Below are 72,089 nucleotides of genomic sequence, written 5' to 3'. Positions count from 1 at the left end.
CAATCCCGGTAGGGTTCCCTACGGACCCGGTCCGTCCACCATCTCCCAGGATATCTAGTCAGGCTGACCCCCATAATACAATTATCAGTCTACACAATCTTTCATTTTTCCTTTTCCTCAATCAGCATCATCAATTCACATTTAAACAAGCAAATCGTAATTCATACCAGACAGACAACATACAGTATCAGTTTTTCAGTCATTCAACCCATAATTAATAAAAACGTAGTACATGCACACAAATCTGTGAAATGAACACATCAAACCTCATTTTGCATTTAAAGCTGTAAACAGGCCAAATAACAGTAAATCATCAATCACACTAGACTCGGGCTCCATTAGCAACCTTAAGCAATTTCACACATGCGTTAATTCAAGAAATACTGTTTTATCATTTTGAACTTTAATACCGTGATAGGAAATAGGGTGAGGGGTCCTTACTTGTTTTCGGGATCCGAATACGATTCACAGTGCGCCTGCAGGCTGTCCCTAATTTTCCCTGAATTTTTCCCGGGGAACTGAAACACGCTAACAGTACCTGCACGGGTTCCAAAAAAAAATCCAAATTAGGCCCAGGGCCTCTTTCGGCCCAAATCGCAACTCCGGCACGGCGGCTCCGCCGTGCTCCGGCGACGGCGCCGCCGCTGGCGGCGGCAAGTCGCCTCGGGTTGACTGTTTTCGGCCGTTTTTGGCCGAATTCGGCCACACTCGCATTGGTCCTTGTCAGAAAACAACCCTAGGGCCCTCGGGGGGCCAAAAAATCACGGAAAAGCGGAGCTTACCGGCGGCGGCGCTCTCGGGTACGGCGACTCTCCGGCGAAGTTCGTGTTTTGGTGATTTGGCTTCGGTCAACCTGTAGAGAAAAGAATGGTGATCACGGTGATATAAAAATTGCATCGAACGGAGGCCGGGAAGGGCCTCGTCGGAGGCAAAAACCGAGAGGGGGCGCGGCGGCGCCGCTGGGCTTCGGCCGCGTATTCCGGCCGTTTGGCCGGGATTTCGGCTTCGATTTGGCCATAGGAGGAATCAGTGGGGAAAAACGAGTCGGGGGTATGAAATTTACCTCGATCGGCGGTCGGAAATTTCCCCGGTGCGGCGGCGAGTGGCGGCGGGTGGCGGCGGTCGGCCTCTGGTTCGTCTTCTCCGGCGAGCGGCTGGCGGCTAGGGTTTTTGGTCTGGTGTGGGGGTTCTATTTATAACCCCTTGCCTTTTGATCACAGCCGTTCGTTTCGTTTTAATCTGGGCCGTTCGTTTTTGATTGAATCTGGGCCGTCCGTGCGTTTGAATCTGGGCCGTCCGATCGCGTGATTGATCTGGGCCGTCGGATCGCACCCACGCGGATCGCCAACGTGGCTCCTTTCGGAGTGACGCGATCTTGCCACGTGGCAGGCCCCGGTTGGCCGGGACTGCTGACCGGGCCTGCTGACGTGGCTGCTGACGTGGCCCCCCCCCCTTTTTTTTTTTTTTTTTTTTTTTTCCTCCTCCTTTCCGGGCGCTACATTGTTCCCGAGCCGGTTCCGCAGGAGGACGACGAAGGGGACGCCTGAAGACTCCATAGTCATATTCGTAGCTTTTACTTTCAAGTTTCTCCTTTAGGTAGTTTGATCTTTTATATTTTGTGAGCATGTTTTTGGTTTTCGTGTAAGGGATATTAATCGAATTTTTTACTTTGCTTCCGCATTTGATATTTTTAATATACATTTCATTTTAAATTTCCGGGGCCGTTACACATACTATCAGGAGTGTTTACATTCTTTTACCTTTTAAATTTGTTCCAATTAAATATTGTTTTTTAAAATAAATTTGGTTTTGCTTGATATTTTGATTTTTATTCTAATTTTGATTTGAACTTAAGCAAAATAGATTAAATTATAAAAATTAATATAAAAATTAAAAAAAATAATAATTTTTTTAAAAAAAATTAATCTTTTCCAATCAAATCTACTTCAAAATTAAACCAATTAAATACCTAAATTTAATTTGATCAACTTCACGATCAATTGACCATTGAAATCCTCCTTTTTTTTTTACTTTGTTGTATTTAAAAAGTCGTAAGAAATAATTTTTGTAATAGTATTAACCTCATAGTAATATATGTTACAATTCGCTCAAACTAAATATTATTTTTTTAAGCAAATAAAATATTATTTAGTTTGACTTTTAAGAGATATAAAAAGATTCTACATATTTTATTCTAATAATAGTTTAAATTTAAACAAGATAGATCATATTATAAAATTAATTTAAAAGTTAAAAAAAGTTCATATTTAAAAAAAAATTATTATTTTTCAATAAAATCTACTTCGAAATCAAATCGATTAAAAATTCACATTTTGTTTGATCTAGTTTCAAATTAATTGGCTATTAAAATTTTCTTAATCTTAAATTATAAATCTTAAACCTAAAACCCTAAATTAGGTTCTCTGCTTCTATTTGTGCTTCTGCTTCTGCTGTAGGAGGTCTAACGAGTAAATGTCAATGGAAAAATTTTAGAATGAAATAAAATTAGGGTTTTAAGTGTTACTGGTCTTTAATTATTGATTTAACTCTATAATGTATTTTTTTTTCATTTTATAGCTCCTACATTTTTTAAAAAAAAAATTGAACCTTCACCTCTTTTCTTCTTTTCAAATTTGATCTAACTAAATATTATTTTTTTTAGCAAAGTCAATATTATTTTATTTGATTTTAAAATATATAAAAAATTTCATTTGGTTTGAGTTTGGACTTAATCAAAATGAATTAAATTATAAAAATTAATTTAAATTTTTTTAAAAAAAGTTTGAATTTTGAAAAGAAATTTTTTTTTTTTCATTCTTCACGATATTGATGCTAGCAAGCTATACTCTAAACCTCCCAAGAGTTTAGGCATGATTTTTATTGATTTAATTTTTTTTATGGACAAATATATTGTATTTTATTTCTAAGTTATTACATATTTTTATTATAATAATATTTTTTAATAAATATTTAAAAATATTAACGATTTGAAAATGTTATAAAAAAGAATAAAATTTTTAGTTTTTAGTAGAAAAAATTTTCATCCATGAAGAGAGAATATATGAAGAAGGAAGAGTAATAATCGAAGTTGGATAATTGAAGATGGAATAGGATTTTGACAACTGAGTGAAAAACGAATACCTATTTATGACTCTAATGAAAATATTTTTGCCTTCAAAATTCATCTTAATTATTTTTCTGCAAGCAATTCAACACAAAAGAAAACTTATTGGAGAATGGATGAATATCATTTGTGCCTAGATCAGAAACTTAGTAGATATTTCTTTTTTATTTTTTTAAAGTCTAATTATACTAAATTAAATAAACAAATTTTGTCAAATTTAATTTATTTATTATTTATGTTTATATATATGATTGCAAGATGAGAAGTGTGCCGTAGAAAGAGTGAAAAGAGGACCTGACTACTATAGTCTTATAAAACTATATGTAGTTATATATATTATTTTATGTTTATCCATTTTTCACTATTTTAATAAGTGTAGAAGTGTTGATATTCTTTTTTTTTTTTGGTAACAAAATCGGAGAAATTACAACTATGATTATTTATATAAATAATAGATATAGTATAAATTTATGTAATACTTTTTTTTTCAAGTCATAGTTTAAACTGACTATTTATGTTTATATATATGATTACAGGATGAGAAGTGGCCAGTAAGAAGAGTGAAAAGAGGAACTGACCACAATAATCATATATAACTGTATGTAATTATATATATTATTTTATATTTATCTATTTTTCACTATTTTAATTAGTATAGAAGTGTTGATATTCTTTTTTTTTTTAACAAAATTGGAGAAATTACAACTATAATTATTTATATTAATAATAGATATAATATGAATTTATGTAATACTTTTTTTTTTCAATTCATAGCTTAAACTGACTATTTATGTTTATATATATGATTGCAGGATGAGAAGTGGCTAGTAGGAAAAGTGAAAAGAGGAACTGACCACAATAATTATTTATAACTGTATGTAATTATATATATTATTTTATGTTTATCTATTTTTTACTATTTTAATAAGTGTAGAAGTGTTGATATTCTTTTTTTTTTTTGTAACAAAATTAGAAAAATTCCACATTTCTATCTACTGAATATTTATTTATGATTCTCACAGAAACGTTTTCACCTTCAAAATTGATTTCATTTATTTCTCTGCAAACAATGCAAGACCAAAGAAAATCCATTGAGAATTGAGGAAACCTCCAGAAGTATTTTTTTTTAAAAAAATCTAATTATACCAATTAAATTTTATCAAATTTAATTATTTTTATTTCTAATTTATTTTCTAAAATTTGAAACTAAATTAAATTGGAAAACTAAATTGCATGCATACATTATAAGAGCTTATTTTTATTTTATGCATTAATTAATATTAAGTTTTTTTAAAACTTTCAAATTAAAATTCAGTTAAATTCAATGTATGAGGGTGTGAGTATTTATAACAATTTCTAGAGCATGTGGTTTGGGATTGTGCATCTTGCATATGCTTCATATCTTTTACTTTTATCATCATAATTTTTTTGTTCAATTAATAAAAATATATGAATTTTTTATTTTAAAACATATTGTGATTATAGTTTATTCTAATTTTAGCATGAACTTAATCAAAATGGATAATATTATAAAAACCAAGTTAAAAGTTAAAAAGTTCAAAATTTGAGAAAAAAAATTCATATTTTTCAATCAAATCTATTTCAAAATTAGGCTAATTAAAGATTCAAATTTAGTTTGATCCAATTTCAGAGCAATTGACTAGTGAAATACTCTTTACTTTGGTTTGTTATATTCAATAAGTTGTAAGAAATAATTTTTGTAAAGGTATTCACCTTATAATTCTATTTATAGAAGTATTCATATTTTTGTTCTTTTCAAATCGGTCAACTAAATATTGTTTTTTTTTTTAAAGTGAAGTGAAAATTTTTTTGGTTTGATCTTAGAGATATTAAAAAAAATTTCATTTGTTTTATTTCGGTTTTGGTTTGAATTTAACTAAAATAGATCAAATTATAAAATTAATTTAAAAATTAAAAAAGTTTGATTTTTTTTTAAATCAATATTTTTAATCAAATATATTTTAAAATTAAACTAAATTAAAAATTTAGATTTAATTTGATCCAGATTCAAAACCAATTGGCTATTGAAATCCTTTTTTCTTTGCCCTTCTATATTGTATAAGTGGCAAGAATTGATTATTGCAGTGGTGCTCATCCCATGGTACTATGAGCAGGGTATTCACAATTTTATCATTTTCAAATTTAATCCAAGTAAATATTATTATTATTATTTTTTAATAAAGTAAATACTGTTTCATTTGACCTTTATGAGATATAAAAAATTTAATCTATTTAATTTCAACTTTGGTTTGAATGTAATTAAAATAGATCAACTTATAAAATCAATTTAAAAGTTAAAAAAGAATTTTGAAAAAAAAATTAGTTTATAAAATCAATTCTGTTTCAAAATTAAATCGGTTAAAGATCTAAATTTAATTTAATTCATTCTTAGACTAATTAGTTATTAAAATCATTTGCTTCTTGCCTTATCGTATTCAAGAAATAGTAAGAAATGACTTTTGAAGTGATGTCACTTCATAGTACAACGTGTAAGGATGTTCACATTACTGTCATTTTCAAATTCGGTATAACTAAATTTAGTTTAATTCCATGAAGAGAGAATATATGAAGAAGGAAGAGTAATAATCGAAGTTGGATAATTGGAGATGGAATAGGATTTTGACAACCGAGTGAAAAACGAATACCTATTTATGACTCTAATGAAAATGTTTTTGCCTTCAAGATTCATCTTATTTATTTCTCAGCAAACAATTCAACACAAAAGAAAACTCATTGGAGAATGGATGAATACCATTTGCGCCTATATCAGAAACCTCATACGTATTTCTTTTTTATTTTTTTAAAGTCTAATTATACCAAATTAAATAAACAAATTTTTTCAAATTTAATTTATTTATTATTTATGTTTATATATATGATTGCAAGATGAGAAGTGTGCAGTAGAAAGAGTGAAAAGAGAAACTGACTACTATAGTCTTATAAAACTATATGTAATTATATATATTATTTTATGTTTATGTATTTTTTACTGTTTTAATAAGTGTAGAAGTATTGCGTTAGTGCTCATCCCATAATACTATGAGTAGGGTATTCACAATTTTATCATTTTCAAATTTAGTCCAAGTAAATATTATTATTATTATTTTTAATGAAGTAAATACTGTTTCATTTGACATTTATGAGATATAAAAAATTTAATCTATTTAATTTCAACCTTGGTTTGAATATAATTAAAATAGATCAACTTATAAAATCAATTTAAAAGTTAAAAAAGAATTTTGAAAAAAAAATTAGTTTATAAAATCAATTCTGTTTCAAAATTAAATCGATTGAAGATCTAAATTTAATTTAATTTAGTCTTAGACTAATTAGTTATTAAAATTATTTGCTTCTTGCCTTATCGTATTCAAGAAATAGTAAGAAATGACTTTTAAAGTGATCTCATTTCATAGTAAAATGTGTAAGAATGTTCACATTATTGTCATTTTCAAATTCGGTATAACTAAATATTGTTTTTTTTTTCAAGCGAAGTAAATACTGTTTCGTTTAATCTTTTAAGAGATATAAAAATTTTATATATTTTGTAGCAGCCCCGGAAATTTAAAATGGAATTTATATTATAAATATCAAATGCGGAAGCGAAGTCAAAATTTGAATAATATCCCTTACACTAAAACCAAAAACGTGCTCACAAAATATAAAAGATCAAACTACCTAAAGGAAAAACTTGAAAGTAAAAGCTACGAATATGACTATGGAGACTTTAGGCGTCCCCTTCGTCGTCCTCCTGCGGAATCGGCTCGGGAACGATGTCCTCTTAATATGAAATGATTAAATAAGGAATGAGCTACACTAGCCCAGTAAAGACATCACGATATCTCACCGTCACGGAGGTAAAGGTGGGTAGAAAACACAAAAAGACCAATGGAGCATAATTTACAACAAATCCTTTTATTAATAATAAAACCTTTACTATTCACTTACCTCGGTGAAATTCATAAAACAATATATGAAAGCAATAACATCATCATCATCATGAAACCATATATATGAACTGTATAACATAATACCTATCAAACTTTTCGTAATTCAATCGTTACACAATATATTTTCCTCATTTACCAGCCCATTAGTATCCATAGGGATCCATAGGGGTCCCGCTACCCGTTAACATTTAACACTTGAAATCATTTTTCCAGGGCCGTCCCCATACCCCGTCCGGTATGGACACCAAAACTATAGATCTCATTACCCCGTCTGATATGAGGGTGAAACGGATCGTCCCCATACCCCGTCTGGTATGGGCGCCAAAACACATAAGATCTCCATACCTCGTCCGGTGTGGGAGACCACAATCCCGGTAGGGTTCCCTACGGACCCGGTCTGTCCACCATCTCCTAGGATATCTAGTCAGGCTGACCGCATTATACAATTACCCATTTACATAATCTATCTTTCTCTTTTCTCTCAGTCAGTATCATCGATCCACATACAAACAAGCAAAACAGTAATTTATGCCAAACAGACAATATACAGCATCAATATCCCAGTCATTCAATCCATAATCAATAAAACAGTACAATATGCACACGAAATTATAAAATGAAAACATCGAACCTCATGCTGCATTTAAAACTGTAAAACAGGCCAAATAACAGTTAACCGACAAACACACTAGACTCGGACTCCATTAGCGACCTTAAGCAATTTCTCACATTCGTTGATTCATGAAATACCGTTTTATCATTTATTGCACTTTAAAACCATGATAGGAAATAGGGTGAGGGGTCCTTACTCGTTTCGGGGTCCGAACACGGCTTCACAGTGCGCTTGCAGGCTGCCCCTAATTTTTCCTGAATTTTTTCCGGGGAACTGAAACGCACTACTGGTACTTGCACGTGTTCCAAAAAAATCCCAAATTAGGCCCAGGGCCCCTTTCGGCCAATATCGCAACTCCGGCACGGCGGCGGTTTGCCTTCGGTTGGCCGTTTTCGGCCATTTCCAGCCGAATTCGGCCACACTTGCATTGGTTCCTGCGATAAAACAACCCTACGGCCCTCGGGGGGCCGAAAATTTACGGAAAATCGAAGCTTACCGGCGGCAGTGCCCTCGGATGCGGCGGCTCTCTGGTGAAGTTCGTGTTTTGGTGATTCAGCTCCGATCAACCTGTAGAGAAAAGAATGGTGATCACGGTGATATAAAAATTGCATTAAACGGAGGCCGGGAAGGGCCTCATCGGAGGCAAAAACCGAGAAGGGGCACGGCGGCGCCGCTGGCTTTCGACCGTGTTTTTCGGCCGTTTGGCCGGGATTTTGGCTCCGATTTGGCCACTGAGGAAATCAGCGTGGAAAAACGAGTCGAAGGTATGAAATTTACCTCGATCGGCGGTCGGAAAGCCCTCCAGTGCGGCGGCGGGTGGCGACGGCCGGCTTCTGGTTCGTCTTCTCCGGCGAGGGCAGGCGGCTAGGGTTTGGGGTCTGGTGTGGGGGTCTTATTTATACCCTTTTGCCTTTTGATCTCAGCCGTCCATTTTGATTTAATCTGAGCCGTCCGTTTTTGATTAAATCTGGGCCATCCGTGCGATTAAATCTGGGCTGTCCGTGTGCGTGATTGATCTGGGCCATCCGATCGCGCGCACGCGGATCGCCAACGTGGCCCGTCCCTGGTCGACGTGGTTTTGCCACGTGGCAGGTCCTGGTTGGCCAGGCCTGCTGACTGGGTCTGCTGACGTGGCACACACGTTTTTTTTTTTTTTTTTCTTCAATTTCCCCGGGCGCTACATATTTTTTATTCAAGTTTTGGTCTAAGTTTAACCAAAATGGATTAGATTACAAAATCAATTTAAAAGTTAAAAAGTTCGAAGTATGAGAAAAATTAATATTTTCCAATCAAGTCTTTTCCAAAATTAAACTAATCAAAGATCCATATTTAGTTTGCTATTGAAATCCTCTTTTATTTTTATTTTTTTGTCTCATTGTATTCAAGAAGTCATAAGTAATGATTTTTGCGAAGGTGTTCACCTCATAATACTATATGCAAGAGTGTTCACATTTTTATCCTTTTAAGTTCAATTCAATTAAATATTGTTTCATTTTTTTAACGGAATAAATATTGTTTCATTTGATCTTAGGAGATATAAAAAATCACATCTATTTTATTTTAGCTTTGGTCTAAACTTAATCAAAATTGATTAGATTACAAAAATCAATTCACAAGTTAAAAAAGTCTGAATTTTGAAAAAAAAAATCAATCTTTTTCAATCAAATCTCCTATGAAATTAAACTGATTAAAGATCCAAATTTAGTTTGATCTAGTTTTAGACCAATTGATTATTGAAATCATCTTTTCTTTGCCTTGTTATATTCAAGAAGTCTTAATAAATGACTTTTATAGTGGTGTTCACCTTAAAATACGGTGTACATGGGTGTTTACATTCTTGTCCTCTTTAAATTCGATCCAACTAAATATTTTTTATATTTAACAAAGTAAATATTATTTCATTTGATCTTTACGAGATATGAAAAATCCCGTATGTTTTAATCTAGTTTTGGTCTAAACTTAATCATAACGGTGCAAATTATAAAAATAAATTTAAAACTCAAAAAAAGTTTGAATTTAAAAAAAAATCATTTTTTTCAATTAAATCTACTTCGAACTAATTATGTAAAGGCTCAAATTGGTATGAGGGATTATGAGCATATAACTCAGTAATAGTAAAATAAACAATACTAAAATTTATAATTTAGCAAAAACAATTAAATTTTGGGGTTACATCCTTGCATGTTTACTTAAAATATTCAATAGGGATCACATGAATGCCCTTGAAATTTAAATAGAAAAATATAATAGAAAATAAATATGATTAACCTCTACTCGAAACTGATGAAGCGGAAGAGACAATCTCTTAACTGGTTTCTTGCTTTTTAGGATTCAGATTTTGGTCGTTTTGATATGAAATGGTTAATAATAAAGATTGAACTACACTAGCTCAGTAAGAATATCAACATCTTACCACTGATATAAAAAATCAAAGGGTTGTAGAAAACATAAAATAACCAATGAAGTTCATTATTAATAAAACTTGAACGCTAGTACATTCATTATTTGTTTAACTGAAAACGTTAGTATTTTCTCAGCTACCTTATAAATTCTCAGATGTCATTTATTAAGATAAGAATAAGAATAGTAATCTAACAGTATACATTCCAAAAGACATATAGTAATTAACTCTTCACTAGTTTCTAAAATTGGATTCCTTACCCTATTCATCTCTATCATTTTACCTTTTTCTACCAGTGTCGCTGGAGATCCATAAGGATCTCTACTACACGTGAACACAAATCTTTTCTTTATAATCAAATGATCATCCTCATAGCTCGTCCGGTAATGGGAGCTACAACACACAATCGCCTCAATATCCCATCCAATATGAGCATAATTAAAACAATTATCAACCTCGTATGATATGAGACTTCTTAGCTCTATACGACTGAGAGTAACATCCACGGTAGGGTTTATCCTATGCACCAAGTTTGTACACTTTTTTCTAGGACACCCAGTAAGCCATTTCTTTCAACACCATTAATTCATGTATATCCTTTCTTTTATTTACTATTTAGCTTTAAACGATATATATCTGCATCCCAAGCAACACATGAGTATGAAATTCATATTTCAGAGTACGTGAGTGAAATAATATGCATTATACTGACTGAAATATAGTATGCACACAATAGAATGATAAGAAAACATAGATTAATAAACTTTATCATGTCAGCCATAGATTTAAAACGAATAAATTAAAGTAAATAGAATAGTAAATAGATAAGCATAATAAATGACTGAAGAAATAACTAATATAATTAAAACTCATAACAAGCATAGACTGACCGGTTACTGCCTCCATTGACAACCTGTACTTAATTAATCAAAGGGTCACCAATTATCTAAAAGTTCAATTTATTATTAATTGGTTTTAATTTAACCATAATAAGAAAATTGAGTGAGATATCCTTACCTTGGGTCGATATCCAGAACATCACATTTTTCATTATAGTTTTTGACAGTTCCCAATTATTAGATTTCTTGAATTTTTCTGATAAGATCAAAATTTACATCAAAATAGCGTGAAAATACACGAGAAATGGTAAAAAATGACAAAAATCTCACGGAGGGGTCGAGTTGAGTTTCTGGCGTGACGGCACTGTCGTGCTCCACTGCCTAGTCCTCCTTCCGACAGCTCCTCTCGGTCAGGTTGGTTTCGGCTGGTTCTAGGTGAAAATTTGTTTAAATTATGGTTAGGAGGTGTCTCTCGACTAAAGGTGGGAAAAAACTGAAGCTTACCTGTGGTTTCGACCTTTTGGTGCGGTAGCTCAGCTGAGCTCCGTTGTTCCTTCCCCGCGGGTTGCAGTTGTTTTCGATTATTCTGCATTGAAAACGTGTTAGACAACTAAAAAAAAGAGAAACGAAAAGAACGGAAAGAAAAATCATGCTCACTTGTGCATTTTGGGTCTCTGGCATGATGGCACCGACATCCTCTAATGGCTGGCTTTCTCCTCTGGTCACTCTTCTTCTTCTTCTCTAGCGAGGTGCTCGTCGACTAGGGTTAAGGTTTATGTGAAGAGATGTTTAAATACCTCCCCTCGATTTGGGCGGTCCATCCTAGGCCCGTGTGGATCATCCTTAGCCGTCTGATCTTATTTATTAGTGAAATAAATATGGGTCGTTTGATTGAAGATGCATGGACCATCTGATCGCACTTATCCAAGAAATTAATATGGATCGTTCGTGTGCACGGGAGTGGACACGGGTCATTCGATTGCCCTAGCATGTGGATCGTCAGCGTGGCTCCCATGTGGAGCCTGTGTTAGCATGTCCACCACACGACTCATCCTGACTCGCTGTGCTGCTGACATGTCGTCCTACGTGGCTCGTACTTTCCCTGTTTACTATTTGACCCCTATTTTTAATTTTTTTTTTCAAATATAACCCCCCTTTATTTATAGTTTCGCGTTACTTTCTAAAATTATTTTCAAAATCATCCAAAATTCTTATATCTAAAAAAGAATTAAAATTAAATCCTATAATTTTTATTATTATTATAATATCCTGACCTCAAAATTTAGACTCGGGATGATAAAATTTATTTTAATAATAATTTCAAAATTTTTAATTTTAATTTTTTAGAATTTTTGAATAAATATGCATTTTGGGTATATTTGAAAATAATTTTAAAATGGAGGGCCCAAACTGGAAATCAAGAAGAATCAATTTGAAATGAAAATTTGAAAACTAGGGCTAAAGTGCAAAAATAAAAAAATGGGCCACATAGGACAACCACGTCAGCAGCACGGCTAGTCGCTATGCGCCTCGTGGTAGACACACTAGTACGCGTTCCACGCGGGAGCCCATGCGGGCAATTCATGTGCCAATCGATCAACGACCCGGGTTCAATCCCGCGCGCACAAACGACCAAGATCCGTAGGGTTTTGGATACTTTAGAATGGAAAAACGGAACGAACGAGAGAAAAATTCACTTACCGACATTAATTTGGGTTTCTGGTGTGGCGGCAATGGTGACCAATCTTCTTCTCCAGCAACTGGTTTGCTTTCTCGCCGCCCTTATTCTTCTTCTTCGGTGATACTTGGCGGCTAAAATTTTGGAGAGTTCGAGTAAAGAGGTTTAAATACCTCTCTGCTTTTGATCTGGGCCATCCGTTTGGGCCCGTGTGGGCCGATCTCGATCGTTAGATCTCACCTATTTGGAAAATAAATCAAGATCGTCCGATTAAAGGCACATGGATCATTCGATCAATTCCTCCAATAAGCCTGAATCCTTTTCCCATTCCCTTCCGTTTCTCGACCATAGGCTATCTAACATATTTTCGGTGCAGGGCAACTAAAGAAAGCCCGCGACTGCGGGGAGAAAGCGACGAAGCTACCGCACTAAAAAACCTGAACCATCGGTAAGTTTATATTTTTCTCTTTTCTTTTAACCAACAGAAGCCACCTAACCCCGAATTGTGCAGGTTTTCACCCAGAACGGGCTGAAACTGGCCTGACTGAGAGGAGGAGCAGCTGTAGACGATGGAATCGACGGTAGAGCACGCACTGCTGCCGTGTCGGAACCCTTAAACCAACCCCCAATGAGAATTTTGACCCTTTTTGGCTTTTTTTTTTTGTATTTCGTGATATTTGACGTATGTTTTATTTTTAACAGAAAAATCTAAGAAATCTAGGAACTGAGAATTGTCAGAAAGCATAGTGAAAAAGTCAATCTTTCAGACACTGACTCAGAGTAATAATTTTTTACTATTTTTGCCTATTATGGTTAAATTGAAGCTAAACTAATAATAAATAGAAATTTTAGTTAATCTGTGGTCATTCAATTAATTAAGTACAGGTGGCCAATAGAGCAAGTAACCGGTTAGTCTATACATATTTTGAGTTTAATTGCAGTATTTATCTCTTCAATCGTTTATTTTGCTTATTTATTCACTATTTTGCTTATTGTAATTTATTCACTTTAAATATATGGCTAGTATGGTAAGGTTTCTCAATCTATGTTGTCCGGTCACTATAGTATATATAATATGTTTATGTTGGTTTGATGCATCCTTAATTCATGTACCTATCTTAAGAATATGCATTCATATGATTGTGATGTACGGGCCCCTTAGGGCTAAGTAGTAGATAATGGAGAGCATATACGTGAATAATAGTGTCTAATAAACAGGGTTTACCGGGTGCCCAGAGAAAGAGTGTACAGACTTGGTGCATAGGGTGAACCCTACCATATACATTACCCTCGGTCGAATGGGGTTGAAAAATCACATACCAAAAGGAGTTAATAATTTTTTTGATTACACTCATACCGAACGGGGTATTGAGGCAATTGTATATTTAGCGTCAATTATCGGATAAGGTATGAAGACGATCGATTGATTATTAGAATGAATATTTAGTTCACGAGTAGTGGAAACCCCTATGGACCCTCAGCGGTGCCGATAGATAAGTGAAAATGATAAAAGTTAATTACTATTAGTCTTTTAGAATGCGTAGTATAAAATACTATTCTGATTCTTATATTCATAAATAATATTTAAGAATTTACAGATGAGTTAAGAAAGTAACTTTTTCATTTAAACAAGTTTATTTAAAAATGAGTTCTTTTGGTTGTTTTATGATTTCTACAAATTTTTTATTTTTCGTATCGTTGGTAAAATATTGATATTCTTACTGATTTAGTAGAGTTTATGCATTTATCATTAACTATTTCAGATCAGGACGACCAATATCCAAATTCTAAACAACAAAAAAATTAGCAAAAAGGTACATAAGTTTTTAGAATTACACTTTTCTGTTTTTTAATTTTTTTAAGGAGCATTTTCATAACTCTATTTGGACATTTTAATTAAACTGTGTAAGGAATATAACCCTAAATCTTAAACTGGTTTTGCAAAACTGATAAATTTTAATATTATTTATCTAACTATTTTTGAGCTTTTACAATTATTTTAAAGATTAAATTATATTATTATGAGTCTAAATTTCGAGCGGGATATTACAAATTAAAAATCTATATTTTATTTGATCCAATTTAAGACCAATTAGTTATTGAGATCCTTTTTTGTTTGTCTTGTTGTATTCAAGAAGATGTAAGAAAAGACTTTTTGCATGTTTGAATTGAAGCGAGTTGGATTATTGTTGTCCAAAGGGCAATTGAACAATTATGCATGTCCGTGAAAGAGAAGTAAGATTAGAAGCATGATTTTGAGACCAATAACATGATAGCTTAATTGTAAAGAAACTTGAAGGTATAAATATAAATCTCATTGCAGACATAGAGTTTGTTATTTTATAAATATATTATAAATTAACAAAGATCAATTTGTAATACTTGATTTAGTAACACTAATAATTTAGTTAATTACCATATTGATAGAAATCTGATAACTATATTAGATTTAATTTTAACGAATTTATTATATTTTTAGGCAAAATATTAAAATATAATCTAATTTTTTTATTTATATATAAAAAAATAAGAAGCGAATTTGGTGGAGGCAGCCTCATAGAAGAAAGAGAGGAAAAACCTTAATTAAAATTAATTTTGTTAAGTCAAATATGTTAATGAACAATTTGTATTGACTCAATAAAGTTTATTTAAATATATTTAAGCTAAAACTCAAGCCCAATTCGGACTTTGAGAAATGTTTATTTAGGTGAGGAAGTAAAACTCAAACCTAACATATTTAGTCTAAAACTCTGTAAAAATATTTATTATATGTCGATAAATTAAATATAATTTAATAAATCACTAGTTTTTATATTGGTTTAGACATAATTATAAAAAAAAAATATATATTTAATTGACTTTAAATGTTATATTTTAGTCTTAAAGTTTTTATTATAATTTAGTTTTTAAATCTTTAAAATCATTTTAATTAAATAATACTAATATATTTTTTTAAAAAAATTCTTACTAAATTAAAATACATTAAAAAAAAAATCATAATCCACAATATTTTATCAAGAAACACCCGCTCATTGCTATAACAATTCTTGATGATGCATATCAATGTTAGCTGTTGGAATCAACCAAAGTTTTTCTCGTAATTAACTTATTATTTTATTATATTTTCTTAAAATTTATGAATAATACTTAAATTTGTAGATAAAATATTATTTTAAATATATATATTATTTTTTTTATCTAGTAAAATTTAATTTTTAATAATATTTTTAAATAATATGTAGTAAAAATATATTAGGGAAATAATAATATAATATATTTTTAAATATACATATTAATCATTTCACATTTTAATAAAATGCGTTGAAAATATTTCTCAACTTTAAATTCAGAATCACCAAACAACCAAACCCAATTAAGAAATTGGGACACGTGGCCGCATCTAAATGATTTTGTTCCTGCCACGTGGCACCGAAAGTATATTCAGTATCTACGCGATCGACCTCTCCAGACAAATACTTTTTTGGCTGAAAGAATAGAATCTTTTGATTATTACACAAATTTCGAAAATTTTGAACGAATAATCAGAAAAATACTGAAAAAGCTTTTTACTTCTTCTTTTCGAATATTGTCTTCTTCGTGCTCGGGTTTTGCATCGGTTCCTCTATTTTGGGTGCAGATATTCTCTCTCTAGATCATCCCCTAGGGTTTGCGCGGATTTGTCGATCGGGCTCTTTTTCTCCCTTTGTCTCATTGCCTCATCAGGTTCTAGAGCTAGTAAGTCTAATTTCTCTTTTCTTTTTGAATTATTTTGCCTCTCGTTTTCATGCATAGATTGATCATAAATCTGTTTGGTTGGTGACAAATTGAGGGAACATAATAGGAAATAATTCTCGGTCTCTTTCGGTTTTTGATTGTCAAGGATGTTACAGGTTTTTGTTACACTTGCTTCACTGTTGAGATTTAGTCATTTTCAGGATCTGAATAATGAAATTATTTTGAGATTTCCTTTTTGTTTTTAAGTTCTAGTTTTGGGAAACTAACAGTGAATATCCCTGTAATATCTTGTTGCGCTTGTATTGATATCCGGAACTAAAAGGATCAGTTCGTTTGTTTATGCTCTATCATTGTTAGTTTGTTCCTTATCTGGTGTGTGATCATGTTGAAAATGGATTGGATTGGTTGCGTCATGAAACGCTTGAATCATATTATGTGAGCATCAGCTGTGCTACTATCAACGAGCAATGGTAACTTTAACCAAGTATAATTCATTCTTTCTGCAGGAATTTTTGTATTCTACTTTTGGTCTTGATCAGCATTCAGGGTTTTTGGTTACCGACGTACAGCCTTCACCCGTGGTTTGGATAAGCTAAGCGGACACATCTAGTGGTTCTAAATTTCTACTCATTGCACATGAATAAACAGGAGTTTCTGTGTTTGTGGCATATTTAGAGTTCATTGAGGAACTATGTGCAGTCCAGTCACCAGTGAGGTGATGAGACCTGAATATGTTACCTAAAATTGGGTTTAAGTGGAAATCAGTTAGGAATTGGAGTATCCTCTCTGCAAATTTGATTGATATACCTATATTTTGTGACATTGTTGTTGTCTCCCCTACCTCTCATGAATTAGATTGTTCCATGAAAGACAACTAAACGAAGAATGTTTTATTGCTACTAGCTTGCATTTGTAGAGTGAAAAAGTATATATCGAATGGACGACGATAGAGGGATGGAGATTTTTCTTTCCAGTTGGAACAGCAAAACGCCTGCTGAAATGGCCGAGTCTCGTGTCTTATTTATCTCTGTCTTTATTGCTGCCCTAGTTGGTATTTTGACTATAACTTATACAGCCTTCCAGTGGAGAAGAAATATTAATTTAAGTTGGATGAAGGCTATAGCAAGATCAAAGAAAAATCCAAAGGCTAGACATAAGGTTCCTGTTGCTCCTCACAGTTGGGTTCTGGAATCTATATTTCGTGGAAAGAATTTAAATTGCTGTGTATGCTTAAAGTCAATGTCACCTTCTCAAGCTATGGCAGCAGCAGACAGTTTCATTCACCGTTGTAACATTTGTGGTGCAGCGGCTCACTTAGGTTGTTCGTCAACTGCACACAATGATTGCAAATGTGTATCCATGATTGGATATGAGCATGTGATGCACCAGTGGTCTGTTCGGTGGACGGAGGTTGCAGATCAGCCTGATGAATCTTCTTTCTGCTGCTATTGTGAAGAACTGTGCAGTGGTTCATTTCTTGGCGGATCCCCTATCTGGTGTTGCTTATGGTGTCAACGACTTGTACATGTGGACTGTCAAAATGCTATGTCAAATGAAACTGGTGATGTTTGTGATTTAGGTCCATTTAGAAGGCTGGTGCTGTCACCACTCTATGTCAAGGAATTGAACCGTGGTTCACCAAGTGGATTTCTAAGCTCAATCACACATGGGGCCAATGAAATTGCATCTTCCGTACGTGCAAGTATCAGAAGTCAGAGTAAGAAGTACAAGAATGCTAATGAGCCTTCTGTTGACACAGGTAATAGTGGTAGCACCTGCGATACATCAGTAGAAAACACAGCTGATACTCATCAAACTGTCAATTGTTCTCATGTAATGGAGGAAAAATGTAATGGAAATTCTCCACATGAGAATGGTGATCATAAAATGGAAAGCAAACCTAGTCTAAAGAGAAGTGGGTCAATTAACCAGAAGGATGAATCTCAAATTTTAAGTTCAAAACAAAAATATGAGTTGATTGACTTACCTCCTGATGCAAGACCATTGTTAGTTTTCATCAACAAAAAGAGTGGAGCGCAACGTGGAGATTCCCTTCGCCAGCGTCTTAACCTTCTTTTGAATCCTGTCCAGGTTTGATTATCCTAGCTATAAATTTTGTCTTACAGTCCATTTGATGCAATTCTAGTTTCATTGCTAGCTAATGCCTATACTTGATTGTCATGGTGGTCTTAACATGAAGAATATATGTAAGTTACCACCATCCTTTTCTTGAATTCTTTAGAAGCATAATCCCATTCTTACTCCTTGAAGTAGGAATTGGAGGTTCCAACCTTGGAAATGAATGTGAGGATGAGGTAACTCAAATGTAAAAAATATTTTATCTTTTTTAGAAAAAAATATTCATGAGCACCAAAGGGTTGCAACTCGTATAAAAAAATATTTATCACTCTAACCACATGCGAATTAGGCCCACAATAAGGCAGTTGATGCTTAATAAAAAGACGTAGTGTTTTGAACCACAAATCTTTAATTTTATCAAAATTATAATCTGTACCCTCAAAATCCCTCCTATTCCATTTTTTTCATATAGCCGAAGAAGTAACCAAATTGATGAGCCTTAAGGACTGCCTATTATGTTTAATGCCTTTCCATGCCAGGCTCTCTAACTAAACCTGCCATAACCCAACTCAAGCCCAAAAAACAATATGCTAGAAACCAAAGGTGGTGAGTGAATAAACACCAAAGGATGAACTGATTATAAGTCGAGCACCCCTTCTACACATATGACAACTGTTTGCCAGGATTTTACCTCTTCTAATCAACGTGTCCAGTGTCAGAATACATTCCCGTACAGCTTCCCAAGTAGAGAGTGGTATGTAGGAGTTCCCTTCACTTTCTTCACTGATTAGCTGGGATTTTCTCTCACAACCTCTCTTTTTGTCAAATGCAAGTAATACGACTTGACAGAGAAAAACAATTGGAATTTAGTTTCCAAATTTGTTCATCCTCAAGGCCACTGACAACCTCCACTAGGGAAAGACTCTGGGAAACCTCAAGTAGTAATCAAGCTCCCAATCATTCAAGTTCCTGGAAAGATTGACTATCCAACTGCCCCTATTAGAAGACCCCACATAAGACTTCTTAACAGAAATAGCTTTGTTTTGAGCAACGACAAAGATAGAGGGAAACTGCAAGGAAAGTACCCCTCCAACCAACCAGACATCCCTCTGAAAGTTAACCTTTTCCCCAGACCCTACTTTCCATTTGATACAATTATTTTTTTGAAATAATCCATTTGAGACAATAATGAAAGACCCCTTTTTTCCATATTAATTCTTTTCCACAGTCCAACGCCATGGGGGCCCCTAGGGCTTTGGCCTACCAACTATAAGCATTTAAACCATATTTTGTCATAATCACCTTTCTCCAAGAACTATTTTGTTCCCTCATGAACCTCCAGAGCCATTTATACTTATCGTTTTAAGCTAATCTAGATATAGGCATGTCAATTAATTAGGAATAGAGTAGGAGTTGAATCATATAAGTCCTCAGTAGTTTATCCTTTTCTTTTTTCTTAGGAACATTAGTAAGGGATCCTCACTTAAATGGCTTCGATTTATCTCCTTACCTACTTATGGGTCCCAAATCTTTCTACAAGCATATGACCAAGGATGAAAAGACTGGTACTAGTTTTCCATTTAGAAAAATTTGGGGGGTTAAAGTCCCTCCCAGAGTCACTTTCTTTGCATGGGAGGCTGATAGGGTGCATTCTGACCATCGTCAAATTGATGAGAAGGGATAAGATTGTGGTGAATGGTTGTTATCTTTGTAAAAGCACTATGGAGACCTGTAATCATATACTTCTGTGATGTCTGGTGGTGTACAAGCTAAGGTCAGAGCTCTGCACTCAACATTCTTCGAATCTGATCTTCCCGAACTAGATATGGAAGCTGAATCTGCAAACGGCTTGGTATCATCATGAATAAAATCTGTGTTGATGGAGGTTTTTGCTTCCCCTGTCAATCTTGCGTATTTGGGTGTAATAGTAGTTGTTTATTCAAATCTTATATTGCTTTTTAAATTTAGTTAGGCAAACAATCTTTCCCTCCAATAAGTGTTGTAGCCACTGAGCTTGTAGTGTTATCTTGTAGCCACTGAGCTTTGTTTCAGTTCACTTTATTTAGCTTTTTTTTTTCCAAGGAAATTATCTATAATTAATAGTATCTTTTTCTAATAGGAGAAAATCTGGAGGATGTTGTCGTGTCTTCTAATCTTAATTGAGGTTGTTTCCCACGAATAATCTACCTGGAGCCCGTTGTATAATGAAAATTGCGAATGTATGAAATTTTATGAGTATTGCTTGTGCCCAGCTTTTACTTGGAATCATCTCATAATTGATTCTGAGTGTGTTCAGAGTTGCCTATTTCTTTGACATGCTTTACATTGTTTCCCATCCTCTTTTCCTCTGCCCTTTTTTCCTGTCATTTGTCAGGTTGTGTGTGTGTCTGAATGTACTTGCACAGCATTTATCTTTCAACTGGTTTATACACAAGCAGGCTTTAAATTTGTTATCAATGGTTTCACGTACAGTTCTGCGGTGGCTTTACCAATACCTCTCTTCTGGCTTTTTATGGTTCTTGTTGAAATTTCATGCAGGTGGTTGAGTTGAGCCCTGCACAGGGACCAGAAGTGGGACTTTTCCTGTTCAGAAAAGTGCCTCACTTCAGAGTCCTCATATGTGGAGGAGATGGTACTGTTGGCTGGGTTCTGAATGCCATAGACAAGCAAAACTTTGTCTCTCCTCCTCCAGTTGCCATTCTCCCTGCTGGAACAGGAAATGATCTAGCTAGAGTACTATCCTGGGGTGGTGGTTTGGGCTCTGTGGAGAGACAGGGAGGTCTGTGCACAGTGCTGCATCACATAGAGCATGCTGCAGTGACCATTCTTGACAGATGGAAAGTAAATATTTTAAATCAACAGGGGAAACAACTCCAACTCCCAAAATTTATGAATAACTACATAGGTAAAGAAAACTATGGCTTAATATGAACTTCGCTTTATATGGAGTTTCAACCTTTACTGATTTTGTAATGGTCAAAAAGTAGTATGTCTTTTGGTGAGATGGTGGATATGTTTTGGTATATAACAGATCCAATGAGGTAAATATCATTTTAACATGTATGGTGATTTCATGGTCTGGTGTTTGATTGGTTCCTTAGCCCTTACAATCAATCCAGCAGTCTTACAATAATTTTTTTGTGCTTTTTTAGATGCTAAGTTTTGTAAGTTTTGTTGCAGGGGTTGGATGTGATGCAAAGGTTGCTCTAGACATTCATAATCTAAGGGAAGAAAATCCAGAAAGGTTTTATAATCAGGTATTAACAAATAGTAATTATAACAAATTTTAACTGCTTCCCAAAGCGGAGTATCATGCCAAGGCAACATAATCAGCTGTCCTCTAAGTTCTAACTAGATGTCAGACTAGATTCCTTGGGGTTCGTGTTTTAGTGAAAGGAGTTCTAAGATAGAAATGTGTAGTAAAAGTAGTAGTTAGTTGTTCAGATAAACAACATTATTAAATTATAAATTGTTTTCTTCGTAAAAGAAGAGAGAAATTGTAAGGTGTAATAAACTTGGAATTCTTGTTATATATCGTGATATTTTGCAAGTTTACTGGTCCATATATCTAATTATTTGGGGCTCTTGGGAATTAGCTAAAGCGATAAAGGCAGAGAGGAGTTTGGGTTAGGTATGGAATCCCAAAAAAAGTAATCATTAAGGTAAATCAATAAAATAAACTATGCTGGACAAATCTTCATTATATCTATGCAACTAATATTAAGTAGTTCATGAAAGTCTTTTTCATTGAGTGCGTCAACTAATAACACTGTAGATCATCTTCCACTGTGAGGGTAAATGAAAAATCTTTTGATGATATCTTTTTTCATATGGAGCACATACGTGTGCACACATTGTCTGATTTGAGAAGTTTCTACTCAACTAGGTACTCAGCCTAGCTCAGAATATTATTGTCTCTTTCAAGTAATCCCATCTCCTCTATCCACTTTCCTTTAGCTTAAGCACTCTTGTTTTGCTGCAGTTTATGAATAAAGTTCTTTATGCTAGAGAAGGTGCTAAGAGTATAATGGATAGGACATTTGCAGATTTCCCTTGGCAAGTCAGAGTGGAGGTGGATGGTGTTGAAATAGAGGTTCCTGAGGTGAGTATCCAAATGTTATAAATGATTCAGGAATCATAAATCCTCTCTAGTTCTTTGAAAATGTCGGTACAATGACTTAGGAATGAGAAATCTTCTCTACTTGTTTGTAAATGTCAGTATAGTCTAGTTCTAGATACACATTTGAGACTCTAATGGAGCTGTTGATTAGAACTCCACTGACTTCCACTCAAGCTTTTGAAGAATTGATGGGTGAGAAGAATCTGTGTAATGCAATTTGTTTAAAAGTGCGAGCACATGTTTTACAAATTGCTAATTTTTTTTTTTCTTAAGGTTGTGTCTTTATTACACTGGTTCTTGTTGTTTCAGGCCTGTATAAACAAAATGAATAATCCATGCAGCTTGCTTTTCTTTTTCCCATTACTTTTGCACCCTTACATCTGTTTTTTGGGTACATTCTGAAGTTTATCTTTCCCCCCCTTCGAAGTGGTTTTCCCTTGCTTTGGACTTGAGATGAATTTATGTTGTTGATGCTTCGTAACTCTATATCTTTAATTTGCCTTTTGATTTGTCAAATATCTTATTCAATTCATGTTTTTGTAATAAATCTTTGCAGGATGCGGAAGGAGTACTTGTGGCAAATATCGGAAGCTACATGGGTGGCGTCGACCTGTGGCAGAATGAGGATGAAACATATGATAACTTTGACCCACAATCCATGCATGATAAAATTCTGGAGATTGTAAGCATATCAGGAATGTGGCACCTTGGAACACTTCAGGTGATATTATGGAAATCCTTTGAATATTTAAAACACGTGGGCTTGGTTTCTAACTCAAGTGGTAACTTAAGATACAGGGTTTGCTTAGTAACTTAGCAGAACATGGCAGTGCACTTAAAGTGAAGTTTAATCTTGTGCCTGAAACCAGAAAACTCAATTGATGCTGTACAAAATATTTGATTTAATGATATTAACATTGTATTTGTAAGAAGACCACATTGATTTAGAAGAAAGTTCACCAAGAGATATATGCCTTGAAAAAGCACTAGAGTCCTGTTTGGTTAAATTTCCATTCTAATCCTTCCCTATTATTTCACTTAATTGTTAAGTTATCTTGAAAATATATATTTCAAGTTTTAACCACTTATGTTTCCTCATTGGATTCTTTGGGGGTAGATTTCCAATTCTCAGGAAACATAATAGGAAATAAATGGAAACTAAATTAAATTAAATGTGCTTTAAATTTCTCTGATTTGATCATGACTTTGATTTCTTTAATAGTTATAATTTCTTCATACCTAACATTTCAGGAAGCAAAGGGGCAAGCTTATCAACTTCTTTTTAGATATCTTTCAATTTGAATTCTTGCAACTTTTTGGATAAATATGTCCTTGAAGTGCTGTTTTGTATGAAACCAGGTGGGGCTTTCTCGTGCTCGAAGGCTTGCTCAGGGACAATCGATTAAAATACAACTTTTTGCTGGATTACCTGTACAAATTGATGGAGAACCTTGGTTTCAGCAGCCATGCACATTAGCCATAACACATCATGGGCAGGTTCTCTCTTTGCTCTTTTTCTCACTCTTCTAATCCTCCTCCTGGTACCAAATCTGTGCAAATTTAGCAGCTAACTTGTGTTTTTTTGCACTTTGGGGGTGGGGTGGTGGGGGTGGGAAAGGAAGGGAGGAAGTGGTTGTTCCAACTTTTTAATTTCCTAAACTTGTTAATCTTTTCTTCCAGATTCCTAAATGATAGACAAAAATGGATTTAACTATTCTCCTTAGAACGTCAAATTATGAAATGTTTAGTTTATTCTTCTGTCTTGGGCAGGCCTTCATGTTGAAGAGGGCAGCTGAGGAGCCTCTTGGTCATGCAGCTGCCATAATCACTGATGTGCTTGAGAATGCTGAAACCAATCATGTGATAAATGCTTCTCAAAAACGAGCTCTCCTTCAAGAGATGGCACTCAGGCTTACATAAAAGTTCCTTGTTTACTCGGCTCCAGCTCCTTTTCCTGCATGTTTTTATGTTGCATATTAGCTCCTTTCGGGTTTGGGGCAAACGTCATGATAGGTTTCTGGGAAAGTGTTTTTCTGCTGTAGCATGATTGTATATGAACCTTGTATAACATTTGTGGCAGAAGGGGACCTCACCCAAGAAGGGATTTTGCAAATTTTGTAAAAAATTTAGTCAATGACAGTTTAGCAAGGGGTTGGCATTTACTGTTTGTAGTGCCTTTTGTTTATAAGATTTCTCCTGCGGTTCACAGTTTCTACATAAATGTATTGCGTCATTAGTTTGATTCTCCTTTTCCAATTTAATTTGTCCATGATGAGGCCCCATACAATACAAATTGCTATCTGTCTCTAATTAAGTATAGCAGTAATGTACTCATGTTATGCAATAATTTGATACCTGAAGACTCCGGAGACTACCGAATAAAGTTTGTGCCAGAGAATACATGACTCCGAAACATCAGGACATGGAGAAGAGACAAGATAACTGAACAGGTCGTCTTTTGTCTAGACATGAATATTTTGAAAAGGTATGTATTAAAAAACTAGAGGATGCATTCACTTATTTACAGTTTATTGCTTCTGTGCTTGCTAGTGACTAATCATCTATAGGTTTTTCCTACAGGCAAGTTGCTTTTATTATGCTTGATTCTATAGGAGTCCTCGTTTGGCTTTCTTCCACAGCCTCACCAAAAACCCCTTTGTCACTGGCCCTGCAGTTGCTGCCTTTCTTCTTGGCACACTCACGCGACTTCCAGAGGTGAGCTTCGAGCAGGAGAGTCTCTTGGGTGTCTTTGCAGTGTCCTTGGAAATGCGATCGAGGCATTTTCGGTACAAAGGGGACTGCAAGTAACAGAGAAAAGCAGGGGAGGATGAGCCAGTGGATCTCTGCATAGCCTTGTTTAGTTGATGGGTCACAGCTTGGATCTCAAATGAGTCATAAAAGATGCCGCCATCATAGTGAGGGCTCAGCCTCAAGATTCGATTCTGTGCCTGACCATGAACTTTTGGTGCTGGGCTAAAAGGTTTGTGTGTCTCCTCTTCATGCCCTGAAACCTGTCCCATCTTTTGTTGTCTGGTTTTTCTGGTTCCGAGCTGCTATGGGTATGCGATGGTTTGTGTTTAAACTAACAGTTACTTCCATTGTAAACAATGAGGGTCATGGATTATAATTATATTCATGATTAACTAGAAAACTACTTTGTTTCCTACGTCTTTGGCATGCTGTCCACATGGATTCTTGAGTTATGTCAAAGATGACACAAACGATTCAAATTCTAATAATATTTTTTTAGGCAGAATTTCTGGATCTATGTTTCCACCTTCTTCCAATAAATATATAAACAAAAGCTTAATTTAATGTTCTGGGGACAAAACCAAAGACATCTTGGCCTTTCTTGTTATGTGTCATATTGAGATAGTCCTTTATGCTTTGTTCATGTACATGTATTAACTATCAGTCACGGATGTAGTTTGAAGAGATTTAGTATGATACAACTATCATGTCTTAGTACTTCTCTTAATCTGAAATTTTCTCTCTAATTGAATACAATAGATGCACCCGAGTAGGTGATTTTGTTTCCTAACAATTCACCTGTCCTTGATTCTTGTCTGTCATAAGAGATGTTCCTTTCTGCTTGTGCACATTTATATGTAGATCAGTTCTCGTGATACTATTATGGAATTTTAACCATAAGTTGTGATGGAATTTGAAGTGATTTACTTTGAAATAATTATCAGGACAAATTATTTCTCTTAACGTGAATATTTTTTTAATGAATAAAATAGTTACAATGAGTTGATGACTTGATTTGCTACCAGTTCATTAACATGTATGCATAATCTATTGTATTTACTACCAATTCATTAATGTTCATGCTTTTCTTCTAACCTAAAGGTTGGAAGGGGGAAAGCTTAGCCAACTCATTTTGAGAATAGATACATGTTTTCTTCCCCTTGAGAAGTTCAATTTTGAGTTATATTTTGTAGGTCTGTTGGCACATTCTCTTTGACAAGCAAATTGTCAAGTTTTTCTCCCCTAGTGGCTAAAAACACAAAAACGAGTTCGAATCCCTAACTTTTATACTACCGCCCCGTAGTTATCAAGATAACTTTTTTTTTTTTTTTTGGTTGGTTGGTTGGTTATTGTATCCTATGCAATGCAGATTTCACTGCTCAAATTTCTGAGTCTAACAGGATTCCGGTAAATCTTTGACACCACCAATATGTATTAAGTTTGAAGCTTCTGCAAGAGTAAAAGAGAGGTGTCAACTAACTCGCTTGATTAATTAGAAACAGGAGTTGCCCGTGGCTCGATAAATTTTTGTGAGGTAGATAAACGGAGCCTTGCCCCAATTCACCTACTGCATGCGTAAAAACATCTATTTATATATTAATATATTAAAAATGTATGTTAAGACGTATATGAGTTTAAAAATAAATAAAAATATTCTTGTATTGGGTATGTTAATATCTTTTTTACTTCCTGAGTAGAATAGTTTATAAGCTTGAAGTTTTCTTTTTAGTAGATGTGAAGTCTAACAAATGACGTGGGACCATATAGTTGCTTCATTGATTTGGGCGCTTACTCTTCTTGTTTACACGCGTGTATATAATAATATCATCTTATTTGCAATTTAATCTCCTATAATTCTCTTGGGACACTTCAAAATTTTATGATATTAACTTATAATTTTAATAAGTTTTTCTTGTCGTACATAACGTTTTTAATTTTTAAGTTATTAATATGTATTTGTTTTGCTAATTTTAGTTCAGGCGCCTATTGTGACTGTTGTAGATACAACAAGTATTTTGAGAATACGCCTGCCTTAATGACCAATGCTTAGTGATGGCTTTGTTATAATAGGCAATAATGAAATCATTAAAGCAGTGCAAAATAAACTTTGTAGCTGAATGCAGATGTTTCTTTCCACCCCACATGGAAAGAAGTCTGATAAACGTGAATTAATTCTAACTCCTACATGAGAAAAAAAAAAAAGAAAAAAAAAAAAAAAAAAAAAAAAAAAAAATTTATATAAAATGATAAAAACTAAAAAAAAAAAAAAAAACTAAAGTTGTCACGTACAAAACTACATAGGTTAATCTGCGCGTAAATTATCAAAAAATTCATTTAGCAAAATATATTTTGTTTGTCGGAATAATAATAGTAACGTAATTAGTTATTATAATTCTACTAATATATTAAAAGTTATATTGTACGTTAATTGAGTGAATCATAATTAATTCATAATATATTTACAAAATGTTAAAATTATAATATTTTTAATAAAATTTTAACTTATATAAACTTTTAAATCGGAGATTTTTTTGATTAACTATCTTAATTACTATACTATATTATAATTTGTTTATACCGTTTTTGCTTCAAAATTTACATACCTTTTCATCTGGAATACAATGTTGAACACACACACGTGTATATGTATACTCAAGTGCAAAGAACATTAGAAATTAATTTGAATGTGTATAGAGACTATTATTGTGAAGTGAAGTGTATTTTAGGTAGATTCAAAGTTGAACCTAACTTTTGTGGTTATGAAATTAGGCACACGCCCACAATGAATGTAAATAGTCTTGACTTCATAAATAGATTTCAATTCCACCATCTCGTCTCATCACTACTGGTAGACGAGGTCCGTCCTTTATTAATTCATAGGAAGAGGTCCAATTTTAGGATTCAATAATTCTCTTTTTATAAAGTATACACAAGAATATAGCCCTTTTTTTTTTTTTTTAATATTTAAATTCTTTTGACTTATTTCTTATCCTGTTGTTTTACTTTCACCCACTTTTTTTTTTTTTTTTTGGCTTTAAGAAAAAATTTAGTCAGGCATTTTTTAAAAAACTTTTTAATCCTAATTATAATATAACAAATAATTTAGAATGTGCGTGTAATATAATCATATACATGAATAATATGTGTATATATCAACAAAATTGTTCGTGAGGATAGAATTTAATAATAAATATTTTCTTATAAAAATGTACAAAGAAAAGACACTATAAATCTAACTTTTACAAACCATCCAACATAACATACAGAGAATATATGATGTAAAACCAAAAACATATACATATATATATATGTATATATATAAATCTCTTGAATAAAATAATCCATTTGCAGTTTACTTGAAGCTTGTCCCAGCTAGCTAGCAAACTTTTTTGGTGGTGATTTGTGGCATTTTCTCTGGTAATAATAACATGTTAAAGATGTTCCTTAACAATGAAGATCTTCTCAATGAACAGTCAACTTCTTTATATAATGATTTCTTTTTTATTTGTAATTACTCTAACAGTTATTATATATATATATATATATATATATATACATATCTTCCATATTTTTCCTGCCTTTGATATCACTCAAACCCGCCAAACACCAAGCACGTTGTTTCTGGACTCTTTATAAGCTTTCTTTTATTACTACGTTTCAATAAATATATATATTTCTGGACTCTTTACAAGCTTCTTTTTATTACTACATTTCAATATATACACACACACACACACACACACACACACACACACACACATATATATATATATATTTACGCATACATATCATGGTGAGAGTTTTTAAATAATTTACTTGCTTGTTGTCTTTGGTACAAGAGCTGAATTAATGTATTTATTTGACTTATATATTCTCAAAAAATTAAAATACTAATTTTGTGGAAAACAACCGGAAACAAAATTTAAAAAAAAAAAAAGGAAAACAGTAAAAATTGTTTTATTCTAAAAAATATTATGAACTGAAATCCGGTAGAATCAGCCATTTGTATGTATATTCATCAACCAACACTTTTCATAACATCAATCAACAGCTTTTTGTTTCCTTCCACAACTCATTTCACTCCCATCATTAAGTTTAATCTTTTTTTTTTTTTTTCTTTCAGTTACTGCTTTTTTTTTTATTATACAATTAATATTATATTTAAAAACAAAACAATAACTTAAACAAAAATAAATATGTGTACATGAGTTTCCCTTGTTTGTTACTGAAAGTAAGCTGTTTGGAAATCAGTTGAATGTTCCAGTTCAGCTTTTGAATCTGACTTTGCTTGGTTTTGAGAAAGTACATACAGAAATAAAATTGGAAAATGTAAGTTACAGGCAGATCTCACATGGGTTTCCGAGTATTTAAGCACCTCTTACCTTCATCACAGTTTCATATTTACATCTTCTCTCTTTATTGTTTCTTTTTCTCTCTGTTCTTGGTTTGTAGTTTTCAACAAGTTAAATTTGGAGAGGTATAATACACTAAGTTGTTTGTGTTAGGATAAATGATTCTTGTTCATGGTTATGGAGATACATGTTTGTGTATTGATGTATGCATGTTTATATGTGAATCATCTTGCTCTTCCATTTTTTAACTCATGCGAGATTATAATGTTTTTTCAAGTTATTAAATAAATTCAAGATTTCAGTTCTTGAATTCATTGTTCATTACTGTCAATATCATAGAAGAATGTATAACAAAGAGCCGGCTTTACATTTTCCTCTTTTTTTTTTTTTTGTCTTTTCCCAAGTGAAATCTTGCCGTGTTGTGGATAATTCAATTATGGTAAAGTAACGGTGATCAAACATCATAAAATATTGATATAATTAGCAGAAATTCACAAGTTTTCTTCTTTTCAATTCTTGATGAACAAGAATCATAAGGGTTAACTTGCATATTCTTATTTTCTAATTTCAGCTGAGGTTGTAAGATTAACTGAAGAAGATGGTGAAGATCTGCTGCATTGGAGCTGGTTATGTTGGAGGTCCAACAATGGCAGTAATTGCCCTCAAGTGTCCGTCAATTGAAGTAGCTGTTGTCGACATATCTACTGCTCGAATCTCAGCCTGGAACAGTGACCAGCTCCCCATTTATGAGCCAGGTCTTGATGATGTAGTCAAGCGATGCAGAGGCAAGAACCTGTTCTTCAGCACTAATGTGGAGAAACATGTTGCAGAGGCAGATATAATCTTTGTTTCTGTCAACACTCCGACAAAAACCCGAGGCCTCGGGGCTGGAAAAGCCGCAGACTTGACCTACTGGGAAAGTGCTGCCAGGATGATTGCTGATGTCTCAAAATCCAACAAGATTGTTGTTGAGAAATCAACAGTTCCCGTGAAAACTGCTGAGGCAATTGAAAGGATCCTGACCCACAACAGCAAGGGAATAGACTATCAGATTCTATCAAATCCAGAATTTCTTGCTGAGGGAACTGCAATTCAGGACCTTTTGAATCCAGATAGGGTTCTGATAGGTGGGAGAGAAACATCTCAAGGGCAAAAAGCAATTCATGCGTTGAAAGATGTTTATGCTCATTGGGTACCAGCAGACAGAATCCTGTGCACTAATCTCTGGTCAGCCGAGCTTTCGAAGCTTGCAGCCAATGCTTTCTTGGCACAGAGGATTTCTTCTGTCAATGCAATGTCAGCTCTGTGTGAAGCAACAGGAGCAGATGTATCACAGGTCTCTTATGCCATTGGCAAGGACACCAGAATTGGACACAGGTTCCTGAATGCCAGTGTTGGTTTTGGTGGGTCTTGTTTCCAGAAGGACATACTTAATTTGATCTATATTTGTGAATGTAATGGCCTGCCCGAAGTTGCTAACTACTGGAAACAAGTCATCAAGATCAATGATTACCAGAAGATGCGATTCGTGAACCGGGTAGTCTCTTCCATGTTCAATACAGTCTCAGCCAAGAAGATTGCTATTCTGGGATTTGCCTTTAAGAAGGATACTGGTGACACGAGGGAAACTCCAGCTATCGAAGTCTGCAAAAGGCTGTTAGAGGATAAGGCACAGTTGAGTATCTATGACCCACAAGTCAATTTGGAGCAGATTCAGAGGGATCTGTCAATGGAAAAATTTGACTGGGATCATCCTATTCACCTTCAGCAGCCACTAAGCCCAAATACCACGAAGCAAGTGAAGGTGAGTTGGGATGCTTATGAGGCAACAAAGGATGCTCATGGAGTCTGCATTTTGACTGAATGGGATGAATTTAAGACGCTCAATTACCAGAGGATTTTCAATAATATGCAGAAGCCTGCATTTATTTTTGACGGACGGAACATCATAGATGTTGCCAAGCTGAGGGAGATTGGATTTATTGTGTACTCAATTGGGAAGCCATTGGATCCTTGGCTTAAAGACATGCCTGCAGTAGCTTAAAGCTGGTGCAGTTGGTTTAAGCTGGAACTCAAAAGAACATGGAGAGATGAATGCGTTTTTCTCCATACATTTTCTTGTTTCTATATAATAAGTTACTCTTTCTGTTGTTGTCACCAAAATACAGTTTAGATTGCTGAAATATATGTTATAATAGCTACCTACTTTAATTTCCTCTTGTAAGAGTAAACGAACAATGCTTTAACATTTTGTTCTTTTCCATTTTCTCTCATTCTACTTCCTCTTCAATGTTTGGAAATTCTTCTGCCAGCCCATGGAGCTTTTAAATTGGATTGTTTTTCAGGATATTGAGAATTTGTTTTAAAAATATTACACTTGAATTACATCATTTTTGGGCATAATTAATTACACCAGATTTTTCTTAAACTCTTTGCAGATGCATTTTAAATTCTTCAAATTTTTACCCCAATTAGTAATATCTTGAAATTACAATTGACTTCTTAAACTTCATTTGGTGACTCTTGCCACATATAAACTAGTTGTACTTCATATACCTCTTATGTTGGATGAAGATGGCACAGTTAACTCTGCCAGTAGTAAAATGTCAAAACTTCTAGGCTAGCAAAACTCATAACCCAAAATTTTAAGAAAACACTAGAAAGAAATGGGTCAAAGAAGACAGTAGAAAGAAATCTATCCTTTGGTAGAAATATATACGTATATACAACATGAAATAATTCGAGTAATCGAACATGAATTTGCCCAAATTTCATCCACGAGACAACGAACTACTACAGGTTTATAAATGATTTAAATGTGTAGTACCCTAAAATTACAAAATTTTATTGACAGCTCTAACCTTGTTTTTTTCAGAAGACGGCTCTAACCTTCTTTAAGCCTCTAACCTTGAGTAAGCTACAGTAAGCCCCTAGTTTTTTTTTTTTTTAAAAGCACAGTAAGCCCCTAGTTGAACACGTCTCAAACGTCTCTACAAAAGGATTTACTCCACTTTGCTGTTATAGTGCTGCCCGCCCTTCTCCCTTTGGCAATTTCTTTGACGCAGCTGCAACAGATAAAAATCCAGAGTCAAAATATATCAGTCCATTATTTGCTATGCACACCGATATCAAGCATTCATGCAATTCTTTTGAACCCCACATATTGCGAGGTCATTTCCATTCCATAAAAACTAACAGGCAGATAATCTAGTACATGTTTGGCTGAGTTTATTCTTTCCTTTCTGCTGTCAATCAAACACTGAAAACACAAGTACTTTTAGGTAAAAGCAAAAATTATCTTTGACTTCTTATAAAGATGAAATGAAAAAATAGATTTGGATGCTTTTGGAAAATGACTTGTTCCATAAGGTATAGATAATATTTTCAATGATTACATATATTAACTTTATGTTTCATTAATTTATTGAAAAATGACATGTGCTTTTAGGTGAAAACACAAGCTGTTTCATTAATCAGCTTAGCGACTAGAACAAACAGTACTTTATAGAGCACTCCCACCATCACATTGAAAACCATGTTGTGCAGAGGTAGGTTGTGATCCATAGGTAGATGTCAAACCTAAACTATCTGAGATTGTCTAAAAACATCCAACGCCAACATGCTAAGGGTATAGAATCTAAGCCATTATTGGTCCAAGCCCTTATTGGTCCGGACCTTGTCCCTTGCCATCTAGGATTCTCCTATGGAAACAAAGAAACACTCTATTAACCTCTGTCTCCTAGCAAATTATCCAGTCCTTTTTTCGAATAGACGAATCAATCCAATTCTTATAAAAAACTTTATCAAATTCCACAAAAAGGTTAATTACAAATCACAATTAAGAGCAAATAATCAGACAAGAGATGTATCATACAGTCTTCAACATCCTTCAATTGGTAGAAGTGAGGAGCTATTTCCACCAGCCACTCTGGCTTTAGTTCAGTCACCTACAACCAAATGCTCCAAGATTTAGCTACCATAAAAACATTGCCTAATGAAAGCCTTCAACAATGGAAAGTTAACCAAAGAACAAATTTAAAATTTCACCTGTCTCATATATTCCTTGGTTGTGAGGACCAATTCATGGTACACAACCCATCTTGGGAGAGCCTGAAAAGAAGTGAAAACAAAAGCACAGGAAAGATGCAAAACCATAAGACACTACTTGACATAAAAAGCATTAGAAACTCAAATTTTCATGTTTGTTCAAATAAAGCCTTCATTCACTTACATGTTCCCAGAAGTTGTTAACAAAAAAGTTTTCTTTAGCATAGTTCTCTGATATATTTGACTCACAAATCACCACTTCAGGCAACTAGATCCTTTAACAGGAGTAAACTTTCCCGGATATAATTTTTTAGATAGTCTTTTTCGATAAAATAAGACATTACTACGAAGGGCGAAGAAAGCATTAAAAAGAGGGGGATAAGGAATCCACCAGTCGCAGCATAAGAACATAGAAAACTAAGGGACAAAGGAAAAACGCAAAATAAAGAGTAGCTAAAGTTACCAATAGGTATACTTTCTCACGAGCCTAGGGATCCCGGGAGGAAGGTCAGTGGTGCAGCTTTTTTACCTGTTTACGAATACGAAACGAACAGCAGCTCCGTTTTCTATCCTATTTGAGTAAATGAATGGAGAGAGTGAAGAGGATCCGGATTCCATTCTTTTTTTGTTTTTATTTGGGTTGATTTCTCTCATTAACGATTTGGAGATAAGAATCTAAACATTACACCTAAGACTTCTTAAAAATTACATCTAAGTCTTAAACATCACAACTTAAAAGTTTGATTGCATTACACAACAATCAAAACGAAAAATTCTCAAAAATATTATCAAATAACTGAATATTCCAATAAATGAAATTACAAGCTATTTATAATAATCTGTAAGAATCATTTCCTAACTAGAATTAAAATAAAAAATAGTAAACTAGTAAAATTATAAATATAAATCCTAATAAAAATGATACTAATAAATTAGAAATACTAATAAGAATAGAATCTTAAATTATTAAAACTATAATAATACTCCTCATAATATAATAATAGACTTCTAAATAATATAGTTGTTTTATATTTAATATAATTACAATTTCTAATTTGTTTAAGAGATTTAATGCTAGCCCCTTTTGCATCATTCTTTCCTGATTGGAAAAAATTCATCCACGAGCCTTGTAGTGGTAAATAATGTAAAATCTTGAACTTTGGGCTTCTCCATGAAAACTTAACAACCTTGTTTTTGGTTGTTCTCACCAATACCTAAAATAGTAGAAATGCACAATTGTTTAGGATTAAATTTGTAATCTAGTTGGAGGAGGTTGTCAAACTAACTCTCTTTAATCAACTCTTAGTCCTGTCCTAAACCGAGATATTGTTTGACTATCATCTTCGACCAATTGACTTTGAATCTTTAATTCTTCAAACTTCTGTATGTACTCAGTTATTGAAATATTTCCCTAGCCTAAAGTGTAAGCTTCATTACGAAGTTTGTCAAAGTAGTTAAGAGGTAGATACTTTCATGAAGAATAATTTTCATCTCACCCCATCTTTCAATTGTTGGTTGTCTCCTTGTTATGTTTTCATTAATAGTGTACCACCATATTTTTGCAAATCCAACCAACTTCATCTTGGCAAATTGAACTCTTTGTGCATATGACATGTTATATTAGTTGAAGTACTTTTTCCTTAAATTAAGTCAATCAAGAAAGAAATCGAAGTACTTTTTTCCATTAAAATTAGGAGCTTCAACTTTTACCCTCTTGGTAATATCTTTGACATTATCTTCAATGTGTCTTCCATCAGCAGCTTTTTCAAACTTGTATATTTTGAATTGGTGGATGTACTTGTATTGTGCATAAGTGTCTTAGTATTTTGCATTGTTTCCAATCATGTATTATTGATTGTCACATGCATCTCAAACTTAACATTTAATTCAACGTTAGTCACCACTACTGAAACTTAGAAAAATTTTGGCCGAACAAGGAACTTATGAACGAAGCCAAAACATAACATATTGCACAGGGTCTCCTCTTCGTGCAAGGGCTTCACGCACCGTCTTCCCAGTCATCAAATGAAATTGATCTTTGGTCAATGGTCTTAAATGGAGGTGGCAGCTATAGATTGGACGTTATTGTGAGACATGATTGTGTAGAAATACAAGATCAGTACATGCAGCGACAAGAGGACTTACGCTGGCAAGTGGCACTTTCCTTGGTGGGGTTTTGTGGCAAGGCTTCATGGGTTCGCCAATCGGGACCTTCTAAACCTGGTGGTAGTGGCAGTGTAGACCACCTCCAAGTGGTGGCTAGTGAGCGGAACTGGCAACCATCTTAGGGTTTATGTGATTTTTTTTTTGTGTTTTCTTCTTCAAATGGGGTTGAGACTGTTTGGGTGTAGGGTTTTGAGAATCTGGATATAAGATTCTTTTACCTCTAATACCAAATTGATGTAGAACAAATATGGTTTGATTTGTCTAATTAAGAATTTGGAGATAACAACTTAAACATCACATCTAGCGTTTCTTAGACATCACATCTCACATCTAAGACGTTTTCAGCATCACATTGAAAAGTTTGATTCTATCATACAACCAAAAAAATAAAGAACTCTCAAAAGCATTATTGAATAACTAAATGCTCTAATAAGTAAAGTTACAAACTATTTATAAAAATCTATTAACTGTTGATTTTGAAGAATGAATATTTACTTTATTTTTGATACGCTTCATGTTATTGCAATTGAGATATATATACAAAATTTCTGTATACAAATAAGGAAAATAACATAATGATAAATATTCTAATTGACTACATAATACAGAAAAAAATATTTTTGACTAATTGCGCAACATAATATTCTAGTCAACACTCCCCCTCAAGTTAGTACAAATATATCACACATGTCTAACTTATATACCAATACCAAGTTATGATGAGATTTGTTGCAAAGTCCTTTAGTGAAAACATCTGCCACCTACTCACATGAAGGCACATGATATAAGTATAAGAAGTCATCAACCACTTTTTTTTTATGAAATGTCGGTCAATCTCAATGTGTTTTATCTGATCATGTTGAACTGGATTATGAGTAATATTAATGGTTGTCTTATTATCACAGAATAATGATAAACTTCTTTCTTTAAACAATTTTAATTTTTTCATTAACTAATTTACATATCTTATGAGTCATTGCTCTATATTCTGCTTTAATACTGGAGCACACAACCACACTCTATTTTTTACTTTTCCACGTAATCAAGTTACCTCCTACGAGTGTGCAGTAGCCGGTAGTTGACCTTCTATCATCTGGAGATCCAACCCAATTGGCATTTGTAAATGTTTCTATTTTAACGTGACCATTTTTAGAGAAGAACAAATATTTTCCTAGTGCAGATTTTAGATATCGTAATATGCAAAAAACATGTAAATGAGGCTCACGAGGATAATACATGTATTGACTCACCAGACTCACGAAATATGCTTATGAGGTCTGAAATGTGAAAGATAAATGAGTTTTCCAACCAATCTCAGATATCTCCCCAAGTCAACTGATGCACCACTACCTGCTTGTAGTTTGTGATTGCTTTCGATGGGAGATTTTGTCAGCTTGCAACCCATCATACCAGCTCTTCTAATAAGTATAGGATGTACTTCCTTTGAGAAATGAAGAGTACTCTATTAGATTTGGTAACTTCAATTTTCAATAAATATTACAATTTTTCTAAATCTTTTATTTAAACTTTTGAACAAGAAGTTCTTCAATCAGTCATCTCCTTTGTGTCATCTCCAGTCACCAAAATATCATTTATATAGACAATGAGAAGAATGACTGTAGCCTCATAATGCTTGATGAACAGAGTATGATTAACATTACTTTATTGATATCCAAAAGAGATCATAATTTTTCTAAATCATGCTCTTGGAGACTGCTTCAATTCATATAAGACTTTTTTTAATTTGCAAACCTTCTCTTACTTTCTTTCATCATCAAATTCAAACGAAATTTTCATGTATACCCCTTCTTCTAATTCTCCATAAAGGAAAACATTTTTCACATCAAATTGTTGTAAGTCCCAATCAAGGTTAGCTGCACAAGACAATAATACTCTAATTGTATTCATCTTCGCGACATGTGCAAAGACATCTTGATAGTCAACTCCATAGGTTTGAGTAAACTCTTTAGCCACCAATCTAACTTTGTACCTTTCAATTGACCCATTTGTTTTGTGTTTTACAGTGAACACCCATTTGCAACCAACCATCTTCTTTTCCTGTGGAGGTGAAACAAGTTCTCATGTTTCATTTTTTGCCAATGCTCTTATTTCTTTAATCATAACTTCCTTCCATTTAGAATCTCTTATCATTTCTCTCAAATCCTGTGGAATAGACACAAAAAAAAGAGACAAGATAAAGGCTCTACAGAAGGGAGATAAAGATTTATAAGAAACAAAATTAAACATAGGATGTTTAATGCAAGACTTGACTCATTTTCTAAGAGCAATAGGTTTATCCACATCCTCACCAAACTCAGAAAATGGAGGTAACTCACCAGTATTTTTAGGAACTGAGGAAGATTTTTTGCCTAAATCGGACTGCACGATAGTTTTCTCTATCTTATTCTTCCTCGAATACCTCTTCAAGTCTGTTTTATCCAAGCTCTCCATATTATCTCCTTAAATGAGACCTTTCGAACTACAATTTTTTTCCTAAATATAAATGTCAAGAGTTAACAAAGTGGGCATACTGGGAATTACCTCTTCTTTCTCACTCTCCCCCTGACGAGGCGTTAGGTTTGGATTGAAATAAGCCCCCAATTTCCTGAAAGTAACATCCATAGTCACAAAATATCTTCTACATGGAGGATGATAACATTTGTAACCTTTATTACTAAGGGAATATCTAATAAATACACATTTAAGTGCTCCAGATTCCAACTTGCCCACATTTTTTGCTGGACAAAACAAACACATTTAAACACTTTTGGAGGAACAACAAATGAATTTTTTCCTTGTAAAACTTCTAATAGACTTCGAAAATCAAGAGCTCTCAAATGCATTCTGTTGATAAGATAAGCAGTTACAAAAACTGCATATCCCCAGTAACTTTTGGGTAAATTCATAGTGAACAAAAGAGACCGAACTACCTCCAATATGTGTCTATTTTTTCTTTCAGCAACCATTTTGTTCATTGGTGTAGGCACAACTAGTCTGATAGATTATTCTATTAGACTCTAAGTAGGCACTGAATCCATTATCCATATATTCTGTACCATTGTCTATTCTTAGAATCTTAACTTTAATATCAAACTATGTACATACTATTTTATGAAAAAATTGAAAGTATAAGAACACATCGGTTTTGGCTTTCAATAGATAAATCCATGTTAATCTAGTAACACATCGCTTTTGACTTTCAATAGATAAATCTATATTAATCTAGTACAGTAGTTAATGAAAATAATAAACCATCTATGACCAGACAAGAATGTATTCTGAGTGGATCGCCGAACATCAGAGTGAATGGTCATAAAAAGGGTAGGACTTCTATGGTTACTCACATGATATGAACTCCTACGTTTAGCTAGCTCACATGTATCACAAAATAAGAAATCCATAAAAATTCTTTTAATAATGTAGGATATAATTTTTCTACAGTAAAAAAAGAAAAATGTTCTAATCGTCGATGCAACTATATGATTTCCCCATTGGCATCCGTATCTCCGAAGGCAGTTTAATTCTCAATTACGCTTCGACTTTTATTCAAGACATATAAGTTATCCTACAACTTATCAGTGCCAATCATTTTCCCTATTTGAAGATCTTGAAGGATACAATAGTAAGAACAAAATTCAATTTTACAATTAAGATCTCCAGTAAAAGCACTAATGGATAAGAAACTGTCAGAAAAACTAGGCACATGAAGGACTGAAGACAGTGTAACGGTCGAAGTACAATTAATGGAACCTGTTCCAAATACAGGAGTGTATGATTCATCTGCGACACGAACATTTTTCCGTTGAGTACATGGAAAATAAGTTAAAAAATCTCGAAGAGTCTGTCATGTGTATGTTAGCTCTAGATTCTCTAATTCAAGTATCAGAATTAGAAATAACAGTGAGATGAGCAATACCTGAATTTACCATTTTTGACTTACCAATAGTTAATGAGTGGTTACCCGAACTTCGAACAACCAATTTATTTACTCCTGTCATTATTTAAAAATAACTAGCGATAGAGAAAGAACAATACGCAGCTCTTAATCTCAACACGATAGAAAGGTCACTAATCAACACCAAGGATGCCAACAAAAAATGGTCCAAAAATTGGCTCAGATAAGCTTGGAAGCAGCTCAGCTTAAGAGCTCACGTCAATGCTGGAAACAGATGCTAGTCCCGCACCGAGGAAGGGCAGATTGCGACCAGCTCAGGCGGACCTGCAGGGATATGGCAAAACTTGTTGGGAGTTCATGGAGAGGACTAGATCACAACAACGCGTGGCTGGGAGAATGAAAATCGCGCGTGGCCGTGTAAAACTCGTTGGTGTGACGCAACCAGATTCGCATAGCTGAGGAGACTGATTGGAGCCGAGAGCAAAGGCGAAACCAGAACTCAGAGGAGGCCGAAGTGCGCACGATTATGTAAGAAACAGATGAAAGCCCAATGAATGGCCCTTGCCGAAACGACAGAAATAGCGGAAACAGGGACCTTTATGTAAATCAGAGGCTGCGTGTGAGGAATCCCAACGAAGGAGCAACAGTCGTGCGCGAAGGAAGAAAGTCAAAAGATGGGTCGTGTTGAAGTTTGAGAGGAAAAATTATACTTTGTATTACAATTATAATTGGTTTATATACAGGAGCTCTACCCTTTAAAAATGGAATCACATCCCATAATCTGTGAGATATTCACATTCCATAATCTGTGGGATATTTTCATTTCATTATCTGTGAGATATTCCCATCCCATAATCTGTGGGATATGACACCACAAAAAAAGGAACTAATCAAATCAACCTAATTCTAGAGAGACTAACTATTATATTTAGACTTTCCTAATTTAATCTATACATGTGTAAAGCACATTCTTCCACACTCCCCCTCAAGCTAGTGAATAGGTATTCACCGTTCCCAGCATGGATACAAAACTCTCAGATACTGAACTACTTAACCCCTTAGTGAGTATATCAGCAAGTTGGCCATGTGTAGATACATAAGGTGTACAAATCAATCCACTATCCAACTTTTCTTTGATGAAATATCTGTCAATCTCGATGAGTTTCGTTCGATCATGTTGCATTGGGTTGTGAACTATGCTGATTGCAGATTTGTTATCACAATAAAGTTTCATAGGCCATCTCACGTAATCTTCATATCCTTCAGAACCATTTTCAACCATAGTAGTTCACACACTCCCTGAGCCATTGCTCGATATTCTGCCTCAGCACTAGACCGTGCTACCACATTATGTTTCTTACTCCTCCATGTCACCAGATTTCCACCAAAGAATGTGCAATAATCTGAAGTTGATCTTCTGTCAACAATTGACCCAACATAGATCTCCATTAGCTGCTAGTGATAATAAACTCTAACAATGTTCATCTTTGCAACCGGAGCAAACGTTTCTTGATAATCAATCCCATAGATTTGAGTATAACCCTTAACCACCAACCTAGCCTTGTATCTTTCTATTGATTCATTTGCTCTATATTTTACTGTGTAAACCCATTTACACCATACGGGTTTCTTTCCTTCAGCTAACTTCACTAACTCCCAAGTTTTGTTCCTCTCCACTGCCTCCATCTCCACATTCATGGCTTGCTTCCATTTTTCATTGGTTAAAGCCTCGGATACATTGGTAGGGATGGAGATGTTGTTTAAGCTAACAAGGAAGGCTCTATGAGATGGTGAAAAATGTTTAAAGGACAGAAAATGTGCAAAAGGATATAGAGATCGGTTTGTACATTCTCTAATTCCTTTCCTGATAGCAATAGGGAGATCTTGGTCATCATTGTTTATCTCATATTCAGATTGAGAAAAGGGAATAGAAATTCCTACCTCAGTCTCAAGATTTAGTTTGGAGTCTTCGACTTGCACAGATTCAAGGACAACCTTCTTCCTCCTCGAGAACACTCTGCCTTTGCTAAATCTCACACTATAAATGGTCGGATTTGTATTGTCGGTGGGCTTGGTGGGAGAAACATTTTTAGGAAGCTCGGTAGAAACATCCATGGGACTAGGCTGTCTTGACACAAGAAGTGGTGAAGATGGCAGATCAAGAGGCAAAAGATCTGTCTTATCCTTATCTTCCATTATTGAACTCTCCCCTTGAAGATAAGGAACGGTGAAATAGGATTTTTGTTCATGGAATGTCACATCAATTGAGACATAAAACCTTTTTGATGGAGAGTGATAGCACTTATATCCCTTTTGAGTTGAAAAATATCCCACAAACACGCATTTTAATACCCTTGGATCTAATTTTCCCTGATTCTAATTATGAACATGAACAAATGCTACACCCAAATATACAAGGAACAAGACTATTTGTGGTGTGTAGGTTTGGATAGAACTTGAAAAGGACATCCACTGGACTTTTAAATCCTAAGACTCTAGAAGGCAAACGATTTATGATATGGGCGGCTGTAAGAACCGCTTCTCCCCAAAAAGATTTAGGCACATTTTTCTGAAACAAGAAGGATCTTGTTGAATCGAGGAGATGACCATTTTTTCGTTTTACTACTCCATTTTGTTGTGGAATGCCCACACAAGAGGACTCATGTGCTATTCCTACTTTTTAAAAGTATGCAGTTAGGGTTTGATTGAAATAGTTTTTAACATTATTTGACTTAAATATTTTGATATTGACCCCAAATTGAGTCTTCATCATAGAACAAAAATTTAGAACAATGCTAACATCGAATTTCTGTTTAAGTAAAAAAATTCAGGTGACTCAAGTACAATCATCAATGAACGACACAAACCATTTAACTCCATTTACATTGGAAATATTTAAAGGACCTCAAATATCACTGTGAATGAGATCAAAATGAATAGAACTCCTTTTATTACTAATTGGAAAAGATACAAGTTTGTGTTTAACAAGTTGGCACACTTCACAATGAAAATGTTCAACCTCTATACCCTTAAATAAAGAAGGAAATAAAAATTTAATAATCCTAAATAATGGATGTCCAAGTCTGCAATGATGAATCCAGACTTGTTCTTTATTAGATGAAAAAGACTGTGAGACAGGAAAATGAGATGTTATGCTCTTGGTAGTGTTGGATTAACTTGGTAAATGATTTAATGTTTCGAGATAGTAGAGTCCATCCCATTCTCTAGCATGTCCAATCATCCTCCCCAAATCCTTGTCTTGAAATACACAATAACTCTGATTAAAAACTACTTTACAATGAAAATCTTTAGTGACCTTTTCGATGAAAACAAGATTTGTGGTTAGCCTAGGGACATGAACATTTTTTAACAACAGCGACAGACTTATCTTGACAACATCACCTATGCCTATCACAGTAGTTAATGATCCATCGGCTGTGATTATTTTCCTATTACTTGAACATGGGGTATATGAGGAAAAAACTTTTGAGGAATGGGTCATAGGGTCGGTAGCTCCTGAGTCAATAATCCAAGAGTTAGTAAAGGCTATATTCGAGAGATTTAATCCAATGGAGAAGGGAAGTTTACTTGAATACGCCAGTGAACAAGTACCTGATGGTTTTTCAAGATTGCCAATAAGTGATCTCACCCTCTCAATTTCTTCTTGGCTGAGATTTCCCATCTCTTGTGATATCCCTTCATGCAGTTGCACTGTTACAATTTGGGCTTGTCCATTGTTCCTTGGTTGCTCTCTTTTTTGTCCCCACTCGCGGCTTGGTGATTTTCCATGCAATTTCCAATACCGGTCATGAGTATGACGTGCCTTCTTGCAGTAGGTACACCGTAGAGTGTCTTCATGGTCATGGTTTTGAGTCTTTGGCTGGTTGATTCTTCCATTCTCGACCGCTGGCATTTTTTCTGCATTTGTGGCTATCTTATTGTTGTTACTAGTAACTAAAGCCGAACTGTCAGTTCCCTTTGGTTCAAGCATCAATTCTCTTCTACTTTCTTCTCCTCGGATGAGTGCCACCACTTCATTGTAACTTGGAACTTCCTGTTTGCCAAGAATCTGAATTCTAACTAAATCAAATTCTGCATTGAATCCAACCAGAAAATCATAAACTCTATCTTGTTCAATAAACTCCTTCAAAATTGCCGCATCATCGGGACATTTGGTCTTAATTACCCTATAATGATCAAGTTCTTGCCATAGAGCCTTCATTTGATTGGCATATTCATTGACAATCCTATCTTCTTGTTTTGCAGGAATCGTCTTAACTTTGACTTCGTAGATTTGGGCAGCATCATTTACCTTGGAATACGTTTCTTGAATTGCAGCCCATACATCCTTGGCAGTGGCTAAGAACATACATGTGTCGCTAATCTCTGGAGTCATGGAGTTCCATAGCCATGTCATGATCATAGAATCCTCCTCATCCCACGCTTCAAATCGTGGATCTTCCAGTTTTGGCCATGTTCCTAATATGTGACTGATTTTTCCTTTCCCTTTCAGCACAATTCGGACAAGTTGGGACCATTTAAGATAGTTTTTTCCATTCAGCCAATATGCTGCCTGAATGTTCTGTAATTCCCCGGCTTGAGGTCTAACAATTTCTGCATCCTCCAACTGTATCATAACTGTTGTTTCTACCACCTCCGACATTCTTAATCAAACCAAGCAGTCCCAAGGCAATTAAGGCCAGTTTTGAGTCAAGTAAAATATCAGCGATGAAGGCTGATACAATTCAGGTACTCTCTTACAAAAGCTTCCTGGCAGCAGTGGCGGTAGAGCAGAAACAGGGGCCAGCTTGCAATTTCGTACAATTCCATACAGAGTGGCATGTCAAAGATATTGCAACGGCGAATCAATGAAACTTTGGTGATGAAGTAGAGTTTCAGAAAACTCCTCAACAATAGAACAGAAAAAGAAAAGAGAAAAAAAAAAAGAATCTGCTATGAAGGCAGAACTCTGCTATGAAGAGTAGGGTTTCAGTTCCCAAAAAAATAGCCTAAACCTCTGATACCATGTTATAGTTTGAGATGAAAAAGTATACTTTGTATTACAATTACAATTGGTTTATATACAGGATCCAATAATTTGTGGGATATTCACATCTCATAATCTGTGAGATATTTTCATCCCATAATCTGTGGGATATGACACCACAAAAAAAGGAACTAATCAAATCAACCTAATTCTAGGGAGACTAACTACTATATTCAGACTTTCTTAATTTAATCTATACATGTGTAAAGCACATTCTTCCATAGGTCAGGTCAGGCCGGGCATGCGCGAACCAGAGGCCACGCACGAGGAAGCAGTGCGAACAGCCAGGTACGACCAGAGCAAAGGGATCAGGTAGGCTGAAGAAGGTCACCAGAATAGGGCAGCAGGCCACCGGTGAGGTTATGACTCCATTTGGGTGGGTGGTGAAAATATTTTAGGGTTTGAGAGAAACCTTGAAATTTAAAAACCCTAAAATACTCTTATTTTGCTCTAATACCATGTTGATTTTGAAGAATGAATATTTACTTTATTTCTTATACGCTTTGTGTTGTTACAATTTAGGTATATATACAAAGCATAATAGTAGAGATTCTAATTGACTACATAATACAGAAAAAAATATCTTTGACTAATTAGGCAACATAATATTCTAGTCAACAACAACTTTGCCTCAATATAGTGAAAATAAGAAATAGTAAACTAGTAGAATTAGGAAAACTAATACAATTAAGAATAAGAATCTAATACTACTAATATTAAGAATACTAATAAAGATATAAATTCTAAATTATTAAAACTAAACTAATACTCCTAAATATAATAATAGACTCCTAATAATTGTTTTACATTTATTATAATTACAATTTGTAATTTATTCAAGAAACCTAGTGCTAGCCCATTCTGCATCAGAATACCTCCCCCCTCCCAACCCTCACCTCCCTCTCAATGTGAAAAAAAAAACTATGAACCTTAACCCAAAGAGTCTCCCAAAGAAGCTAATCAATCCCACCGCAACAAAGGGAGCTTGAATAAGTCTTCAAAGATTCGGGAATTTCTTTCTGATCACAATACCCACAACTTAGTGAAAATAGCCCCTCTCAGCAACATCTTTTGTTCCTCTTTTCTTATGAAAACCATGCAAAGAATATGAAATAAAAGCTTGCAAAGGAGAAAGAGGAGGGGGGAATCTAGCTCGCTGTGAAACTGAAAGAATAACTTAGTCCAAAGTCTCTAGAAGAAGAAAGAAAGAATACACTAGAATCCTTTATTGTCATGATCCCTTGCCAAAAGAATCCATGTACCAGCTGAATGAAATGACAAGATGGTATTGTATTCCCAGTGCTTTTTCTTTTTCAAAAACAAATTGTATTTCTGGTGCATTTCTGAAGAGTAAAATATCAAAGCAAGTTATGTTACACCATGGTTCATAATTGGCGGTCACAAATTCACTTGTCACCTTACCTTGGCCAGTCCTGAGGTGGGATGTATATGAACAGTCTGTGGATGTTTCACTGTACGGTAAGATCCACCTTTCTGCAGCCTAGCAGAATGAGGGAAGAAACCTAAAAAATAGAAATTAGAATGTTGACTATGGGAAATCAAATTTCCTTCAACTATAAAATCATTTCAAGCAAAGAATAATAAGTCATTTACCAGATGTTATAACCTTCTTTATAGCCTCTAAATCATTTGGATTCGACGTCACCTCAATTTCAACTCTCTCCAGAAGCCCCTCCAACTGGTCTCTTATATCTCTGGCACGTTTCATGCTCCTCACCTGAAAGCATTTATATCAAAGATGAAACTAGCATTCAGATAAAAAGTTGTCAACCACAACTGCAGAACAAAGAGAGCCTAAAACTTCACAGATTGATTTTTGTCATCAATATGGGCAAGATTTCACATCATCCACCTTGACTAACCTATATATTAAAAATAGGCATAAAATAAAATTTTTTAGTAGAATAAGTGTAAAATAAGAATTGCAAAAGAATAATTCTGTAGACCAAAGACTCTAAGTTAATGTCAAGACATTAAGGATAAAAAAAGAGAGAAATAATAAAAAAGGTAAATTAATCTTTTACAAGTATCAATTAGGGTTAGAGTTAGAGTTAATGTTTTGAATTTATAATGCAGCAGTCACCGCTGCATTGATTCCGGTCATGATAGTGATTGTTTTAATTGTTTATAGCCTATAAAGTACTCAATCTTTATATTATAATCAATCAAAGAAAATAATAAAATTATTTCTCAGATTTTCCTCTCTGTTTCTCTTCTATTTCTCTCTTCTCTCCCTCTTTCTTTCTCAAGATTAGACAGTCATGTCAAAAGTTTCTGACAAGATGGTATCGGAATCTGAGAAGCCAGAAGCGATCACCGTGAAGGAGATCGACTTGAAACTCATCGCTTTCATGGAAGAATCACGGCGGAAGTTCAGAATGATCCTAGATATGCTCCGTGGCAGATCTGCCGACTGAACCAAAGAAAGCTTGACACGCTTGGCGGAGGCATTTCCGGAAGATGCGAGGCCGACAACACAAAGGGCCACACCTGACGAACAGTCGACCCCTCTTCCGTGTGATGGAGAAGAAAAGAATTGGGATTCAAATAAAAAAATAAACTCTAAAACCGGTTCAGTTATTGAACTAGGCCAAACAACATAGACCGAATAAGGTTCCCTAACTTATCCGATTCGAACCGATCCAACCAACATTTTGAACCGAACTGGTTCACTTGCTCTCCTTCTCTTTCTTTCTCAAGCAGTAGTGGCCGAGAATGAACACCCTAGAGGTCTCTCCCTCATTCGCCTCAGCCAACCAGCCAGAAAGAGCTACCTCCCGGAAGCTCTTGTCAGGCTCCGCTTTAATCCGCACGAGGTCAAGATGGTAACCTACAAGTCTCTTGTTCCCCATATGGGTTCTGATCTGGAAAAGAAGAAACGGAAGAAGGAGAAGCGGAAGAAATAGAGGTGGAAGAAGAAGGCGTGACTGCAGCAACATAATTACATCACTCGACAGCGGCTGCGTCGGTGGTGTGGAGGGGGGGCCAATCCGTGAAAATCAAATTTTTATAGGATGGAAATAGTAGAAAGCTGCCTTAAAATATATATATATATATATATATATACACACATACATCTATATATAATAATAAATAAAAAAAATTGATTTATGGAGCAGTAGAAAACTTCTTCAGAAAAAAAAAGATATATAGATATATAATAATTAACATATATATATATATATATATAACTGCTTTAGTGTGTGTGTGTGTGTGTGTATATATATAAAAGAAAAAAAAATCTGCTTTAAAAAGATATTTATCTATATAATAATAATAATAATAATAAACCATATTTTAACCTTAGGAACATTAAGGTTAAAAAAAGAAACAATAAAAAAGGTACATTAGTCTTTTACAAGTATCAATTAGGGTTAGCATTAGAGTTAATGTTTTGAGTTTACTTCACAGTAGTCACCGCTGCATTGATTCTGCTCATGATGGTGATTGTTTTAATTGTTTATAGTTTATAAAAGGCTCAATCTTTATATTATAATCAATCATGGAAAATAATAAAATTATTTCTCAGATTTTCCTTTCTGTTTCTCTTCTATTTCCCTCTTCTCTCTCTCTTTCTTTCTCAAGATCAGACAGTCATGTCAAAAGCTTCTAACAGTTAATTGCTCAAGTTCTGCCTTCCTGCAAATCCACTGGCTATATCATAGTTTTAGCCACTAAATCAAAATTGTCATCACCATTTACAATGGCAAAACATGGACAAGAATATTTTTCAGGAGAAAATATATCACAAGCTTCATTTAAAAAGATCTCTTATTCATCTCAGCACCCTACAGAAAAACATGAATCATAGAAGAATAAGCATGCAGCCTCTGGACATGTCCTTACTAAATGAAAAAGTGATCGAGGCAAGAATATTGCCATGTGAAAATAATTCAAAATATTGTACCACACCTGAATATAATTTTCATAGCACCATTGGGTTGAATAATTTGTTTCCTTCCATGAATTGTAAACCTGAAAGATACAATAGAAAAAGATAATCAAGGAACTCTAGAAAAATCCAATTCAGACAGTAGAATTTGGCATTTCAACTAATGCCTTTAATGTTCTTAGTGCTTAATATTCAACCAGACTAGGCAACCTGAATGCAGTCTCGGAATATATATACACATATATAAATGTGTGAAGCCCAAATGACACGACAACAAACTTTACTATCTTGCCAATTCCGTGATCATTGTTTTTAACTTCTAAGGGAAAGTGGGGAAAAGAGAGGGCATCGAATCACCAAGAACTCCTACCAAGTTGATCACAACAACTAGTAGAAATAAATGGTGAGCAGCAGCATAACTATATTGAAAAATAAAAAATAAAAAAGAATTCATTTTTTTAGAGAAACTAACCTTCAGCAAAGCAATATGATCACCCACATTCCCAGTGTGAAAATTCATTCTAGCGTTATCAGCATGGACTTGCTTGTCCTTTGGACGATAAAAGATTGAATTTCCAATAGAAAGCATAGCAGCAATTGAAATTATCTCATCAGAACACTTATACTTGTCAGAAGCAACTATCATCTTTGATAGCATAGGATCAAGAGGGAACTCTGCCATTCGTCTACCAACTTTTGTTAACTCTCCCAGTTTATTTAGTGCACTCAAGGCAAAGAGCAATTCTAAAGCTTTCAGGAGTGCTTCAGCAGGTGGTGGATCCATGAAGTCAAAGTTTAGCAAGTCGTGGATTCCAAGACTCTTCAGAGAAAGCACAACATTTGCAAGGTTTGTTCGTTGTATTTCTGGCACTGTATTATCTTCCAAATCATTGTGATAGTTATAAGCCGTGTACAAGCGGAAACACTTTCCTGGACCCGTTCGTCCAGATCGACCAGCACGCTGATTGGCAGAGGCTTTCGAGATGGGAGTCACCAGCAAAGACTCCATTCCTGTCCTTGGATTATATGATTTCATCTTGCAAAACCCTGGATCAATGACATATTTGATCCCATCAATAGTTAAAGATGTTTCTGCAATATTTGTCGCAAGGACAACTTTGCGTGCACCTTCTGGTGTAGGTTCAAATATTTTCGCCTGGAGTTCAGTTGGAAGGTTTGCATATATCGGACAGATTATAAGTTCCGCAATTTTTGTTCCCAGACCTCTTGTCCTGTGTTTCATAATTTCTTCTGCTGCCTCAATTTCCTCCTGACCAGTGAGAAAAATCAAAACATCCCCTGGTGGTTGAGTCACATGGATTTGAAGTGCAGTAACAATAGCTGCATCTAAGTAATCAGCTTCAGGTGCCTTGGTATAATGGATATCAACAGGAAATCTTCTCCCTGGAATTTTGAAAATTGGAGCAGAATCAAAATAGTCACTGAATTTCTCTGCGTCAAGTGTTGCACTTGAGATAAGCAATTTGAGATCGGGCCGAAACCGGGTTATGTCCTGTCAAACAGAAATATGAAGAGTCAGAGATCTAATAAATACAACTGTTGGCAACGTACAAGTTAGAAGGAATGCACTTGCCTTCACTAACCCAAACAGAATGTCAGTTGATAAAGTTCTTTCATGCGCCTCATCCACCATTATCACACTGAAAAAGATCATTAAGCAATTAATTAATAAGATCAATTCATTTAACAAAATTATTAATGAGGTTGTGAGGTAGCTAACCTGTAGCTAGCTAGATCAGGTTCGCCAAGCAACTCACGCAACAACATTCCATCAGTCATGTATTTCAAAACAGTCTTTTCTGAAGTGCAATCTTCAAAACGAATAGAGTAACCAACCTGTAAATGACAGATACACACACCAAATCAGCTGAACTTTTTTTTAAATAATCAAATCAGCTTAACAATTAATAATTCATAATGTCCAGATACAAAAATATCTAATAACCCAAGCTAATGTAAACAAAAAAAAGTTTATCAAACAATTAATAAGGAAATGGCAAACAAGATGATAGTTTATATTCATAAAAATAAGTGGATAAATTATTATTGGTAGAAAAGCTAGCTACAGTACCTAATTGTCTAAATCAAAATCACCTTTCATAACAAATTCTAAGAATTTTCTTTTTTTTTTTTTTTGCTATACGATTTATTCTAACACAAGACAAACCATGAATGATCAAACAATAAAAATCTTCCTTTTTCTTTGAGTGAAAAGTAAGAATATCTAATAACTTTTTAATCTTTCTTTAGCTAATTAACATAAAAGTACAATACCTCTGAGCATGTGTATGTGTAGACACATATGTAAGTGCAAATGGGTAAAAAGAAGTGACAGACAGAGAAAGAACAAATGACATCATAAAAAACAAGTTTTAACACCATGACCTCATGCCCAAGTTTGACACCCATTTCTTGAGAAACTCGGGCAGCGACACTCATGGCAGCAACTCTTCGTGGCTGTGTACATCCAACCTGTGAGGACAAAAACAACAAATCACATAACTCACTACCACTATTTTCTGTTTCCTTCATTTGTTCCTACACTATTTATTGCTTATCTAGCACATGTTAATTCATGTTTACATCAAGGCTGATAACAAACATAAAACTCCACTTGCTTGCCGGTAATCTAGTTTTCTTATTAAATTAGCTTAGGAGAAACAGGATCAAGTCAGCCTGTCCGACTGATCTTCAATTGTTAGAATCATGGATTCATTTAGGTTATTTAAACAGGGGGCCCACTACCCTTTAGATTGTTTAACCAATAATCTCAATTGATCAACGGCCTTTGTGGTAAGATGGTGTTTTCTCTTTCTCTTACGGGATTTCTATAGGGGGAACCTTTTTAACCACACTACAAAGAGACTCATGCCATTTTGTATTGATTCACCTTTTTGCTTATATTCTTCTAAGTACTTTTTTTCGTTTCGTTGAAGGATAGCTCATCTTCTCTTATCTTTTAGTTTATTCCCTCTTTCTAATAACATTTCTTCTTCTATAAAAAGAAAAGCTTGTAGATATCTCTCCTTTCTATTTTTAGATAAAAACATGGCTTATACCTTTCCACGCTTTGTGTAACCAGCTTCATGAAGATATTGGGGTATCTGTGTGGTCTTCCCAGAACCAGTTTCTCCTACAATAACAAGAACCTGTTGAAGAATGAATCAGGATCACAGAAAAACAGCCCCTACCTTGAACAAATAAATGATAACAGCATTGAAATTAGCTATGCTACATCAACTTAAGTGCAGCCATATTGCCCACAAGCATAACCTCTTGAAAGTTAGATGCAAAAATACTTAGCAAAGCTGACAAAAAAGTGTAAACTTCAAACTGAAGTACAGAATGAAGAAGAGAGAAAAATTTAGATTGAGGTCAGGTTGCACTATGACGCTCACATAGAAACCATATAAAATATTTGGAAGCAAAAGAAATTAATATCATAATACATCTTATGAGTTAGTTATTTATCCATCCCTTATTTATCCTTTCTTCTTACTTCCTTATCCTTTGGGGTCGCAAGGTTCTTTTTTTCGAAAAGAAAGGCATAATGGAGAGAAAACAGCATGACCAACCCAAACAGTTATCCTACACAACTCTTCCCGCAAAATCTCCAATAGCATGTATGACAAGAGGTAATAACTTTCCCTTTATATTCATTTTATCCTAGTTCAATCAAACTGACATACAAAATGGATGTCCAATTCCTAGCCACGTCTGGAAATCTTACCATGCTTTGCAGTGTCAAGATGTGCAATATGAAAATACTGTAGGCAACAGAATACAAATTCATGCATATGTAAGCATGGAGGAATGCCCCTCAATGGTGAAAATAAGCAGAAAATTACAAAGACCTGATGATCTTCAACAGCTTGAAGAAGCTCATCTCGGTATGGGTAGATTGGTAACGTTTTTCTCTCCTCCTGAACAAGTAACATGAAAAAGAGAAGAATTTTGTCACATACAACATTGTGAGTTATTATGCACATAAAAATCAATGGACAACTAAGAATATAAAAGTTTTCCTTAACTCTCTATCACTTTATAACCCTGAGCAGTCTTTTTATATGAATCTAAGCTATAAATTATGAGACTATTTCTATCTACTAGTTTGATTTATGTTTAAAAATGTCAATAGAAGGCAGTACTACCAATTATAAGAACCTAAAGCATAAATACTGCAGCTTGTTTTTCAGAGGAAAATGAGAAACTGTCTATAAAAGGATGCTAAGGGAACCCACAGTAAATAAGTCCCGAAACATAACTCTCTTGAATACTAAGTTCAATTATATGGAAGAACTGGAAACTAACAGTAGAATGGCTAATCATCATATAAGACTCAATTATATGGAAGAACTGAAAATTAATGGTAGAGTGGTGAAGGGTAATGATGCTTTAAAGGAAGGGGTCATCCCTTTTCAAAGAATTGTACAGTGAAGAAGCTTCCTAGAGGCAAAACCTTGATGGCTAGAGTTTAGCAAGCTAAGGGAGCAGGATTCATGCTCTTAGAACAAGAGTTATCAGAGGAGGAGATCTTGGAAGGCCATATGAGATGTAAGAGTGACAAGGCTTGAGTCAAGATAGTTTCAATATGGACTTTTTTGCTTTGTTTGTCTCATGATGACTGCATTGTAAATCTTTTGTAAATGGGTTGCACCCCATTTTAGTGCTTATAGTAATACACTTCACACTTTTTATTTAAAAAAAAAAAAGAGAGAGTTTCAATATGGGATTTCTTTAGAAATTATGGGTTGTTTTAAAAGATGATTTAATTGCACTATTCAAAGAATTTTATGATTTGGGATCTTTCATGAAAAGCTTAAATTCCATGTTCCTAGTGTTTATTCCCAAGATTGAGGGGGATACAAATATCAAGGATTTTAAACCGATCACTCTGATGGGGAGTGTAAAGCCAACTTATATACACAGTTAATAGTCCCAAACACAGCCAGGCGTAATCTAAGGGTAGGATTTCCTTTCAAAAGCTTCTATTTATTCTCCACCTTAATATCTATGATGAGCAGTTTTCTTTCCATTACCAAAAAAATTATGAGAAAAATATAAAATGTACAACACCACAATAAACAGAATTAAAATGTGAAGGATGGACCTTAAGTTTTTCCAATGCTGATTTCACCCTGGAACCGTCAGGTGATTCGGTGGGCAAGACATCTTCAAACTGCAAAAGAATTAAGAGAATGAAATGAGAGCTTTTCAGTACAGTACTACATAAGCATCCATCCAAAGTCAAATAGATCGCATGGGCATACATTGTCGCCATCCATCACTGATGCCTTGATAAACTCTATCTGGTCCTCAAACACAAACCTAAAGAAAAAATCATAAGATGCTCATTATATCTATGCTTACACATGAGTAAATATATGACACAAGTTAATCAAAATTCTTTCGTCAACACAGGAGGCACCTCTCTGAATGCCTTGTGAATAAATTTTGTTCACTTCTCAAAAAATATAAGTATTTTATCAATATGAGAGGGAAAAAAAAGGAAAAATTAAGAAATTGAATATATATGGATGAAAAAAAGAAACAAGATAACAATAGACAATGGAAAAGAAGTAAAAGTATGATACTAGACGAACTTAATAACAATCATCCAATTCTTTTCTTTTTCGAGCACATACAATTTTTGAAATTTAAACTTACTGATAGTCATCGGAGGTTGGCCTTTTGTTTTTCGACCCAAATTTTAATGTTGCCTTTCCTGCAAGTTGATGAGTCAAAATCACCGTGTACTAGAAACCAAAAGAGCTACATTGAGTGATTAGAAGTTTTAACAAGAAATTTTTACCAATTTGATGCTCCTCCCAAGCCTCTTGTTCTGCAAATGGGTTCATTTTATCTGATACACTTGTGTCCCTAAAAGAAATAAATAAATAAATAAAAGGGACATTTATCTTCTAGGACATGGAAACAATAAGCAACATGTCCATTAGATTCTTCGAAGAAGATATCCTTTCTATTGGTTAACATTTTGTCATGTAGCATCCACTTAAGTGCACCTTCTACTCAACAAACCTGTAACGCTCCAAGGCCACAGCAAACCTCTTCTCCTGATTAACACCCCCTTCCTGATCATAAGCTTCTGGCATTCTGTACTGCAATACACAATTGATGAAGAGAGTGTGTTACACAATTAATTGTAAATATTAGACATACAAAAAGTAAAGAAATAGTGATTTTCTTTTTTTTGACATAAGTAAAGAAATAAGTGATCTTTCTGTAATAAGTAACAAAAATTTAAAAAACAAATCAGAGGAAATGAATGATGGGATTGGAAGGCTCTGCATTTTCAGTCCTTAGCCATTTTTCTTTTAAGAACTTACAAGTTTTGATCAGCTGCATTATTAAATAATCCAAACTCAAAAGTCAACTTGAAGCTGACAACATAATGAAGGAAGCTTCGACAACTCCATGTTTTCAAATAAAGGGAAAGGTCGCAAGTGAGGAAAAATGTAACAATCCTTTCACATGTTAGGGGAAAAAAGCAATATTGTTGAAAAGGAACGAAAAAAATAGGAAATGAACTATAGTGATAGCAGGTCATCCGAACAGTATCTAAGGTAATGCAGCAGCAACATAACCTTGTTTCACAGAAAAATAAAAGTTTATCGCAACTGTATGTGAAAAACAAAAGAAATTGTTTCTATGCATTCAAGCGGATAGTTATTAAGGATTATTCTAATCCATACAAAAGGAAGAAAGTCATAAGACAGGCAGAATTTCACACACACACACATACTGACCAAGACTCAATTTTGTTAAATTATTATCTCCCCTACCTGAATTTCTTTTTCCGAAAAAAATAATCCTACATATCAGCAATCAACCAAAAAAAAATACTACATGAATATATATATGTTTTCAGGAAGCAGGAAAACGAGATCATTGTTTATGACATATTCTTGATCCATAAGTGCTTAAGCCATCACCATAAAGAGAAACACCCTTTTTTTTGTAAGGCACTGTTACACGAATAAAATTTATTTTTAAATAGAAAAGCATAGAATGTTGCACGAATAAAATATTTCTTAATTGTGTTAACACTCCAAGAATCAACAAACAACTTCCGTGAAGAGTGATTCAGGAGTATGGGTTAACATTTCAATCCTGAAATCCATCTTGAACAACTCAGCATTAAATTAATATGATAATAGCCATTGAAGAAAATACCATTGTAATTTACATCGCTGATCAATCAAAAGCAAAAAATTGTAGGAATGTCATCTCATTGTAATTGCTAATAACCAAACAACTCCGAGAACATGCAGTATTTAATCACAAAGCTGCTAGTGATACCAATCAACTTTGTTTCTTTTTCTTTTGGATGTTAGCTTATCCGTTTTTAGTTTGTATATTATTTTCTCTCTTCTAATGATATTTCTTATTTTTATCAAAGAAAATCACAAAGCTAAGATATCTAGCATAAACCTTTCCAAAACGATTACAGAAACTACTACCAGTGTATACTAATCTTATAATTGGATAAAGGAAGCTAAGAGAAAGGAAATTGAGAATGGTAAAGGAAATTAGAAAAAGAAATAACACAATAGTGAAAGAATTAGATATTTAAATCATTTGAAACGTGCCACTTTACCCTCATCCAAAAAGAAAACAACATGAATTTTGATAGTGTTGTTTCTAAATTTTAGTAACTATGTTGCTGTCTTCAACTTGGTGAGTACCAATTCAGTTCTAGGCATTCTCTATTAGCAAGAAAAATAAAAAATGAAGTGATCAACATATGGACCACTCTTGCACTGATTACCTCATTTGCATTCTCAGCCTCTTCTGACCTCTTCTTCACAAGCTCATATATTTCTTTCTTATATCTGCCAAATAACATGCATAAGATATTTCAGCATACAATTTAGGCATCAGTTGTCGAGTTTTGACTGTTATACATGCATTTAGGACAAATCATGACGAACCCACAGCTTAGTAACTTCTAATCTAAATATATTGTGAAGAAAAAATTAAGTAAAAGGATCCCATGGCAATAAAATAAGTCTTTACCTAAATTCACGATATTCTGCTTCAGTAAGCTTTACACCTTCAAAAAGATATTGTTCATCTTCTATCTCATCCCTGATATAAGAAAATTATGAAGGGAAGAAGTTCAAAGTGAGCATAATACATGCAGCGAACATTTGCCATCTTACTAGAAGGAAATCCCTAATTTTGGACAAATTCATCCAACAGTAGCAGTATAACAAAAAAGAAACCCACGTACTTGATTTCCTCCAGTTTCTTTTGCTCCCTCTTCTTCAAATATTCTTGTCGTGAAACTTTCCTTAATCAAATACAAGAAAAGAAAAAATGTTTCTTAATCGTTACATAGAATGAACATTCTGTGAAGCAACAAATATAGCGTACTACAGATCATCTTTTTAACTAACATACTTTCTTTTCTTTGGATAGAAGGAGAAGTATATTAAGATGTGAATAGAATAGTTATACGCATGGAGAACAAGACATTCTCCAAAAAATGGAAATGAAGCAAAATGGAAAAAGAAAAAAAAAAAAAAAAACAACAACAACAACAAATACAATAGCCTCAACATTAAAAGAGCTGAAAAAAGACACTACTGATAAAAAAAATTCTATATAGTATAGAAAGCACAATGTCAGGATATTTCCCGTTACCCTTAGCTGTAGGGAGCTCAAGAATGCCATGCACTCCCATGTACTATCATACTTTCTTAAACACAATATGTATTAGTCTGCACTACCATTGACACTAATCAAACAGTAAATCAAAGATTTAGCAATTTTCTTCTCAACTTCCCTCTTACAGGATTCTCTTCTTTTTTGTTAAAATAAAAAATATAATATATTAGAAGCATTTAGGGGATGCAATCCATATACAAAAACATGTCAGTCAAAATATCAATCAAGTCCCTAAAGTCCTCTTAAGAATAAAGATGGCCCTTAATCAAAAAACCTAGTCTGGGACCAAGCACCCTTGATACTATCAAAAGATAATTTTGTACCCTTGAAAGCTCTCTTATTTCTTTCTTTCCATATAACTCAAAAAGTAGACAAAGGGACAAAACTAAGTTGTTTGTTATAATGCTTATCACCGTAGATACTTCTCCAAGTCCATAACTCCTCTTTGACTGACCTAGCCCCAACCCAACTTACCCCCAGTAAAATATCAGCCAAACACCACAATTTATAAGATACAAGATACCATAGCAGATGAATGACTGTCTCTGTGCCCCTTTGCACATATAGCACCCATTTACAATGACTTTTCCTCTCCTAATGAGGTTGTCTAGGGTTAAATTGCAGCTCCTAACCGCCTTTCAAGCAAAAAAAGCCACTCTTGCAGATACCATAATCTTCCAAATTAAATTCTACGGGAAATCTTCATCTTGCCTACCATTCCCCATCAAGAAGGCATAATAAGAGTTCACTGATAAGGCACCTCCTGCACTAATCTTCCATATAGGCTCATCCAAGGTTTCTGAAGGGCCTGCATGAGCAAATAATAATTGCATCAAATTCATGTACTCGTTTGTCTCCCAATTATTGAGGTTCCTCGTCAAGTTCACCACCTAAACTCCACTACCTGAGGGGTTGGAGAAGGAACTTGCCACCTTGACCTCCTCGTTAAGGGCCAACACAAAGATAGTGGGAAAGCATTGATCCAAGAATGCTGCTCAAGCCATTCATTCAACCTGAATCTCACTTTCTGACCTGACCCAATCTTTCAAGCGTTACAATTCCGGAACTCCTCTCTTCCTAAGCCAATCCTCTTCCAAAGGCCAAGACCGGATCACTACCTTGAAATTCTTGAGTACCAAACCACACTGTTAATGCAAAACTTGGCTTTAATCACTCTCCACCACAAAATTATATATCTCTCTCTCATGAATCTCCTTAGTCATTTCCCAGCAAAGCTTTGTTGAATTCAACAAGGGATTTGATATCTAAAACCCCCTGTTAAAAGGCTCCTGGACCCCCTGCCACCCCACTAGGTGATAGCTCCTTTTATCCTCCGAGTTTTCCCATAAAAATCTACATTGGATAGCATCCGATTGCTTCGCCACACTCACTGAAATTATTAGCAAAAACAGGTAATAAATAGGAACATCGACCATGTACGTTCAGTGAGCATCAGTCTATCTCCTTACAGGATTCTATGTTGTATCTTTTTTTCAGAAAAAATGATTATTTTCTATATTCAATAACTACTTGTTTATCAAGAAAACATTACTACTATTTATGCTCTCTTCCTTCAGTTTCATCCTAAATTTCACAGAATTTAAACAACTTACAGAATATATTCTAAACCAAGGAGGGAACTCTAATACATAATAAATAAAAAGTGGAATTTTTATCACAAACAGTACAAAAGCAACGGAGGCATTCATTAATATTGGTGTAACATTATTACGAATTATATGAACAGGTCAATATGAGCGGAAAAACAATAAAGGAAAATTAGCTAAAATCATATGAAGTCACAGAAAGCAATCATGTCCGCATTTCTCAGCTTTCATTTGTCCCATCCCAGCAGCTAATTCAGAAGTATTTCATTTTTTTCAACTATTGGCACACTATACTCAAGGCCACCAGAAAAGCCACCTCGTCCAGCAAATGGAAGGAAAAAAATGGTAGATACATTTCTTGTGCATTTTGTGAGGAATAATATATTCTCACATTAAATGTCAAAACCCCACACTTCTTTATACATCTAGATATTGTTATTGAAATCACAATTTAAGCAAGCACAAACCTTAACGATTCAAGATCATCATGCTCCAAAGCCTTTGCTCTCCGAATAGCCTCTTCTGTTTTACAATATATATAGGTGAGAAGATATCTCATGTGTCCAATAACATATTATTCCTTGCAAGTAGATGCATAAAGTTTAAACTTCTATACCTTCCTCCTTCTGTGAAAGTTTGGGCTCAGTTAACTGTTTGTCAAAAATTCAGGAGAATGAAGATTTCAGTGAAACATGAATCAAACGAGAAGAAAACACCTACATATGGAAGAAATATCCATTTCAAATGTGTAATGTTGACCCATGTACCAGGAAAACATGCTGCAAAAACGGTCTCTTCATGTTAAGCATTCAATGCATATACATGTATGTAGATACTACAATACTGAAATTGAAAGTAAACTATGAAACAGATATAGAGAATGTTATAATAGAATATTTGATCTAGACCATCCCAATGACAGGCTTCTGCTAGGCTATATTCATAATCATTTTCAGTTGCACACTTTTCTTTTTTTTTTTTTGCGAAAAAAGAAAATGTTTGTTGAAACATCATACTAATGGCAACATCCACATGATTCTAATATTCAAAGGTCGCTTGCTTTAAACCCAGAAGTTCATGTCATTAAGCTAAGTAGATGCTCCTTTATGCACATATTTATATGCACATGTGTGAAAGATTATGCAAGGATATTCAACACAGGACAGAATGCAGAGTCCAAGAAGACCAAATATTTCAGCACTACAAAATTGAAGAAATAACAGTTTAGATGCATACTTTTCGTGTCCGAGCAGCATCACGTTCTCTTATATGCTGCTCTAATTCCTCCCTCTCTCTTTGATCACGCAATCTTTCTTCCTCTGACTGCTTGAAGGTTGGTAAAAGGCAATGCCAACAGAATTAGGAAATGCAAAAAAATAAATGTAGATGGAAACTATGTACTGAGATTCACCCAGTAGAACATCAGCTGAAAGAAAATCAATCGAGATGAAAAAAGCTTATCAACTTTCACAAGGCAATATGATAATAACATCATTGGAACTCAAATAACAAAATACAGAGTACCAAGGAAACAGACCACAAGGTTTCTACTATGAGATAGTAACACAACAAACTAGAATCACACCCATCCCTGATCTACGAGAAAACACTCAAAATTTACACAGGTTAATAATCCATAGAGCCTGATTTGCATGGTTACTTGCTTTAGTAAACAGAATTTGGTTGATTCATGTCGTTGGCTGGACATATCAGAATAAAAGCTTCAAAACTACTAACGCACCTCAGAACTATCATCCTCATCATGGGTAGTTCGTCTCTTCACTCGTCTATCTTCTTTTTCTTGTGTGATCAGCTGCAGTATTGTATTCAGTCAAAGGAAAGCAAGATGTCATTAGAAGAAAAATCAATCAGCAGCTTACCAAAGAAAAAAAATGAATTCCACTAATGAGGATGTAAACACCATGCCTCATCATCTTCATCCTCTTGACTCTCAATCTTCCTCCTAAACCGTTTCTTTTGGGTATCTGTTTTCCCATGATCTGAAGAAGCAACAGTCGAAGATCTGTTATCAATGCTGGCACTATAATTGTCATCATCGCCATCATCAGCATCAAGAAGTGTATAAGTCTTCTGCTTCCTTGCCAACGTTGCAGCTTCAATTTCTCGTTGTAGGTAAAGCTGAGATTAACACCAAAAAATCAAGGGCAGGGAGAAGTATATGTATTAGCTCAGAAGGACACCAGGGGTTGTAATTGACAAAGAAAAATACTACATCGAAAAAGGTGAAAAGAAAATACCATGTCTCTTTTATTGTCCAAAAAGGTGACAAATAACATAAGAAAAAAAATTAAATAGAAGTGTCATTTATCTTTCTCTAAGTTATGTGTATCTTAGACAAAACAGAAGAAAAACTAAGCTTATCTCCTAAATCATTTTATACCAAACATAAGAGTGAAGGAACCTGAATTTTTCATTGAGGAAAGAAGTGGATACAAAATATCTCGTTCTATCTCATTCCATCCTATCAATAATCTTATGTACCAAAGGCACCAAAAAGTGTAAAAGTGTAAAAGTGGGAGTCCACAAAATCAGCACCAGCTTGCCAACCAAGTAAGTTGTGCATTCACAATCTAAGAACTCACATTAACACCAGCAGTTCTATGGGGAACTCTAGAAAATATCTCTTCAGCAAATGCTCGAGTATCACTTGATGAAGACAAACCGAGATTCTCTAGCTCACCCAAAATATCAGCAGGTGATGTTGCTCGCTTCGCTGCAATAATGGAATCATTCCTTGTATCAGACATTATGTGCTTCCGTTTCATAAACAAGTGCATATGCACGCACAAGTGAAGTAAAAGATATGAACATGAAATAAACAAGGGTAATAGGAATTCACCTAGTCCTATAACATATTGAACAACTGTGGCCTGCGAATATCCCAGCAATGAGATTAATTTGTCAGATACCCAAGTCTGCAGATTACTGTTGCTTCCCATTTTTCTTAAAAAATGGATCTAAGTGGTGTAGACAAGTCAACCGACAGCTTCTACTCTAATGCCTTCAGCGACCTTGCTGCTCAGAAAAAGAACATAATTGAATTATATTGCAAAAGCAGAAGCTAATATCTAATTATGATCATTTGATAACTAATGTCCTTCCTCCTCTTCGCATTGGTTAGCTATTAAACTAGTTGTTCACAACTATAAAAAAAAAATCAAAATAAATAACCAGTACCATGTAAACTAATTCAATTCAGTGCCAATAAAAGCAGCGAAAATGAAGCAGGGTGGGATGGAGCTAAATTTAGATAACTGAGAAATTGAGGTCCCTGCAGATGCAGAGCTAAACACTACAATAATTCATCGTAACGATGTTTCTATATGGAAACTGAAAATATATCAGATAAACAAAGGGGAGGTAAAACCTAAATGAGGATATTTTGATTAAGCGAGCTGGAATTGCTGGTCTTAGACCGGAATAGACTTGTCTTGTCAATCAATAGACCAAGAATATAACATGAAGATCACACTTGAAGAAGACTAGTAGTAGACCAATAAAGATAAAGGGAAGAGCGCTTGGTTGCATTGTGAATTAGAGAACGGAGAGCAGAGTGATTAGAATAAAAAATTAATTCAATTAGGCAGTATTATAAAATTTTCTTAGAAAAACATTTGAACATTCGACATCTTTCTCAACCAAATAATTTAACTTTTTCATACTTGGTAGAGTAGGGTTACCCAATGGGAAAACACATAAGCTTCTTCTTCAACTCAGACTGTTAATTCTTGTAAGTTGCCTGCTTAGCAGCATGTCGTAGAGGATAGCTGAGGCGAGATTCGAGAAAGAGGAGGGAAGCAAAATAGAAGAGCAGAAGGAGAGAATAAGAGAAGAAAGAAAGAAAATGGTGATGGCGCGGAGAGACCAATAGACAACAAGGAAAGTTTTTAAGAGCGAAAGAACGGTGGAGGCGAGGAGCTGATGAAAGGGCAAGATCCTGATATCGATAATTTAACTTTTTGACTGCTTATTTATATATTTATTAGATTATCTACCGCATATCATTTTAATATAATTTTTAATAAATTAATATTTAATCAAAATTACTTTGATAAAAGACTCTAATAAATATTTAATTGAAATTTTACCTAAATTAAAACAAAATTATCGTAGTATAATATTAATGATCCGATTGACTTCAAATACGGTAATAAAATATTAAATATAATTGTCTAATTAAATAAAAAATGTTATTATTAAATCTAAATGATTGATTTTGATTATTAATAAATATTTAATATATTTTATAATGAGCTTCTACAAAATTTTGATTTATTTATTATGTAAGACAAATTTAAAATTGTTGATATAATAAAGTAATAATCTGCCTATTGGCAAGTTTTCTCTTTAGGCCTACCTATTGGCACGTTGCTTTATCTGAACTCAGTGGCTACCATTTGGTCAACAATGGTCGAGGTGATAACACTAGTCGCGTTCACCATAACGAACACTAGGGACAAGGGCTAGGATATTACGAATATCCTCCCAGACAATCAAGAGTCTTATGATTTTTGCCTAGTTAGGCATTTTTTCATTGAGGCAATTATAAAGTTCAAACTCATGCAGAATACATTGTCGAACGTCTGACAGCCCATAGGAAGAGTTAAACATCAAAGATCCAGGCTCTAATCGCTATCTGTTCCAGTTCTTCTACGAAATAGACATTCAACAAGTCATTAATGGAGGTCCGTGGACTTTCAACCATCATCTCCTCGTGGTGCATTAAATGCAATATGGGAAGGACTTGCTCAAAGTGTCTCTATATCACTACCATTTTTGGATCAAAGTCCATGATCTCTCAGCTAGCTATATATTGGAATCCATGGCAAAATAGTTTAGAGGCTTCTTAGGATAATTTATAGACTATGACACGAAACAGACAAATACAAATAACATAGAATACATGAGCATTCGAGTTGTTATAGACGTATACAATCCTTTATTCCGAATGAAGAAACTAATCCCACGGAATGGTATGGCGATCTATGTCATTTTCAAATATGAAAGGCTCTCAACCTACCATTACATATGTGGTCGACTTGGGTATTTTGAGAGCTACTACAAACTTCACATCCACCCAGGCATGGGGTCTCTCAAATCGGAATGGGATGACTCCCTCAAAGCAAATTCACACCATAAGTCTATATTGGTAAATAGGTTACTCCGAGACGACACAAGGGGTAGGTTATTACGTACGGAGGATCACTGGTTACGAAGGTGATATGGTTGGGAAGTAGGAATCACCCAGAACTGTTATTACCTCAAATTTTGTAAAATCACGTCAAACATATGATGTAAAGGGTCGGAATCTTAAAAGAAGTGAATTTATAATTTAAATGCGGAAGCGAATTATAATTTTAGGGTTAACATTCCTTATATAATAAATTGAATTGCCTAATATATGGGAATGTCCCTTCTATGTGGTTCATAAAAGATAAATGGTAATTAAAAAAAACGAATAAATAAATATCTCAGAGCAACATTTACTAGCACTTGAAGGGAGTCCAGAATGTGAACTACTCACAATCCTCTTGCTGATTGGGATTTGGATCTTGGTTTTCTTGATCTGAAATGACTAATAAAATGGTGAGTTACATTAAGCCAATAAGAATATCATACTAATCACTAATACGGAAAATTGAATGTTAGTAAAAATAAAAAAATAATTAATAGAGCCATTACTTTAAATAAATATATTTAACTTCAAAATTTTTTATTTGATACTTACCATTACAGTTTTTTTAAAAATCAACCTATGAATATAATTAACTAAATGACATTTCAATTTCATGTATAAGATCAACAATCCTTCCTTTTTAACCTACTTACTAGGACCTCTTGAGGTCCATAGGGATATCTCTCTACTTAAAGATTTGTCAAGTGACTTGGCCGTCCCAATACCATATTCGGTACGAGAGAGAACTATATATCCTAGAATCTTTCCGGTATGGGACTTATTAGCCCCGTTCGACTGAGGTAATGTTCATGGTAGGATTTTTTATGTACCGGATCCATCCACCATTTCCTAGGATGTCCAATAAACTTCCATTTATTTAGACTCTCATCCTCCAAACAACCACTAAAACATATCAACATTTCATTTTATATTCACATATTAATTCAAATGGCACTTAAACAAGCATTATAATTTGGCATAGCCAAGTAACCAATAACCAGAATACCGAATAAATAATGCAAGAAGAACCAAATAATCAAATAACCGAAAAGACCATAAAAGATCATTAATTTAATTATGCACAGTATAATAGTAAGGAAATATAGGCAATACAGAAAAATAAACAGAAAATTATGATAAATGTGAACTAACCAGTTCCGACTCCACTAGTGACCTGTAATATTTTTAGAATTTTTAGAATTTTTTACAAAATACATAATTATCAATTATTAATCATCAATTTACTGTAACTAAGAATAGAATGAAGGATCCTTACCCGAATTAGTGTTTCAAAATGTCGTGCAATCTACTACATGTCTCAATTTTTTAAATTTTTCTGCGAAAATTCAAAATACTCATGACATAACTAAAAATACCCTAAAAATCTCAAATCAGTGTCGAAAACTCTTTTCGGCCAATTTTAGGGTTCCAGCGCCGGCTCTACTGCCCGCAGCAGCAATTCGTCTCAACCTGGTCAGTTTTAGCCGGTTTTATACGTATCTCTGAGAAAAAAATACGTTATAAGGCCTCGGTTGACCAAAAAATCACAAAAAAATTGAACCTACTGGTGAGAGGTCTTTGAGTGCGGCAGCTCTGCTGACTCCATCGGCTTTCCTTCGCGGCTGAGGTTTCTTCTTTAGCTAACATGTACAGAAAATGACGGTGAACACAATGGTTGAAAAAATTTGTAAAACAAGAAAAGGAAAGGGGCTCATCGAAGGAGTTTTAAGGTCTCGGTCACAACGACTCTGCCAAACTTTGTTCACAGTTTTCAGCTCACCCCCTGTCCGTTTTGCTTCGATATGGCAATGGGGAGACTTGAAATCAAATTCTGAGGGGGTAGGGAAAGAATTTTACCTTTTTTAGTAGTTGGCGATGACTTCGGTCCGACGACTGGTCCTTCTTCTCTGACAGGGCAGAGCGGCTAGGGTTAGGGTTCCCTTGCAACTTGATGTTTATATACTAACTCCGAGTTGATCGGGGTCGTCCATTCACGTCAATGTGGAGTGAGGAGACTTGTCTGATCATTGCCTATTTAGGCCGATTGTGTGGACAAATCTGGAATGTTCATCGAGATTGATCTCGCCTGTTCGATCGCGCCAAAAGAGAAAATGCATCTGAGCCGTTCATGCATGCAAGATCGAATCTGGATAATCGAATCACTAGGCACGTGGATCACCCGTGTGGCCTCTCACGTGGCACCGATGTCAACATATTTTGCCACGCGGCATGCTCTAGTTCGTCGGAGTTGCTTACTGGGCCGTTCCACATAGCCGAATTTTTCCTTTTTGCATTTTGACCTCCTGTTTCTAATTTTTCTTTCAAAAATACCTCAAAGAACTCAAAGTTTTACTCTCTTTTTTCCAAAATTGCTTTCATTTACGTTCATAATCTATTTTTTTAAATAATTTAATAAAATTAAATTAAAAAATTAATTATTTTTATAAATACCAAAATTAATCCCGAGCCAAATTTCGGCTCGGGTATTACATATGGACCATGATAACCCACTGAGCCATAACAACTTAGAAGCATTTGTTTTGCAGGAAGCCAAGACTAAGGCATCCGAATATAAAGATATTAGTATGTCCAAGGAAATAAGCAACTCCAACAAATGTTAATGACTGAGATTGCATCTGCCACAATAGCCCCAACTGATGAGTCGCAAAAAATGTCACCCAAACAGCATATTGAGATATCAACAAGATCTTATCACCAAGCTCGCTGGAAGCCATGAAAATCTTAAAGTATAACTATCTAGAACTTGGCAACCTTCATACAGTGATATCTCTTCAAGAGCTAGTAAGGAAATTAAAACCGGGCATTTTATTTTTAATGAAAACATTGGTGAATACACAGAAACTAGAGATGATGGTTGCAAAGATAATCCTCGAGAACATATTTAAAGTCGATAGATTTAAGTTCTCGATATTATCATAGTCACAGAACCACGTGGGTACGCAACTTGAACTCGTAATAAGTACAAATTGGTTGTTAACGAGCTTTTACAACATTCTAAATCAAAATAGAAGAAGAGAATCCCAACAAATACTGAAAAACCTGGCCAGTAACAAAAATGTCTCATGTGCAGTGGTAGATGACTTTAACGATATGATGTTGGCGGCAAATAAAGAAAGGGGAGCAACCATATCAGCAGCCCTCATGATGGGCTTTTGAGACACGTTAAATCATTGCAACCTAATGGATTTGCCTCTCATGGGCTACGAGTTCACATGGATGAGGGGAAGGATGCCACAATAATGCAAGAATAAATAAATATATGGGTTGTGAATGACTCATAGTTAACTTAGTTTCTACAAGGTCGCATGGATAACTTTTTTGCACTAGTATTTGATCACTTTCTATTTTACTAATTTGCGAAAACACCAACAGTACACATATCTCCCTCCACTTTAAATTTGAGAATACATAACTATTGAATCTAAATATCGAGGAAGTTGTGAAATGCAACTAGTGTAATAAAGTTGAAGGAAATATTGTGCATAGAATAGCTAGTTGTGTGGCGTCTTTACACGAGTAGAGTCATTCACTGGTGGAGGAATTTAAAGAAAAGAAAAATCGGTTGTACAAATGGATTTTGATAGAATGCCAAGCCAGAACTTTTACTACCAATGACAATCTAGGAGAACTAAGCAAATAATACATTCATATTCTTGAATAAGAGAACAATTATTAGAAATAGAGATTAAAAAAATTTTGGTTACAACAGGGGACAGGAACTCGAGGTAATTCCACAGACAAGCCTCGCAAAGGAATATGCGTAATTTTATCACAGCTTATAGGAGTTTGGAAGAAAATGGATTTGTGATCCAGAAACTTTACAAGCTCACACCTTTGAGTATTTTACAAAACTTTTCTCAGCTATAAAAGGAGATTGTGTTAAGGTGGTAAGTAAGGTGACAAGTAAAGTCACCCAATAAGCCAATGATATCTTGCTTACCCCTCTCAATGATAAAGAAATTAAGGCAGACACCTTTCATATGCACATAGATAAGACACCAGGGTCAGATGGTGAGAACCCAGCTTTCTTCCATAAATTTTGGCATATTATGGGAGCATAAGTTATAACTAACTGCTAGCAATGGTTCGAGCACGCCAAACTCCCCAATTGCATAAACAATACAACAATAGTTTTTATTTCGAAGAAAGAAAACTAGAAATTATTAAGAACTTGTGACCTATTTCTTTATGTAATGTCACTAACAAGATTTTCTCCAAAGCTCTAACAAACAAACTGCGATGTATTTTACTGGATCTCATCATAGAAACATAATCAACTTTTATTCCAGACCAACTTATGATAGATAATATCTTGTTAGTAATTAAAATCATTCACAAAATGAAATCAGTTGAAGAAAAAAAAGAAAATGGGGAATATGGCAGTGAAAATATATATCAGTAAGGCATATGATAAGATTCGATGAGAATTCTTAAAAGCCATGCTCTCCAAGGTAGGTTTTGATAGAAAATGGGTGACAATGATAATGCACTGTGTAATCTCAGTAAAGTACATGGTGAACTTGAATAGAAAAGAGATTGGGCCGATCAATTCTCATAAAGACCTTCAACGAGGAAATTCTTTATCCCCCAACCATCCATCCTTTGTGTAAAAGGTTTGTCAACCTTATTTAGGGAAGTGGAGGCAACTAGAAAAGTCCATGGCACTCGGATCTGTTCGCAAAGCCCCATCATGTCTCATATATTATTTGTTGATGATTTATTTTTTTTTTCAAGACTAATGCTGATGAGTGTACAAGAGTTAAATAGCTCCTCCAACAATATGTAACTGCCCTCGACCAAGCAATTAACCTGTAAAAGTTTAGTACCTACTTCAATGCCAACACCCAGTCGGAACTTCAAGATTTTTTAAACAACATATTAGGGTTGCAAGATAACATCGATCATGGCAGGTACCTTGGTTTTCCATTTTTAATTGACCGAAATAAAAGAAATATCTTCAATTTTCTTAAAGATATGCTCAGTAGATACTTAAAGGGCTCACACACCAAATATTTGTCTCGGGCTGGGAAGGAGATCCTCCTCAAATCAATAGTGCAAGCTCTACCGACGTTCTATATAAGGGTCTTCTACATTTTAGTACTTATGTGTGAGGAACACTAGCCTATAATGAGTAGTTTCTAGTGGGGTTTAAAGCAAAACGGACGTATGAGTATGCACTGAATATCATGGAAATCAATGTGTAAGAGCAAAGATAAAGACGACATAAGGTTCTGCCATATGCGGTAATTCAATTTTGCTATGCTTGACAACTAGTGCTGGTAGATTTTTAGCAATCCAAGCTCCCTAGTTGCACGAAATTTTAAAGCTAGATGTTTTCCTCAGAGGGATATATTAACTGTTAAATTGACCCCAATTTCATATGAAGGAATTTATTTGCAGCAAAAGATATGTTGATGGCATACAGGAGGTGAATTATACAAATAAGGCACGTGGTTATCGAGAGAGAGAAATTTTTACATCCACAGTGCTTGCATGAAAGGTTTTGAGGATATGTCAGTAAGTGATCTCATGAATGAGAACATGTCAAGTTGGAACTCGGATTTAATAAAACGCATGTTTAGGGAGGAAGAAGCAAATCTTATTATGAGCATCCCATTGAGCTTGAGACACAGGGAGGATAAATGCATTTATGCCTATTCGCAATATATCAATTTCTAAGGGGCTTTACCATGACTCAAATAGGGACCAAGTTGAATAGGTGGAAACATCTTTAGAAATCAAAAGTCCCCTCCACGGTAAAAAAAAATTCAGATAAAAACTATTGAACAATATTTTGCTAATAAGGGTCAGGTTAAAAAGACAAGGGATTTAGCATTGCTAACTCATGCCCAATGTGCGATAAAGGAGGAAACAGTACAACATACATTATTTAAATATGAAAAAGCCAAAAGTTGTTGGAGAATTATGGTTATTCAAATTAAGACTACCCAGGCTAGAATGGTTGGAGACATGTTATGACCCAGCTGAAGCATGAAGTGGTAGAGATATTTTACTGCATGTGGTGCATATGGTAGGAGCGCAACGATTTACTTTGGATAGAGAGGATTTTCGCAGACCACATAATTATCTTCCTAATGAGAAAGTATTTCATTGAGTAGAGATAAGCCAAGGAAATACATGATAGAGAAATGATGCAACAACATTATAGGCCACCTAGCCCCATGGTTCAGCAAGCTCCATAACCTATAATATGGAAATGCAACGTTGATGGAACTCTCTTCGATGCAAGAGTTAAGTCGAGATTCAGTGCAGTCGTCCACGATTCATCAGGTAGAGTGCTGGCGACCCTATCTTAGTGGTCACAAAGATGTCACTCACCTTGTTTAGTAGAATTTCTAGCATGTAGAACTGTATTGCAATATATAACCCATAACATCCACTGATTGGGTATAATTGAAGTGGATGCCTAAAAAGTGATGATGACACTAATAGCCAGTGCGAAAGGTGAATTTGAGTTTGGCTTTATCATAGAAGATTGTAAGACATTATTGAACCGTATATCGAATATATCTGTCAACGAGATCAGACGGCAGGACAATGTGTTGGCCCATAGAATTCGCAATCAACAAGATTATTCCCTTGCTTTCCTGTATGGGAGAACTTACCTCTTGTAGTTGATATATTGATCTCTTAAGTATTAATGAAGTTTGATTTCTCAAAAAAAATTAATAATCCAAAAAAATTATGAAAAAAATTAAATTTCAAGTGCTTAATATAAACATAAAAGTTCCCCATAAGCTAAATTGGAGCCTTTCAACATTAAATGATATTTTTTGAAAACAAAAAAAAATAATAATTGAAGATTTAAGTAAAATTTATTTTTCTTTTATTTTTTATTTTCAGAAAAATTTTAAACTTTGCACACAAATCTTTTGGGGTTATTAAATTTTAAAAATCACATTTAACTCTATGTTCTCAAAAATTTTGAGAATGGTATTTGAATTTCTATTTTCTAAATTTTTTTTTGAAGTTGTATTTAAATCTATGTATTAAAATTTTCTTAACATAATTTTCAAAGTGCATAAGGTATTTAAAAAGATATATATGAAAGTGACAAAATATTTAGTGCACAAGTGCAAGGTACTATAATGTACACAAATAACGTAAAAACAACATTTTTTATTTAAAATTTTACAAGTATTTTTTCATTTAAAATAGATTTATCAATGATATAATGTGATGCAATATAAAATTATGATTTTATATTTTTAAACGTTTAAATACTATTCAAAATTTTAACTACAGAAGGTTTCACTATGACATTCATGAAATTTTAAATATCATCATGCTCCTTAGTTCTAAACATAAAAATCATTGACGCATTGATAACTTTAATTATCATTATCTCTTCAAGCAAAATTTTAAATACTTAAAATTATATTTTTGAATATTTACTATTAGATAAATAACTCTAGAAATTATTTGTTGAAATAATTTGAACTTTATAAGATATGTGAGATAAACTTATTGTTTGTGTAACAACCCAAAATTTAAAAGAAAATAAATTACAAATTGAATGTAGAATCGAAATAATAAAGTTAGGGTTTACATTCCTTACACAATAAATTGCAATACCCAATAGTGCTACGTGAATTACTATTTTAGAAGAACAACGAAAAAACAAAGAAATAAATGAAAAGTAAATAAGTGGACATCATATTCGCAACCCTCTCGTGGATTAGGATCTAGATTTTGGTTCTCTTGATCTGAAATAGTTAATACAAGAGTGAATTACACTAGTCCAGTAAAAATCTCACACTACTCACCGATACATAAATGAAGGTTGGTAAAAATCATTAAAAC

General features: G+C 34.4%; 3 protein-coding genes across 11 annotated transcripts; 2 read left to right on the top strand and 1 right to left on the bottom strand.

The window, feature by feature from the left end:
• The first annotated feature begins 16,103 nt into the window (after positions 1 to 16,103).
• On the top strand, positions 16,104 to 24,799 carry DGK1 (diacylglycerol kinase1). 2 transcript variants are annotated; one of them, XM_088211053.1, is made up of 8 exons: positions 16,105 to 16,358; positions 16,865 to 18,449; positions 20,976 to 21,342; positions 21,618 to 21,694; positions 22,420 to 22,539; positions 23,114 to 23,278; positions 23,917 to 24,054; positions 24,328 to 24,799. In XM_088211053.1, the coding sequence occupies exons 2-8, from the start codon at positions 17,295 to 17,297 to the stop codon at positions 24,475 to 24,477; spliced, it is 2,172 nt and encodes a 723-aa protein (XP_088067179.1). In that variant the 5' UTR covers positions 16,105 to 16,358; positions 16,865 to 17,294; the 3' UTR covers positions 24,478 to 24,799. The 2 variants fall into 2 exon arrangements, with proteins under 2 accessions (XP_088067180.1, XP_088067179.1); XM_088211054.1 differs by lacking the exon at positions 22,420 to 22,539 and having other exon boundaries at positions 16,104 to 16,358.
• A 4,699-nt stretch (positions 24,800 to 29,498) lies between these two features.
• Positions 29,499 to 31,933, top strand: LOC110811129 (UDP-glucose 6-dehydrogenase 1-like). Of its 2 annotated transcripts, none has more exons than XM_022037525.2 (2): positions 29,499 to 29,637; positions 30,232 to 31,933. In XM_022037525.2, the coding sequence occupies exon 2, from the start codon at positions 30,259 to 30,261 to the stop codon at positions 31,702 to 31,704; it is 1,446 nt and encodes a 481-aa protein (XP_021893217.1). In that variant the 5' UTR covers positions 29,499 to 29,637; positions 30,232 to 30,258; the 3' UTR covers positions 31,705 to 31,933. The 2 variants fall into 2 exon arrangements, with proteins under 2 accessions (XP_021893217.1, XP_021893216.1); XM_022037524.2 differs by lacking the exon at positions 29,499 to 29,637 and adding an exon at positions 29,648 to 29,785.
• Positions 31,934 to 32,344: 411 nt separating this feature from the next.
• On the bottom strand, positions 32,345 to 63,002 carry LOC110811150 (pre-mRNA-splicing factor ATP-dependent RNA helicase DEAH1-like). Of its 7 annotated transcripts, none has more exons than XM_088211803.1 (28): positions 62,731 to 63,002; positions 61,908 to 62,083; positions 61,651 to 61,781; positions 60,974 to 61,186; positions 60,789 to 60,860; positions 60,284 to 60,370; positions 59,664 to 59,697; positions 59,515 to 59,569; positions 57,004 to 57,063; positions 56,787 to 56,858; positions 56,539 to 56,602; positions 54,789 to 54,868; positions 54,562 to 54,629; positions 54,417 to 54,474; positions 54,020 to 54,077; positions 53,860 to 53,928; positions 52,604 to 52,672; positions 51,809 to 51,898; positions 51,135 to 51,221; positions 50,470 to 50,585; positions 50,323 to 50,389; positions 49,201 to 50,241; positions 48,749 to 48,811; positions 46,430 to 46,553; positions 46,238 to 46,338; positions 33,708 to 33,770; positions 33,535 to 33,607; positions 32,345 to 32,725 (listed from the first exon to the last, which is right to left on the bottom strand). In XM_088211803.1, exons 2-28 carry the CDS (start codon positions 62,005 to 62,007, stop codon positions 32,679 to 32,681), a joined length of 3,162 nt encoding a protein of 1,053 aa, XP_088067929.1. In that variant the 5' UTR covers positions 62,008 to 62,083; positions 62,731 to 63,002; the 3' UTR covers positions 32,345 to 32,678. The 7 variants fall into 7 exon arrangements, 5 of the variants coding, with proteins under 5 accessions (XP_088067929.1, XP_088067930.1, XP_088067933.1 ...); XM_088211804.1 differs by having other exon boundaries at positions 62,749 to 63,002; XR_015816511.1 differs by lacking the exon at positions 32,345 to 32,725 and adding an exon at positions 37,864 to 38,036.
• Between the last annotated feature and the right edge of the window lie 9,087 nt (positions 63,003 to 72,089).

The sequence above is a fragment of the Carica papaya genome, chromosome 9, assembly GCF_054855325.1.
Source record: "Carica papaya isolate Zhongbai chromosome 9, ASM5485532v1, whole genome shotgun sequence".
NCBI lineage: Eukaryota > Viridiplantae > Streptophyta > Magnoliopsida > Brassicales > Caricaceae > Carica > Carica papaya.
This window is presented reverse-complemented; position numbering and strand designations above follow the sequence as displayed.

What these genes read in the sequence shown, in the direction of transcription:
- DGK1 (XM_088211053.1), top strand. Translation starts at nt 17,295, where the DNA reads ATGGACGACGATAGAGGGATGGAGATTTTTCTTTCCAGTTGGAACAGC. An exon ending in CAGAAAGGTTTTATAATCAG is followed by an intron (nt 21,695 to 22,419) that starts GTATTAACAAAT and finishes GTTTTGCTGCAG; the next exon opens with TTTATGAATAAAGTTCTTTA. An exon ending in TTGAAATAGAGGTTCCTGAG is followed by an intron (nt 22,540 to 23,113) that starts GTGAGTATCCAA and finishes AAATCTTTGCAG; the next exon opens with GATGCGGAAGGAGTACTTGT.
- LOC110811129 (XM_022037525.2), top strand. Translation starts at nt 30,259, where the DNA reads ATGGTGAAGATCTGCTGCATTGGAGCTGGTTATGTTGGAGGTCCAACA.
- LOC110811150 (XM_088211803.1), bottom strand. Translation starts at nt 62,007, where the DNA reads ATGGGAAGCAACAGTAATCTGCAGACTTGGGTATCTGACAAATTAATC. An exon ending in ATGAGGATGATAGTTCTGAG is followed by an intron (nt 60,371 to 60,788) that starts GTGCGTTAGTAG and finishes ACCTTCAAGCAG; the next exon opens with TCAGAGGAAGAAAGATTGCG. An exon ending in ACTTTCACAGAAGGAGGAAG is followed by an intron (nt 59,570 to 59,663) that starts GTATAGAAGTTT and finishes ATTGTAAAACAG; the next exon opens with AAGAGGCTATTCGGAGAGCA.